Raw genomic sequence first — 72,089 nt, forward strand, 5'->3', positions numbered from 1 at the left:
AAAGAAAGTTGCCAATACTGCTTAGACTCGATCATACTGGGTTGCCGAGCATGCCAAGTGCGAGTCTCGAAGAAAGACTCTTGAGGAGATCCATGCTCGTGGCTTCGATCTCACTGCCGAGATCAAAGATACAAAGGAGCTTGAAGCCGAAGCCAAAGCATTGGTCTCTTCTGATGATGATAATTCCGGGAGCATGAGTGGATCCCAGAGTGGAAAAGACCCGAGGGTGAAGATATTGCTCCTGGAGAAGATTAAGTACTTTGGATCTTTTTTGGATTTTTGCATTGAATTCCAATCGGGCCATGTTGCCCTTGTAAATAACTTTGACATATATAAAGATCTTTCTTGGGAAATTTTATTTCACTTCTGCCTTATGAAATTTGTGCTATATTTATGCCTTGTGAAATTATTATTCATAGGTTCGAGGTTCAAGTAATTTGACCGAAACAGAACTAGCATAGCTTTTATCGAGTGAGTGCTTGCTCGGACTCAAAATAAGGTAAACCTTAGGTTTTATTTGAATGAGGATGATCTTTCGCACTCAAAGCAATAGATAGACCTTAGGCCTTTGTATTAGGCCGACATGGCATTTATAAAGAATGTCTATGGCTTTCTTCCTCTTTTTCAGCTTGAAAAGTTTTTGCCATTAATATTTGTAAAACCTGTAATGTCTAAGCATAGAAAAAGGGGTTGTTCGAGAGTTCGAACAATTTTGTACTCATTGGAGTTTTCAAGGCTTGATATTACCGAAACCCTTTATAATTTTGCCAATGGTAGCCCTTTTAACCGGTTTACAAAAATATTCGAAGGCCAGTTTCATTACGGAATTCGTAAGAGAACCGTGTTAATTTGGTCGTAGCCTTCTTATTTGGGACTTTCCCCTTAGCCTTATTTTCCCATTTCACTTCGAGCTTTCCCGAAGTGTCAGTCTCCGAATAGGGTGGCCATGACCTATAAAAATCGAGGATCGCCTTTAAGGTCTTCTGATCTCAAAGTTTTAATAATTCGATCTTGTTTCTTTTTCGGATGCTAGTCCCCAAGCGTGGGGTTCTGTTATGATTGACTCTTAAGCTTGTTTACATAATAGATCAAGAGTGTGAAATTGTAAAGGAAAAAAATTTCTAAGGCATGCGATATCAGCAAGGAAAAATATTTCTTTCAATAGATGATTATACATGCGTACATGTTTGATGTTAGGGCTCGAGTAACCTATATGGGCACGATTCATTCGGCATGTTGACCCTTACAAAATTTACCTATCGAGACTCCGTTGTTACAAAGTAATTTCCTTTCAACAAAGTTGACATTCGAGGGTAATGACCCCAATATTCGAGGTTGATTGTAAAGAAGTCTCAGATACTATTGAATTGCTCTAAGTTAGCACGATCAATGGTTACCTCGTTAAAAACCTCGCCGGAAAAACCCATTTGGGACAAAAACCGGTCTAAGCGAAAAAGAATGCAATGCGTGCTTTCAGACCTAAAGACTTCGTATTGGATAATCCATCGTCGTCCTCGATTGAACACCTGCAATTGGTTAGTCTAAAATATAAATGAGAATGAGGAAAGTCGTACCTTAGCAGTAGTATCGTTTTAGGAGTGATACGTTCCGATTGTTTGGTAATTTCTCGCCATTCATCGTGACGAGCTTGTAGGATCCCTTTTCGATGATATCAAGGACCTAATATGGTCCCTCCCAATTCGGGCTCAATTTTCCTTAATTTGGATTTCGAGTGTTGAGGGTGACTTTTCTTAGCACCAAGTCCCCAATTTTAAATTGTCGAAGATTGGATCTTTGGTTGTAATACATTTTGATCCGCTATTTTTATGCGACCAATCGAACGCCTCGCATATTTCATCCAACAATTCTAGGCTCATATTCATGGCCTCATTATTCGACTCTTCTGTAGCATATCGAAACCTGAGACTAGGTTCCCCGACCTCGACCAGAATAAGAGCTTTGGTGCCATAGACCAAAGAGAATGGTGTTGCCCCCGTACTGGATTTCGATGTCCTGTGGTATGCCCAAAGAACCTCGGGCAATATCTCTCTCCATTTTCCCTTGGCACCGGTCAATCTTTTCTTAAGATTTTGAATGATGGTTTTGTTGGTTGATTGGGCTTGTCCGTTCCTGCTGGGATGGTATGGTGTTGATAGAATCCTTTTAATCTAGTGATCCTCGAGAAATTTAGTCACTTTGCTGCCAATGAATTGCTTTCCATTGTCGTACACAATCTCGGCAAACATCCCCAATTGGCATATAATGTGGTCCCAAATGAAGTCTATGACTTTTTTTCTCTGACTTTCTCGAAAGCATATGCTTCAACCCACTTAGAAAAATAATCAGTCATAAATAAAATAAACTGAGATTTACCTGGGGCCGATGGTAAAGGGTCGATGATGTCCATTTCCCATTTCATGAACAACCATGGGGATAAGACTGAGGGGAGCTGCTCCTCGGGCTGGTGAATCATCGGCGCATACCTTTGACGTTTGTCGCATTTTCGAACGAACTCTTTTGTATCCTTTTCCATATCAGCCTAATAGTACCATGCTCTTATAACTTTGTGAACCAGTGATTCGGCACCGGAGTGGTTCCCATAAGTGCCTTCGTGAATCTCCCATAGGACGTAGTCGGTGTCTCCTGGTCCCAAACATATCGCCAATGGCACATAGAACATCCTCCCGAATAGCGTTCTATCCTCGGCCAAAGTGAATTGTGTTGCCTTAGTGCGTAGAGTCCTTGACTCTTTCGAATCTAATGGGAGTTTCCCATTCTTTAGGTACTCAATATACTTGTTTTTTCAATCCTAAGTCAAACTTGTAGAGTTTATTTCGGCGTTGCCTTCTTTGATTACTGATCTCGAGAGTTGTACGACAGTCCCCGAGTTAAGTTCGTCATCTTCGACTGATAACCCCAAGTTTGCAAGGGCATCTGCTTCGCTGTTTTATTCCCGAGGTATGTGTTGTAAGGTCCACTCTTTAAATCGATGTAAAGTTACATGTAGCTTGTCTAGGTACCTCTGCATTCGATCTTCTCGGACTTCGAAAGTTATGTTGACTTGGTTTACCACAAGTAGGGAATCACATTTGGCCTCGATGATCTCTGCTCCCAAACTTTTAGCCAGCTCGAGACCTGCAATCATGGCCTCATACCGGCCTCATTGTTAGTTAACTTCGAAGTTTTGATGGATTGTATAATACCCATGGGCTGCTTCAAAATGATACCCAGCCCGGACCCTTTCACGTTCGAAGTGTCGTCCATGAAAATGGTTCACACCCCCGATGATGTACCCAATTTTAATAATAATTCCTTTTTTACCTCGGGTACGATGGGTGGTGTAAAGTCAGCCACGAAGTCTGCCAAGATTTGGGACTTGATGGTTGTTCGGGATTGATACTCAATATCGTATCCGCTTAGTTCCACGACCCATTTGGCCTATCGCCCAGAAAGTTCGGGTTTATGCAAAATATTACGAATGGGATAGGTAGTTACAACACATATTGGGTGACATTGGAAATACGGTTTTAATTTCCTAGAGACGCTTATTAAAAGCAAGCACTAATTTTTCTAAGTGAAGATACCTAGTTCCGACCTCTCCTAAGTTCCGACTCACATAGTAAACAAGGAATTTCTTACCTTGCTCTTCTCGAACTAGGACTCCACTTACTGCTATCTCTGAAACTGCCAAGTATAAGTAAAGTTGTTCATCCGTTTTCGGGGTATGAAGCAGCAGCGGGCTCAATAAGTACCGCTTTAGTTCCTCCAAGGCTTGCTGACATTCTGGGGTCCATGCAAAATTGTTCTTCTTCCTAAGCAGCAAGAAGAATTGGTGACTCCTATTTGAGGATCTCGAAATGAATCGCCCGAGGGCGGCTATGTGCCCAGTTAGACTCTGTACGACCTTTACATTATCTACGACTTTAATATCCTCGATAGCTTTGATTTTATCAAGGTTGATCTCGATACCCCAATTGGACACCATGAAGCCGAGAAACTTGCCCGAGCCAACCCCGAATGGGCACTTTTCTAGGTTGAGTTTCATATTGTACTTCCTTAGTATATCGAAGGTCTCATGCAAATGTTTCAAATGGTCCTATGCTCGTAGGGACTTAACTAGCATGTCATCAATATAAACTTCCATAGATTTTCTTATTTGTTGTTCGAACATTCGATTTACTAGGCGTTGATAGGTTACACCAACATTTTTTAGTCCGAATGGCATTACATTATAATAGTAAGAGCCATACTTGGTGATAACCGAAGTCTTTTCCTGGTCCTCCAGGTTTATTTATATTTGGTTGTACCCGGAGTAGGTGTCGAGAAAACTTAGAGTCTCGTGGACAGTCGTGGCATCAATCATTTGATCGATGTTAGGCAAGGGAAAAGAATCCTTAGGGCACGATTTATTCAGGTTTTTATAATCTACACACATTCTAAGTTTATTTCCATTCTTAGAGACTATTATTACATTTCCTAACCATTCGGGATACTTTAATTCCCGAATGGATCCTATTTTGAGAAGTTTGGTTACCTCATCTTGGATAAAATCATGTTTTACCTCGAATTTAGGCCTCTTTTTTTGTTTTATCGGGCGAAACTTTGGGTCCAAGCTCAGTTTATGAGTGGTGGTCTCCGGTGAGATCCCTGTAATATCGAGATCGGACCAGGCAAAACAATCCATATTAGATTTAAGAAATTGAATAAGTTTTTTCCTGAGCTCGGGAGTTAACCTCGTGCCCAGGTATACCTTTCGATCGGGCAGATGCTCAATCAATATGATTTGTTCCAGCTCTTCGACTATCGACTTCGTAGCATCAGAATCATCGGGGATTATGAAGGTTCGAGGTAACATATAGTCATCATCCTCGTAAGTTCCCCGCTCTTCCAATTGGGCCGAGGTTGGTAATTGTGGTTGTTATTTGGCTTATTGTTGTCCCTTTGAATCTGATTTCTTTATTGATGAAAGTGTCAATACCGGTACCACTTCATTGATTGCAAACATCTCTTTGGCGACATGTTGCTCCCTGTACACTGTTTTAATTCCCTCAGATATTGGAAACTTTAGAACTTGGTGAAGGGTCGAGGGTATTGCCCTTATGTTATGGATCCAAGGCCTTCCGAGTAGTGCATTGTATCTCATGTCAACCTAGATCACATGGAACTTTGTTTCGTGGATCGTCCCTACCACATTTATTGGTAAGATAATTTCACCTTTGGTGGTTTCGGTTGCCATATTGAAGCCATTAAATACTCGGGCTGTGGGTACAATTTGATCTCGAAGGCCCGACTGTTCTACGACCCTTGCTTGAATAATGTTGGACGAGCTTCCTAGATCAATCAACACACGTTTAACTTGAATTTTATTCATAAAGATATATATTACCAGTGTGTCGTTGTGAGGTTGTTCGATCCCTTCTGCATTCTCGTTATTGAAAGACAAGGTTTCTTCTAGTAAATAGTCTCGAGTCCGTTTTTCTCTTGTGATTGTCACCTTGGTGCATTTAAATACCGGTCCTTAGGGAATATCAACCCCTCCAACGATCATGTGAATCACGTGCTGTGGCTCTTCTTGCTCGTTCTATCTGTTTGAATCTCTATTTTTGAAGTGGTTCTTTGCCCGATCACTTAAGAATTCTCGAAGGTGTCCCTTATTGAACAACCGGGCTACTTCCTTCCTTAGTTGTCTGCAATTTTCTGTTTTATGGCCATGGGTGCCACGATATTGCATATTTGGTTTGGGTTTCTTTGGGCCGGATTGATCTGCAGAGGTTGAGGCCACCTAGTGTGTCTGATATACCCAATGGCCGATACTATGGCGGAAGCATCTATGCTGAAGTTATATTCTGACAGTTGAGGTGCTTCTTTGGACCCGACATCCCTATCGAAAACACTCTTGCTCATGATCCCACGGGAGCTTTATCCCCGATTATTTCTTCTATCATTCCGAATAGGGTTGTGTCCAGACCCGCTATTTCTCCGATATTTTCCTTATGGCGGATATCGGTCTATTCGATCGTGGTTCCTAATCGACATCCCTTTTAACTGTGTCCACAGGCCTGTTGGGATAAATCGAACCAATTAGAGCCCTAGTTGATCGTTTTCAACCCAAATCTTTGACTGATATCGATTGTGTACATCGGACCAAGTGACGGTTGGATATTCGATCAAATTCTGCTTTAATTGTTGCGAAGCTAAAGAACTCATTTGTTGAGACCTTGAGTGAAGGCTTGAACAACCCAATCATCAGTGACCGGTGGCAAATCCATCCGTTCCATTTGAAATCGAGATACGAATTCCCTGAGAATATCGTTGTCTTTTTGCCTTTCCTTGAATAGGTCCGACTTTCTAGTTGCAACCTTAATGGCTCCAGTGTGCACCTTTACAAAGGAATCTGTAGGCATAGCAAATGAATCTATGATGACCCAAAAGGTCATCACTTGTTTTAAAAGTCAATTCTGCGTTTCGAGGCCTTAAAAACCTCCTTTGACTCACCTCGATTTGCGTGCGTAGTTCCAACGTAAATCCGAAAAGCTTTTATGTGAAAAATTGAGGAAAATGCTAATTTTACCTTTAAAATTGAATTTAAGTTGACTTCGATCAACATTTTGGGTAAACAGACCCGGACCCATGATTTGACGGTCCCGGAGGGTCCATAGAAAAATATGGGACTTGGGCGTATGCCCAGAATTGAATTCCGAGGTCCCTAGCCCGAGAAATGAATTTTTGAAAGAAATTGTTTAACTAAAATTATAAGAGTTTTTGGAAATTTAAATATGATTGAATTTGATGGTATCGGGTCCGTATTTTAGTTCTAGAGCCCGGTATAGGTTTAATATAAAATTTAAGTTGTGCCTATAAAATTTGGTAAGAAACGGAGCTCAAATTACATGAATCGGACCCTCGGTTGTGAAATTGGAAACTTAAGAGTTCTTGAGATTTTTCTTTGATTTTGATGCTAAACTCGTAGTTCTAGGTGTTATTTTGGCGATTTTATCACACGAGCAAGTCCGTATGATGTTTTTAGGTTAGTACGCATGTTTAGTTTGGAGTCCCGAGGGCTCGGGTGATTTTCGGATGTAGTTCGGGATGTTTTGAGACTTAGAATTTCTGTTGTCATAGCTGTTGCAGGTGCATAGGTATTTCCTTCTTCGCTTTCGCAAAGGAACTCTCGCGAACGCGAAGAGTAAAGTGGGACTGAAGGAAAATTCCTTCTACTTGAATGCGAGGCACAGGTCATGAACGCAGAGCGTTGGGGAAGTTAACCTTCGCGAACGCGAAGGCCATTATGGTAGGGACCTGGGGGAGGGGTGAAAATACTCTACGCAAACGCGGCGATTGGCTCGCGAACGCGATGGTCAGGGGGGGTGAACCTTCGCGAATGCGAAGGCTCTTCTAGCCAATGCTTCCCTAATGCGACAGTCCCTCCGCGAATGCGAAGAAGGTCTGTCCAGCGATTTTAAATAGAGGCGGAACGGGATTTTACCAAAAATTCATATCTCTTTCCCCAAAATAAGACCCTAGGCAATTTTTGAAGAGCAAATTCAACCCCAAAGCATAGGTATGTGTTCTTGAACTCATTTTCTTCATTTCCATCAACACCCATTAGATTTCTAGGCCTAAATCTTGTTCTTCAAGGGTAGAAATTAGGGATTTTAGAAGAATTAGGGTTTTTACAAATTTAGGGATTTAGACCTCGATTTGGGGTCAGATTCCGAAACTAATTGCATATTTGGGCTCGTGGGGGAATGGGTGAACGGTTTTTGGTACGAACCTTGAGTTTTGACCAAGCGGGCCCGGGGTCGGGTTTTGACTTTTTGGAAGAATGTTGGGGAATCTGTAATTTATCATTTGAATTGGTTTTTTGAGCTTCAATTAATGTTAATAAGTTAATATTGACTAGATATAATTGAATTGGAAGTGGAATCAAAAGGAAAAACAGTGTTTGAAGCTGTGATGACCCAAAAGGTCATCACTTGTTTTAGAAATAAATTCTGCATTCCGAGGCCTTAAAAACCTCTTTCGGCATCACCTCAATTTGCGTGCGCAGTCCGGGCATGTAGCCGGAAAGCCATTATGTGAAAATCTGTAAAAAATGATGAATTTTGACTTTAAATGGATTTAAGTTGACTTTGGTCAACATTTTAGGTAAACGGACCCAGACCCGTGATTTGACGGTCTCAGAGGGTCCGTAGGAAAATATAGGACTTGGGCGTATGCCCAGAATCGAATTATGAGGTCCCAAGCCTGAGAAATAAATTTTTAAAGAAATTTATTTTCTGAAATTATTTATGAGTTTTTTGAAATGATATGTGTTTAAAACTTGATGGTATCGGGGCCGTATTTTGGTTTCGGAACCCGGTACATGTCTTATATGTGATTTAAGATGAGTCTGTGAAATTTGGTAAGAAAGGAAGTCGTTTGAGGTGATTCGGACCCGTAATTGTGAAAATTGATACTTTGAAAGTTTTGAGATTTTTCTTAGATTTCTATGCTAAATTCGTTGTTTAAGAGGTTATTTTTGCGATTTGATCACACGGATAAGTTCATATGATGTTTTTGAGTTAGTATGCATGTTTGGTTTGGATCCCCGAGGGCTCGGGTGAGTTTCGGATGTGTTTCGGAAGGTTTTGAACTTAGAAAAAAGTTGCAGGTTTTCAGTTTCTGGTGTTCTGGTATGTTGTTCTTCGCGTTCGCGGAAGGACTCTCGCAAACACGAAGGGTAAGTCAAGCTAAAGGAATTTTCCTTCTACACGAACGCGAGAAACAAGACGCGAACGCGAAGCCTTGGGGGTGTTTCCCTTCGCGAACGTGGACCTGCTATCGCGAACGCGAAGGCCTTTGGGCCTGGGCAGGGGGAAGGAGATTTTGTTCTACGCGAATGCGGCCACTGGCCTGCGAACGCAAAGTCTCGAGGAGTCAAGCTCCGTGAACTTGAGCCTGAGATCGCGAAAGCCTGACCCATCGCGAATGCGATGAAGGTCTGCCCAGTGATTTTAAAACAGAAGAAAAAACGGGATTTCACCAAAATTTCATAACTTCTTCTTCCAAAATCCAAATTGAGCGATTTTAGAAAGAGAACTTCACCACAAATTCATAAGTATGCAATCTTAGACTCATTTTCTTCAATTTCCATTAACACCCATTAGATTTCTAGGCCTAAACCATGTTCTTAAGGGTAGAAAATTAGGGATTTGGGTAGAGTTAGGGTTTTTTGCATAATTGGGATTTAGACCTCATTTTGGGGTCGGATTTTGGAACTAATTGCATATTCAGGCTCATGGGTGAATGGGTGATCGGGTTTTGGTCCGAATCTCGTGTTTTGACCATGCAGGCCTGGGGTCGATTTTTGACTTTTTGGGAAGAATGATAGGAAATATATAGTTAAGCATTGGAATTGGATCGTTTAGCATTTATTGATGTTATTAAGTCGATTATGTCTATATACAATTGATTTGGATCCAAATTCAAAAGGAAAAGCGGTGTTTGAGGCTTGAGTTGGCCGTGGAAGTTCGAGGTAAGTGTTTGGTCTAACCTTAGCTTGAGGGATTAAGAGTTGTGTCCTATTTGCTACATGTTACTTGTCGAGTACGACATATATGCATGGTGACGAGTATCTATATGTTGGTGTCAAGCATGACCGTGAGTCTTAAATTGAAATTGTTGAGTTCTTAATAAATCCTACGAATGCCTAAGTTGTTGATTCTCTATGTTGAGCAATGATTATGATTATTCTCGTGGAAATTACTTATGATTGAGTATGGGTGCTAGTTGAAGTAGTTAGATGTTGGAACAAGTTTGGTTATAGCTGATTTTCCCTTGTCGGGACGTATTTACTTATACTGTCGATACCCTTGCAAGGATAGTGTTGTTTCTTTATTGATCCCTTGCCGGGACTCTCGTTGTGATTGGTGTTGAACTGTATATGTGGATCGGGTTGCGCGCCGCAACAATATTATATTTGGATCGGGTTGCACGCCGCAACAATATTATATTTGGATCGGGTTGCACGCCGCAACAACATTATGTTTGGATCGAGTTGCACGCCGCAATAATGATATAATTGGATCGGGTTGCATGTCGCAATAATATTATGTTTGGATCGGGTTGCACGCCACAACAGTGATAAATGATATGGATCGGTTTGCACGCCGCAACAGTGTTATTATGGTTTGGATCAGGTTGTGCGCCGCAACAATAGATAATACGAAGTGCTTATAGATTGGTTACGAGTTCCTTATTGCTTTGCTGTAAATTCTAAATTGTTCTTTATGTTTCCTCTTAAATTACTGTTGGTAAATGATATTCCCCCGCAGCATGTCCCCCTTCCATCTTTACTTGCTTATTTCTGTTTTACTTTCCGCTGTATATTACATAACTGTACAAGTTTATTTGGTAGTCTGGCCCTAGCATCGTCACTACTTCGCTGTGGTTAGGTCAGGCACTTACCAGCACATATGGTCGGTTATGCTGATACTACACTCTACACTGTGTGCAGATCCCATAGCGACATCTTTTGGACCACAACTTTGGGTGACTGCCTTTAGTCCAGTCAGAGATCCCGAGGTAGTCCTGCAGGCGTTCGCAAGCCCAACGTTCTCTTATATCTTTATGTGTCCTCTATTTTCATTTACTTCAGAGACAGATTGTACCTTTCTTTCCAGACATCTGTATGTAGTATTCGTAGGTGGTCCATGATATTGTGACACTGGATCCCGGGTAGAGATGTATGTTGGTATTGTCTTACTGGTTTTTAGCTAAGTTATCAGATTACGTCTTCCGCATGTATTTATTTATTGTTAATATTTCACTATTGATCGCATGTTGATTTAAATTGTTAAAAAGAGGCTAAATAAAAGAGTTAGTGATTCTATAATACGCGGCTTGCCTAGCTTTCACGAGTAGGTGCCATCACGACTCCCGAGGGTGGGAAATTCGGGTCGTGATAGAGGCTTGAGTTTGGCTGTGGAAATTCGAGGTAAGTGTTTGGCCTAACCTTAGCTTGAGGGAATAGGTGTTGTATCTTATTTTCTATGTGTTAGTGTCGAGTACGACGTATAGGTGAGGTGACGAGTATCTATACGTTGGCGTCAAGCATACCCGTGAGTCTTATATTAGGATTGTTGTGATTTTATTATGTATTGCTCATGCTTAATTTGATGATTAGCAATTGTGGTACAAGACTTGATGAATCCTTGGTAATTGGCAATTGTTAAGTATTGGCTCAAGTTGAGGTTTATTTTGTGAATTAACTGTTGAAACTGGATTGGTTATAGTTGATTCCCTTGCCGGGATGATATTGTTGACTCCCTTGCCGGGACGGTATTGTTTCTATTGTTGATTCTTTGCCAGAATGTTATTATTTCATTTGTTTGGTGAGGAAGAGTGTAAAGCACGAACGGTGATGTTGTGCATGATATTGTGAGAGAGTGTTAATGCACGAAGGGTGATGTCGTGCCGATATTGTGAGTGTTAATGCACGAAGAGTGATGCCGTACCATATTATTGAGAGTAAAACCACGAAGAGTGATGTCGTGCCATGATAATGAGAGAGTAAAAGCACGAAGGGTGATGTCGTGCCGTTTCTTTGATTTATATGGTGAGGATAAGAGTAAAAGCACGAAGGGTGATGCCGTGCACTTGTTTTTGTGTTATTATCTCCGTTGCTTCAAGTTTGATATTTACTTTGTCGCTTTATCTCATTATTGTCATAACCTGATATCCCCCCTCAACATATTCCCCTCATTCTGTCTTATCATGTTTACTTCATGTTATCATTGCTTCCTGTTATTATTGCTTTTTGTTATTATTGCTTTTTGTTATTATTGTTTCTCGTATATGATAAAATTGCACAGGTTTATATAGTTGTCGCGTCCTAGCCTCGTCACTACTTCGCCGAGGTTAGGCTCGACACTTACCAGTATATGGGGTCGGTTGTACTGATACTACACTCTGTACTCTTTTGTGTAGATTTCAATACTGGACCCTACGGACCATAGTTCGAGGTTGCTGTCTTCAGTCCAGTGGAGACCCGAGATAGTCCCGCAGGCATCCGCAGGCCTTGGCGTCCCCCTCTATCCTATTTCCATTTTGTTTTTACTTATTTCTGAGACAGATATGTATTTTCTTTGTTCGGACCACTATTTGTAATATTCTTAGATAGTCCGTGAGATTGTGACTCCAGTTCTGGGTAGAACTCTATTATGGATTCATATTTGTATTAAGTTAAATTGTTAATTCCGTTCTTACGCATTATTATTCCGCTGTTTATATTGTGTTAACTTGTTAATTGTTAAAAGCTAAAATGAAAAGGGTAAATTAAACAGGGTAGCTGGCTTGCCTAGCTTTCACTAGTAGGCGCCATCACGATCCCCACAGTGGAAAATCCAGGTCGTGACTGAATCAATAAAATTAGATGGTAAATTATGGTACCATATCATGGCACCCTTTGATAGAGTTACTCCGAATTTCTTCACCAACACGGATTCTATCTCGTCATCTTCCAAGTCATTTCCCTTAATGGCGCATGTATATAAGGTAACGTGTTCGTTTGGATTTGTCTTCCCACTATATTTTGGAATCTCGGGCATACGAAACTTCTTTGGGATTGGCTTCGGAGCCACACTCGGAGGTAAAGGTTTTTGGACAAACTTTTTGGAATCAAGTCCTTTCAATACCGGTGGTGCCCCCGGGATTTGTTCGACCCTGGAGTTATCAGTTTCCACCTTCTTATCATTTTCCTCGATCTTCTTTTCCCCTGTATCGATTCGCTTTGTCAGTTCCTCGAGCATTTTTACGATAGACGAGATTAATCTCCGATTCTCTTTCATTCGATCTCTTTGACACCAATTCGGCTCAATGAACAACTTCTTGCGATGGCTCGAGCTCGATCTTGCTTGGGGCACGATTCTGATTGTAGAGTTGTGCTATTGCAGCTTGTTGAGTTTGCAACATCTCGAATATCATTCGAAGGCTAATTCCGCCTTCTTCAATGCTCTGTGCATTATGATCGGTTGTTCGAGCGTCTCTGCGGACGCTATTCTCAGGGTCGACGCCCAAAATCCCATTAATGGCAATATGGAAGCTTACGTTGATTGGGTCCACGGCCGGAGCTCCATCGGGTTTAATTGGAGGTACTTCGTTTCCCCGAGGCGACTATGTTTTCGTTCTCGCCATGAAGACCAATGTCGTTGTCTGTGTGTGTGGGTGTTGCTTGGGAGTTTAACATGTTGATCCTGAAATCAAAGATACTTCAAAGAATAAGCGTAAAATAATGTGTTACGAAAATTGTACCAGACAATCACTATTATCCTTAGCCCCACAGTGGGCGCCAAACTGTTTACCCTTAAAATCGGATAACAATTAAACTTATAAGTAGTTTTAAGGATATGTGATTTTACTTGGCACAAACTGATAAGGTAAAAATTAATGATAGAAATTGCAGTAAAATAAAGTAAACCAATGTGATGAACAATTATGGCTCTTGAGCTAATTGCCCTCGAACCAATCGAACAAACTATTAAAAGTACGAACTGAACAACAGAGCTTGCAAGAGATAAAAATGTGATATATTGCTTTGATATGCGTGAGTGTAAGATGGTTACAATTCTAATTAAAGAAGTAAATCCCATGATAGGCGAAATAACTGACCTTGACTTGATACGTGCCGAAATTTCCGCCACGATCCTTGCCCGATCGCGGAGATCTCGGCTTTCTGTTACTCAACTTAGTAGGCTTCCTTTGATCTTACTTGATCTCTTTCTTGCTTAGGTCTCGATCACGGCCGGTCCCCATTTTGATCGGCCACTGAGCCACGAGCTTACCATTCCATCTCCGCACTATGTTCCGAAATAATCGAGGTAGGGCCTTAATCTACCACCTTGATTTCGGCTAGTTATATAAAATTAGGCAAGCTCGATTTTGACCGTATACAATAATATAAATAAATAGATAGATAGATTCATGTACATTTTATAGTCATGAATAAAAATACTATAAAATATGGTTAATAATATTAAACAAAGATCTAATATGATATGAAAATAAGGATCATTTCAATCCTTTTTAGATGTTAAAACAATCTAGCATTTTACTTGTGACTTTGAAACTAAAAGTTTTTTCTCCTTTTTCCTTTTTATTCTTGAATATTTAATTTTTTTTACCTCGATATGCTAGAAATTACTGTTTCCTCGATGCACTCATAGTCATGAATAAAAATCATTTTTTTCCTCAATAACTTGGCCAAACAATTTATCTTTATCTTTAAAAAAGATGATTTTTTTTCAAAAATAAACACTTCTAATTTTCAGAAGCTCGCCCAATATGATGTATTGTGTTATATGACCTTATAGTACTTTTCCTAAGTGAAGATGTTAACGAAAAAAAACAAAATTAAAAGACTCATTTGTCATGTTTCTTCAAAATAAAATGCTAACATCTAGATAAGGAAATAGTACGTAATTCTATTAGCAAAATACGCAATAAATCTTTGTCTATTAAGCTGTTACCGGGAAATCTAAAATGGAAAAAACTTTGGTAAATGAAAAAATAGTACAATGCATATTTACCTTGTCTGAATCTTTTGAGTTTTTGCAGTCTACTTTTCTAAGTCAAATGTTCAAAACTTTTATTTGGTGAGCAGATCAACAAAAACCAGAGTTTGTTCATACTTTAGTTGTACAGAGCATTGTTCAGCAGAAGGTTTGCTTCAGTGAAGCTGATGCCCCTTCAAAGTCAAGTTGAACTTGACGTATTTCCTCAGAAATGGCAGTCTCTTTAGATCTCAATACAATGATCTCTTGATCCTTCGTCTCCATCGTGTTCTTGGCAAACATAAGTTCTTTCCCCAGCTCATTTAACTTCCTATCAATCTTGCTGATCTCTTTTTCAGCTTCTGCTCTCTCAAGAATGCAGTCTCTGATTCTGCCCTTTATTTCATCCAACTTGTTTTCGAATTGAATTTGCCTCTCGCTGTTCAATAGTAGATCGTCCAATGGACATTTAATCTGCATAACATCAAATCCACACTCCTCCAAGTCCTCGAGAGATGTCAGAATGTCATTGATAACAATTGAATTTTTAAGATCAGCAATGGTTAATTTTGATATCTTATCACCAAGGAAGGCATACTTTAGCATCTTTTGCAAAGCTAGCTCTTCTCGTTTCTCCTCCTCATGTTCTGCTAAAGGTGAGAAATGTGGATTTTGTGGAATTTTTGCAAATATTTCCATAGATTCAAGTGATCTCCAAACAGTGGAATTTTTCTGAAATGGCAGTGCCGGACTCGGCTCAGTGATGGAACTAAGAGCAGCATCTGACCATTCATTAGATTGCCGAGGACTGGTTCCAGTACATGGCTGGACTGCTGTAGGAGAAGCTCCTGCAAATGCTGACTGATTAACCATGCAACTAACGGGGTAAAAGAATAAAGTGATTTTGATGTAAAACAACAATAGAAAACTGCAAGATATCAGAAATGAAAGGCACAAGCACCTGAGTTGGACCATTTTTAGTTGGAACTATGCAAATTATTCTAGCTCTAACCAAACAGTTGAGTCTCCTATGGAGGGAGGGGGAAGGAGGAGCTCGATTGATTGTTGCATGTGAATATGAACATTGGAGCTGTCAATTCTAAAGCTCAGGAGGCTGGTTCAACTACAAATTTGGTTGGTAGTGGTTATCTTCCATCTAATACTTAAAATTAGGAAACCCAATTATAGTTTTTTAAGGAATATGCTAAAATGATTGTAGAAAATGTTGCTAACTAATCAGGAGGAATAAAAATAAAAAAATTCATATTCTTTTTCATTATTCATTTCTGAACTATTATGAAGGTCGAGCTTCTATCAAACTATTAAGTTCAATTAAGCTCATATTCATAAAACCTATCAATAACTTACTCAAATCTTGCACAAACGCCTTGATCTTCGGCTAGATTATGCTCAGCTGCAGCTCTTGTCGCAAGTTGGAATTAGAAATTGAGGACAGCAAATTTTAGATACCTCACTTTCTCTTATTTTAACAGTGTCAAACAACGTCGGAAGCTTGGAGTTCTTTATACTTCCGGAACAAAAGAGGTCTAATTAAACTTTCTAATTCAACAAGCAGGAAAATTTAACATTAGAACACTATTTTTTTGAGAACCATAAACCTTGAAAAAGAAAACAGATAACCTGCAGCTCTTGTTGTTAGTTGGAGTTAGAAATTGATATGCCCAATTTTAGAAACTCCTCTCTAATATTTAAATAGTTCTATTAAGTAATGCAGGAAAGCTGGAGGTCACACTAAAACTCTTGCTACAAGGGAAGTCTGATTAAACTTTCTAACTAAAGATTAATTTAACATTAGACACAATTTCTCTGAGAACCATTTATTTCGAAACAAGATGCTTAACACGTAGGAATTACTAAACAGTGTTAAGATGAGCACTTGCAAACATGAATCCTGAAGAAAGAAGAAATATTGCGTTAATTTGAGTTGAGAAGGCATGTTTTACCTGCAGAAATACTTATCTCATCAGTTGAAGTCAGCTTAATTTGATTTTTTGCATTTTGTTCGATAACCGTGTCACTGAGAGTGCTCCCAGGTACTTGTGTCTCCACACCTGTCATCGAGTAGAACATTTTACAACGACGCAATGAACCAAAAAAAAGAGAGTACCAAATCAGTTACCTTGTAGCTCTGTCAATGATCCATCGTCAGACAGATTCTTAGTACTTTCTTTGCTGCTCTCCTGAATGAGAAAGAACAGAAGATAACAACATAATCAATCAGAAATGAACAGAAAAGTGAATCTATGGAGAAAAGAAACAGAACTCAAGCGTATAAAATACATACTTCTATCAGTTACATATCATCAAAATCTTTATTTTGGCCCATACTGTAGGTAAAATCTAAGCATCGCCGTGCATTATTCTGGTACTATGTATCATATCCAAATGCTGATGATAGATTCGAAGTACATACAGATTTGATGCAGATGAATGAGCACCATAATAATATGTTACCTCAACCGTCTGAACTTTTGGATCACTTATCTCCCCATCCTCATCTCCAGTGCCCTTGAGAGAATGGACACCGGGATTTTTAGCCGCTAGGACTCCCACGTCCACAGTCCCAATATCTTCTTCGTTCAGCTCTCTGTCGACAATCTTTTCAACGTCTCCTTGTTTACTGCAGTCTGCACCCACAGTTTGGTTGAGTTCTTCACAAGTAATGATGAGTCCCAACTAGGAAGAGGAAAATTTAGAGTCACTTACCAATATCGGTAGCATGTGCGATCCCAGCTGTTGAACAATCTACATTTTCTTCCATGGCATGACTTGATAGATTATTTACTGAACCAACTTTTCTTGCTCTCCTAGTCTGCAAAGTTAACTCAAATTACCAAAACACTCGAGCTCTAGAGAACTCTTTCTCCTTTTCTCCAATTATGATACATTTGGTATGTAAATCAACAGCCGTCGTCTTAACACAGCTGAAAACAATCATATGTTAACCCTGCTGAATAGGTTTATCTTGAGAATCAGATAATCTGAATATCCTAAGTTGATGATCATACAAGACATATTAGAAACCAGTTAAGTTAATTTTAACATAGAACAAATCTTAAAGCTTACTATCAAAGTACATTGAAGAAGCAAAACTAGTTCAAGTCGCAATCAGGACAAGAGGAAGTGAAATTAATTAGATTTCGGCTGGTCAAACGGTAGTAAAAGAGTCATTCTTTTTCACAGTTGACAAACTGAAATAAAAGATTGACAATAATCCAATTTTTTTTGAATATTTCCCACATGTTACCAATAATTTTTCTGCTTGTGCAAAGAATCGGGAAAAATTACACTCTACCAGCTATTGTGGAACAGTCCTAGAAAGCAAAGGAGCATAGCATATAGCATGCAAATCAATTATGATTATAAGTCCTTCTATTCTTGTCAACTAAGAGAGGATCACTCTATCATCTCTTGCACTCAAATTGTACCTTAAATAAATGATAAAAGACCTATAGATGTCCAAATTAAAGGATAGAGCAAAAAAAAAGGCAAATGAGTTATCATGCAAAATATGAGAAGAACTAGTGGACTGACCGCGCTTCGCGCAGTTAAATTAATGATATGATTAATTTCTAATATATGAATAAAAAAAATAGCAAAAAGTAGTCAATCGATTTAGTCTTATTTTCTTTTCATAAATAGTTATATCCAATAAATGGTGTGGTCAAAATTTATTTTCTCTACTTCTTGGAGGCACTTATATTAATTTGACCTCCTATCATGATTATTTTCTTAAAATTTCTAATAGATATATTAAGTTAGAAACTTATATTTTCAAAATTTTAGGAAGTGGATAAATCTATGTCCAAGTGTTGCTTTTCTTCTCCTTACTTTCATAAAAATAAGAAATAAAAGAGACTTTATTCTATTTTAAGGAATAAAGAAAAAGCAAAAAAGTTTTTTACTATATTCTCATTACAGTTTTGGCATTTTGAGATTTTATTTTTCTCCTTTCGTTATTTTTCTTATTTATATATTATTCTTTCACAATCTTATATTCATTTCAATATTATCCTCCACTTCCCAGAATTTTTGGCCTTCTTTTTCATTTACTAACCTTTGCTTATCTTTTCTATTTATTATTTTGCTTTTCTTTCTCATATTTACACCCTTCTATCATTTCTATTACCAATCTCCTCCTACCAACTCATGAAAAATCCAAAATTTTAATTTCTCTCTTGATTATTTTTTCCTTATACTTTCCTTTATTTATGTACCATATTTAAGAAATTCAAATATCAGTTTCTAACATATATTAGTATACCTCCCTCTTTTCCTCTTTTTTTTTTTCTTCTCACAAAGTGCATCAGCACTTAAATGTTTCTCGAGAGTTATTCTCTTTTCCTTATTGATCTTGTTCTTATAATGTGTTTATCTTTTTCAATTTAGAGAGACCAAAAAATTAGACAGCTCAAAATGCCAAAATTCTATCGTCCTCCTTGTAAACATTTGCGATGATCCAAGTGGCGCCAATTATTATTCTAGGTTTTATTAGCCTTTTCATCCAAATATCAATCTTTTTCTACTTTATGAGTGATATATATATATATATATATATATATATATATATATATATATATATATATATATATATATATCACTCTGTTCTTAAAATATACTTATATATTTTTAAGTATAATTAAATATTTTATAAGTTGTAAATCAGAATACACATTTTTAAATTTTTTTGTTTACTTTTTTCTCATATAAATACCCTTCAATCACGCCGTAAAATAAAAAATTATCTTTCCTTAAATAACCAAATCAATTCCCCTTCCTCGTCCTACTAATCTTATGGAAAAGCTTTAAAAATTAAATTTCGATTAATTGCTCCTTCCATTCCAATACACACTATCACTTACTCCACAAATTCAATAGAGAGAAATAAAGAAAAAATCACAACTTGAGATAAATATAGCCGCAACCACACGAAAAAGCATGGATGATTTGAATAAATTGCCGAACGAAAGCCTAGTTGAGTTGAGTGCTTTTTAAGTTCCTTCTATCTCCTATTTGCATATGCACGCAAATCATATTGTTTGTTTTGAACTGGGAAAAATAATCACATTTTTTAGGTTCTCATTTGCTTTTGAGAGCATATAGATTAAACATATTTTCTCAATTTTTCTAGGTGAGAAAATATAGCCGCTATAGCAAACTATGCAACAAACCATTAAAGTAATATAACCTCTGTAGAAAACTTGAATTTGAATCCCATACTCCCGAAAATAATATCAATGCTCTTCTCTTCCTCACTCTCCCACTCCACTCCCTAGTCAATAAAAGTTATGCACACAATTTGTGTCAAAAGAACAACTGGGTTAGAATGCGATTACCCGAAAAAAGAGTTTAAAAAAAAAGATTTTGTATAGAGAGTGAAGGATTGATGAGGAAAAATAAACGAAAGTTATGTGATGGAAAAGATTTGCTTAAATATTTATAGTAAACCAATTCAATTTGTAACATTCATTGAGTATAGTAGGAATAAATTGTTAGTAAATTAGGCAGAGCAATTGTAATAGAACTAGTGTTAGTGTATTAATTAGTAATAATAGGATCATAATAACCAATTGAAACGGGTATAATAATTGGTCAAGATTGATCTGGTAGTTAAAAATGGATGTCTTTCAGTTATGGTATTATTGTTCTCTCTCTTCCCTTATTCATTATGGAGCTATAATTAAAATTTTATTTCTTTGGGTTCAAAAATTAAATATATTGTAATAAAATGAGAAGAAAACCCCAAAAAACTGAGAAAACAGATAAATATATTTCCTAAATTAGGAGAGGTGCCACATCAGCTTTCATGAGCTAAGAAGAAAATGGTAGAAGTCCCTTACGAGTACCTTCCAAGAGACCAAAGGCCCGGGAAAATGTTGATTCTCCAATGCTTCCACAACATTTTTTTTAGTTTTTAACTTCTTCAAAGGCTGTACTACATCACTTCTAGATTCAGAAATCTCCAGATTCTTTTTAGCATCTGATATCCCCTTGTTGGTCTGATCCTTTGCAGCAGTTGCACTTCCATCTTGAAGAGCCGTCTGATATCATCGGCATAAAAGCAAGTAATTTTGTTACTTAATGATGTAATATCCTGAAAGAATAGACTCTAGTCACTAGCTGTGAAAAGTTAAATGTAGCACCACAACTCCAAGCCCTCGAATCAGAGATAAAGCATCAAAAGTATAGTGAAATCCAGTGAGAGTTATCTTTAAGACCTTGTGCAAGGAAAACATTTCCCAATGAGAACAAGGTGAGATGCACGAAGCGAGAACTCAGAAAAAAGACATCGAGCACAAATTTGATAGCCATATCATGGTATCTCCAACAGGCAACAACCATGGAACTTAAAAGCAGGTTACGTATCAAGTGACCAACTTAGATAGTATCATAGAAGTCACGAGAACTTCACAAATCACATGCTCCACCATTTACTAGCAAGTGCTATTCTTCTAGTGAACAAAATGACCTGCTCCCCCCGAAGGTGTCCAAGCAGGTGCCCATAAACTTCCTCTTGATTTATAATTGAATTAGTAGCCATTCATGTATCCTGGTTAACATATTTATACTTGCACCAACATGCTCAGAAATAGCCGTTCAATTATAGAAGGTGTAGATCATACTTTAGCAACGTAGAAGCTAGTTATTCATAAAATAGTACTGCCACATTATTTCCTCTGACGTTGTTGATGTTCCAAGAAGACTTGCGCTTCATTTACCTTGAGTAATCCACTTCAGTAACAACCATACTGTATAAGACTCGTTGCGGTTCACGCTATCTTTCTCCAAGTAGTCAAAGCAGTAAAAGTTTGCAAATATAGCGAGACATAAAGAAGCACTACTTCTTCTGGTGTACTTGCATCATTTATTCCAATTTTAGAGCAGTAAAATTTTGCAACTATTGTAGAACAACAAAAAAAGGGTATCTTTGCATAATTAATGTGACAAGTGACCAAAGTCAATAAGTTTGCCTAATTAAACTGATAAATATTCTTAATAAACCCGGATTCCCCTATATTTCTTGCATGTATAAGTGTCATTAATTAAATTGTTTCTAAATATATATAAAGTAACATTCTAAAAAGGAAAGTGCATGGCATAAACCGGGTGGAAAGGGAGTACATTTTGGTGTGACGTGATGGCCCGTTTCCAATTTCCATCAACCCAATCAAGATGGAACCTCAAGTCACGCTGAGAAAACTCAAGCTCCTCATCCGGATCCTTGAAAGCGACCCGGAACTTGCAACCTATACTACCAGTACCAGTACCAACAACACGAACAACAACTCCAGTCCACCACCCTGCAAGATGAAATGCATCAACAATGTCGGTCACTCGAAAACACAGGCGCTCATCCTCCATCCAAGTTGGCGGGGCAGGCCGTAAAATGGATCGTTTTCTAATGTACTCACGTAAACGTGTAGATCCATCTTTATCATCCAATAAATGCTTATACTCAACCCAATAACCCCATATTTTTCTTTTGCTTTTATTAGACGAATCACTGTTGTTCGAAGCCGGAGTTGTGGACTTTGGTGGTGCGATTATAGTGGCTTCATACCAAGCTCCACTGTACCCTTTTTCTTCTGTGCTGACTTCGACTTCAGAACCAATGCTGAAGAAGGGTTCAACAAATGAATTATTAGTACGTGACGATACATCGTTTTCCATTTTTACTACTTTTTCCTCAATTGTCGGCATAGTTGCAGTGATGAAATGCTATAACAAAGGCTAGGGTTTTCTGAATTGTGAGGAGAATTGGAGTTTTTAGGTATTGGCGTGGAATTCAGCTGCTATTAACAACAGTCCTAGGTATTTGATTCAAATTTCTTTAGAGGAAATTCAAGGAAAGGAGAGAACAATGGCGGGAAGTAACCGGAGAGCTTTTAACCCGAGAGACTCCGCAGGTACCCTCCCCTTTTATCCTTTTCCTCAATTTACTATGCCAAAAAGGTCCAAAACTACCCTCGCACTATTTTATTTGGTATAAATATCCCCTCCGTCTATCCATTCAGCTAAAAATGCCTCCACTATTTTCTTTCTAGCTTACTTATGCCCCTACAACTAACGGTGAATGCCAATTTAAAAAATTTATTTAAATTACACGTGTTAAATTTTTATTGGTCTAATTTTAAACTATGACCTCAATTAAATGAACACATCTTTTACCCAACCCCAAAATTCGACTCACCTAAAAAAAGGCCAAACTCTTAATTGTTAAAAAAAATAATTTTTTTTTCCATCTTTTCAACTCTACCGTCACCATAGTTGCCACCATCCCTTTTCTCCATAACAATCATGCTGCAATCACACCCATGATTCTCATGTTTGCTCCATTTCCGAACAATAACAACAAGAATATTAATCTAATCGAAAGGGTCCGATTAAAAAAATCTTTAATTTATTCAATTTGATGTCCTTCTTTTGTTGTAAAAGTAGGATTTTGTTCAAGGAGGAATACCTAGGCTATAAAAATTTTGGTTTCCACAATGAATTAACATTTGGGCTAACAACTTATTAAGAGTTTGAAAAATTTACAAAATTATAAAGAAAAAATTCGATTATTCCGAAATTTAAAACCCATGAATTCATAATGGGTTCTTTGATTATCTTATGTGATGAGAAAAAAATGATTTACCATTATAAGTGACATTTGAATGTGAAAATTAAGGTCTTTTGACGAACATTTATGAAAAGTGACAGCTCCAACGGTAAATATAAAATGAAGAAGATGATAAAAATATGAAAAATGACCAAAACTGCTCTTATGCTAAAAATGTAGTGGCAACGTGGATGCTATGGAGGAAGGGAGATGGTGGCAGCTATAATGGTGGTAGAACTAGAAAGATGGAGAATTTAATTTTTTTGACAATCAAGACTTTGGCCATTTTTTTAAGGCGGGTCGAATTTTTGGGTTGTGCAAAAAATGGGTTAAGGGTGGGTTTATTTGATCGGGGTCATGGTTTAAAATTGGACCAATAAAAAGTTATCACGTGTAAATTAAGTAAACCTTTTTTTATTTGGCATTGACTATTAATCGTAGGGGCATAAGTGAGTCAGAAAGATAATGGTGGGGGTATTTTTTGCTTAATTGGTGGACGGATGACATATTTGTACTTAATCGAATAGTCTAAGGGCAGTCTTGACCCTTTTTCGTTTATTATATGAATAAATATTCTGTTTAATTTCACTGGTGTCCCCTTCAGGACTTGTGTATAATTTTTATCTCCGATTTAAATTTAAATGTTGCGAAAAAGAAACAAGAAAAAAAAAAGGAGAAATTTAGCAAAAATTCCTCCTTTCACACATGATTTGGATGAAAGATACATGGTCGTACAGTAAAATTTTAGATATCCATTGTGACTTAAATTTTATTGTATCGTATTATTAAATCCATATGATGAAAAGTGTCACTTTATGTAATAACGGATTTAGTGTGGTGGTGTCATTACTTTGCTCTTTTCTTTTATTTTGCACTTCTTTATCATTAAATAATCATATTTTATCATTTACCCAATTTTTTATATAATAATTCTACTTTGTATCCAAAATTTTTCTTATAACGTTGCAAATTTATTCTTTATATTTTTTGTGCGTAACATCATGAAATGACGGCAAACGATACAATCTATCCAAATATTATATTCATCAAACAATACAATACAATACATATAATATGATACATTATACATGTAACAACCATCCAAACTTAGGCCGAAGTGGTTAGGAAAATAATACTCCATCTGTTTTTAATTTGTTTGAACTTATTTGATTGGCAAGGAAGACTAAAAAACAGAAATTTTGTAAAACTTATAGTCTAAAATAAATTACTATAAATTATTTTATTATGGGTATAAAAAGAATTTTAAAGTTAACTTGTTCATTCTTTTTTAAAAAAGAGGGGGAAAAAGGGATAAGTTCATTAAATTTGGATGATAAATACATGGGCGAGATGCATTTAATTTGTTTGACATAACTGGAAACATTTAACACACGTAAAATGAATATAATACCAAGCCTTTGTCATCCCATTAAAACTAAACAATTGAATAATATATACAAATTTTATCAATTTGTTAAGACTTTGACAATTTCACAAATAATCAGAATGAAAAATAATAAAAAGTCTTTTTAGTGTGATAAAACTTGTGAATAACGGACAATAACTTTTGTTGGGAAGCCATTTTCCCTTTCTGCTTCTAGCACCTGTTGCTAACCAGGAACAATAACCTATTAACAATAGAAGAGACCAGGTCTCTGTCCCTAATGTCATAGCAAAGGCAACTGAATTCCATATTATTTCATCAGTAGATACACCCAGAAAAGAGGTGGCCATCTGGATCAAATGGGATCCCCTTTGAGGGTTCGTTACAAACTCAACACTAATGAGACTGCACTAGGGAACCCGGGAAAGGGTGGAGTCAGGGGCATACGTAAAACTTTTTGTAAGCGATGTCATCATTACAAAAATAAAACACTATAACGACATAAAAAAATAAAAAGTTGAGAAGGGTAACACCAGCAAATCCGGTCACTCAAAAATTGTAAATTAAGGATATAGTTCAATTTTATAGAATCTAATTTTTAAACTAAAGATGCTTTAAAATGTGCAAAAGGGAGTTGGTTTCGATCCCCCACCCTTTTAGGTGAAAATGGACGTGTTGGCTATCAGCCAAAGTACACTTATTTGTCCATTGATGTCATTTTAATAATATATCTGTTTTTTGGGTTCACTGTTTATATGTGTATTTGGTAAGATTTTCCGACAAAAGCAGTGTCGGATGACACCGCTTCTGACTAACGTGCATCTGCCTTAGGTGGAGTGGGGGTGTTTTCAGAACCTCCAGTGATGACTGGGTTCTGGGCTTTATGAGAAGCCTGCCACACATAACTAATACCCAAGCTGAGCTCCTTGCATTATTATAGGGATTGCAAATTGCATAATAAATAGGACTAACACCACCGAAAACAGACTCAATATAGATAATAGGAATGCTTAAAATGGGAACTTCGTTCATGACTCTTTTTTTAGTTGGTAATTACAGACTTTTATTTAAAACATAGTGCTTAATAGTCATTACAATATGAGATTTACCTAGGCCACATAGTGCATATTCCATCTCTATCAAAAACGGAAATAGCAAAAGCGGGAGGATAATAATACAATATTAATTTATCAAAAGAGTCCAAGCTGCATCCATTCTTGGCTAATCTGCTACTTAATAGGAACTTGCAATCATCAATAATTTTTTTGTCACGTCCCAAACAACCCCCTAGATGTGACTGGTACCCAGCTAACACCACCCGCCAGACGAACCATACCTTCATACCTTAGCCATTAATTTACGGGATTTGATTAACTAAATAAGTATCCAAATAATCTGATAATCATTACGAACAATTAATATCTTAAAATATTACAATGAAATACTAGTCAAATCTCACACTAGACCATGGAGCATCTAAGAGAATTACAAAAGACATCATATGAATAAATAATTAAGACTCTTTTCGCAATCTCCACGAACAATGCGACGGCCCACCTCAATAACTGAATCAACTATAGCGAAGTTCACTACTAGCTTCGTTCTTAGCAACAGTATCTACATGGATATACAGGTAATGAGTGAGTTATACGTAAATATAACCCAGTAAGATCCTCGACCCGCCACTCTAAATACCTCTGGAATAAGTGTTAGAAAATACAAACACACAAAAAGCATAGAAATAATATACACAGAAATTCTTTCACCATATAATTATTCTATAAGGTACAAACAATTATTCAGCAACAACACTATATATATCTCAACACAATCTATACTAAGGACTTGTCATTAACGACAGTCCAGGAAATTAACCAAACACCCCAACGAGTCCACCGCAAAATACACAATGCCTCAAATCTACTACGGCAGCATAAACAATGCCCCAAATGTATAACGACGGCATACACAATGCCCAAAATCTATAACGACATCATACACAATGCTCCAAATCTATAACGACAGCATACACAATGCCCCAAATATATAACGGCAACATACACAATGCCCCAAATCTATAACGGCGGCATATACAATGCCCCAAATATATTACGACAGCGAAGAAATGATTTCTAACGCCATAGCACGAGGCTACGCCACATCACACTACACCACAAATTACTTATTAAATAATTTAAACTTTTTACAAAATAATATATATTTGCGGCTGGTCAAAGACCACCGATTCTGCCAAGCGCACGCTCGTCCCAACACATGGACTAGACAGACAAAACATATTTTTAAAACGGGGTTTGAAAAAACAAACATCAAAACTTAAAGTCTCATCTCACTTACCTCGCTAGCGGGAAGTCCCTTAACCTTGCAATTTTCAAAACACCAATCAAACGGTCTCCACTAGTCTTAATCTCTAGGCGGTTGCTGAAATTTCAATTCGAACGACCGATGCCTCTCGCTTAGCTACTGAACGAACAAGGCAACCAAAACAGTAACTTTTCTTTAATTATCAATCCCTTCCTTAATGATTGCACGACTGAAAGAAAACATAATAATCCCCAGAGTTTCCCTTGGAAGTGTGCCGCTGTTAATCTTCCGAAAACCCCTTCTCTTCTTAAATAAGCAAAGACATCCCCTATCCGTATGTCTTCACCTTAGGCTTCTCAACGTTGCCAGCAAAGGAATAATGGGTCTGGCCCATTTTTAAACCTTTAGGAATTAACCAAAATCTCTTCTAAAGACTAAAGCCAACCAATTGTGTAAATTGTAAATTTGACCTCTAGCCAACTAATTATTTTATTCATCTCATACTTAAATATTATATACATAGGCTATTAACGTAGGAAACTCTAATTAAGACAGTAACTCAATGGTCCTTATTAAGGACTCAAATTCACTTCCGAATATCATAGTTCTAAAAATAAAAAAATAAAAATTTACAGGGCGTCACAATTTTGATAAAGACAATTATCATTTGTTAGCAAGCTGGTTAGTTCTTGGCAGTCCGTTTCGATGACGAGAGGAGTACCTTTTTTGGATGGCTAGTTGTAGACCCCGTAATAGAGACATGGTTTCCATGTAGATGTTTGTGGTATGAGCAAACCCCATATTAAATCCTAGTATCCAATTTTCATTACTATCCCTAAATATTCCTCCTATTCCTCCCCTGCCTATGTTTCCCACGCAAGAACCATCGATATTTAGTTTGAAAACCCCCTCGATAGGGGTTCCCATTTTATATGAATAGTCTTTTTTGGTATATTTGTAGGGCCCCATTTTCCTATAAAGAAGAATTCATGGGCACTACTTATTACATGGCTAATGTTTGGATATGAGTTATTTCTTTGAAAGATCCATCCATTTATAGTGATCCAAATATGCCAAAGGAGGAATGGTAGGAAAACTGACCACACGATGCAGCGTTTAAAACACTTTTTTGATCTTAATTGATATTTTAGCTAGTTAAAAGTGGTGAGCTCATTGTCCAGCCATTGTGGATAGTTATGCTTTATGTGGCATTGTTCCCATATTGCCCTTGAGTAAGTGCATCTGAATAGCATGTGCTCGATGTCCTCTTTTTCCCATCCACAAATACTGCATGTGTCAGTAGGGCAGATATTGCGTTTTGACAGGAGTGCGGCGGTTGGTAGTCTATTTAGGACAAGCAGCCACAGAAAGTATTTCAATTTGTTAAGGGTATTGTATTTCCAAATCCAAGTGTAGTCTAGATTATTATCCATGTTAGTGTTGTCTTGGTTTGAGATGATAGCATAGACAACCTTGATGGAGAAAGAGTTGTGTCCGGGGGAATTCCAGGTGATTTTATCCCTACTTGGTTGAAATTGCTAGATATAAGTACTATGAATTTTTGGAATGATATTTTCCGGAAGTTCGAAAGATAATTTTGATATGTTGAAATGGCCATTCTAAATAATGGATATTACGTTCATATTCAATTCTTCTTTATTGAGAGGCCCTTGGATAAGATGTCTAAGGGTGCCCCCATGACTAAGCTATCCCAAAGCTTAATATTCACGTCATTTCCTATAAGTCATTTGGTACCTTTCTCGTAGACCATAAGTCCTTTACAGATATTTTTCCATATGTGGGATGTTGATGGGATAGGGTTGATTCTGCTGTTTGTAGTGGCTTTAATTCCATACTTGTTGCGCAGCACTTGGACCCATAGGGCCTCCTTATTGCTATAGTATCTTCAAGCCAAACTAGCACTAAAGGCATCATTCCAGTGGGTCAATATAATCCTAAGACCCCTTGCTTTTTAGTTTGATGACTTTATTCCAGTTTAGGAGATGACATTTCTTTTTCTCCTCCGTACTTCCCATAAGAAGTTTTGCTGTATTGATGCGATCTTATTTAGAGAGGCTTTAGGAAGGCTGAAGATTTGCATATTGTGGTTGGAGATGGTTGCAAGAGAGGCTGTAATGAGAGTGATTCTCCCTGCTAGATTTAGGAAATGAGTTTTACAACCCTTAAGCCTATTGTTTAGCCCGTCTATAATATATTGGAAGTCTTTTTTTTAAAGTCTTGAGTTTGTCATAGAAAACACTAGGTATCTTCCTACTGTAGTTGAGATTTTGATGTCAAGACATCTCCTAAATAGAGATTGTTTGTCAGGCGGTGTATTTTTTTAGAAGATTACCCTGGATTTGTTGAAATTAATGGATTGGCCAGAGAAGGTGCAGAATTTGTTGAGAGCATCTATGAGGGAGTTACAACTTTTTTGGTTGGCCTCCATCATAAGGATGAGGTCGTCAACAAAGAATAAATGAGACAGTTGGGGACCATTTTTTGAGTGGACTATTGGGTCCCATATGCGGCAGTCTACCTCGTGGTTTATAAGTCTAGATAACATGTTCATGCATATTATAAATATATAGGGAGACAAGGGGTCCCCTTGCCTAATGCTCCTCGTTGTGTTAAAAAGTCATTTTTTGTTTCGTTACTGAGAATGAAGATAGAGGTGGAGGGTATACATGACATTATTAGATCTATTAAGTTCTTAGGGAAGTCTAGAGATTTTAGGGAGAATCTAATAAATGACCATTCCAGCTTATCAAAAGCCGTTTCTAAATCAACTTTTACAATGATTTTCCCTTTTTTTCCTTTGGTATTGTTAAAGTAATTCAGCATTTCATGAACTATTGTAGCATTGTCAGAAGCCCTTCTTCCTTTTATGAAGCTAGTTTGGGTCGGATGGATGGTTTTTTTTAGAAGGGGTTTGATTCTATTCACAATAATTTTAGTAACAACTTTATAAGCAGTGTTACAGAGGCTAATAGGCCTAAATTGCTTCAAGGATTCTGCATTTTGGTTTTTAGGGATTAGACATATGAAGGTGCTATTCATATTTTCGATCATTTTTTTGTTCTCAAAAGAATCTTTGCAAAAGCTAATTAGGAGGTTATTTGTTTCTCTTTAGAATTTTTGGTAAAAGAAAGAGAAACTTTCAGAAACCACTATGTTTTAGTGGTTATTAGCTAGTTATAGCTACCATTTACTATATTACTTCCTATAGCTATATTTTTAGTTTTTTTTCTAGGCGTGAAACGAGGGATTACAGCTAGACACATTTTTGTAATCGAATATAGTCATGGCGTGAAACATGGGATTACAACTAGATATATTATTGTATTCGACTATATTCAACTGTATTCACAACGTGAAACAGGGGATTACATTGTTTTTAAACAGAAAGTGAATCAATTAACATAATAAACTCTTAATATAACTCAACAAACTTAATTATAACACACAAATTTTATATTTCCAGTTATAAAAAAGATTCTCAACCGAAAAATACCCCAAAACATAGCAATCTTCAGAGAAATTATATAATACATATAAATACATAAATTATATTAATTAAAAACAAACATATGAATATATTCATGGAATATAGCGAAACAGTGAATACAATGAAATGCATAGAATACAACAGGATACATTGAAAATACAATGAAAAAAAAGACAATGAATACAATGAAATATATAGAATATAGCGAGATACATTGAAATACAATGAAAAAAAGGACAATGAATACAATGAAATATATCTAGATACATTGAAATATATTAACAGAAAATTCAAGTTGCTCAGCCCCCAATTCCGTTGTCTTTGTTCAAGAACAACCCTAATGTCGTCTCGTTGAAGCAACATTAGTATCCAGCCCTCGCTCGTCGTCACCATTGCCTCCGGTTGCCGACGATCCAGCGCCGCCTTTAATTCCAACTGTTGTTGCATCAGAGATCGTAGTGATCAAAGTTTCCATAGAGGTAATGAGCACAAAGCAAAATTACCACCCATGAAATTCACTCTCCAAAATTTACACTCTCAAAATCAACTCTGCTTTCTAATATTTTGTTAACGTATATATCATTGACAAGTTGCTTCCGATTTGCTTATTAGATAAGGATCTGAACTTTCCAGCTAAAATCGTATTAATTTCGTGTTTTCTTGTAGTGTATAGATCTTAAAACACAGTTGAGTTATTTCAAGAAGGAGAGGATATGAGATCGGGAAGTAGCGAGAGAGAGGGAGAATAGATATGGGGTAGGGGATAGGAGAAATTTAAGGGGATATGAGAGAGAAAAATAACCATAAATAGATATTTGGCTATAAAAAAACAAAAGGTACCTATGGAATATAACTTTTTTAAAAGGTATTTATTTAAAGTAAATAAGGTATCAACCTTTGCTATATGAGGTAATTAATCCTAAAAGAAATGGTGGAGCCCATCCAGGCCAGGTGCTTTTAGGGGCTTAAAAAAGAATAGGGCTTCCTTAATTTCTCCCTCTGAAGGCTCTCTGATGAAGAGTTCATGTTCATGAAAGCTAATAGTAGCATGCGCGGGCATATAAAGATTATTTTTATAGGAGATAGTATGCTCCGTGATGCATAGGTTTTTGTAAAAGTCTGTGATGATGGAGTTTAATTCTAACCAATTTCCTATATCATCTCTAAGACTAAAAATCCCATTCTTCTTTCTTCTTCGCATGGTTGTAAGATGAATTTTTTTTGTGTTGGCATCCCTTCTTGTAGCCAGTGAATTCTTGATTTTAATTTCCAAAATTCTTCCTCAAGTTTGAGGATTTTTTGGTATTCATCAATGAGCTCACATTCTAGGTTAGAAAGAAAGTCACTTGTAGGGTAGTTAGGGAATTTTTGTATACCGTCTAACCTAGCAAGGATTTTATTCCTTTTTTAAAGATATTTCTAAAGGTATTTTTATTCCAGGGGATGACCTTGTTAGTGAAGTTGTCAATTGCAGCTGATATATCTAGTTGGTTGATCCAAGATTCCTGCACTAGCCCCTTAAAGGTAGGGTGTGATAGCCACATAGTTTTTAATCTAAGAATATTGTTGTTTCGACAAGGTTTTTTCATGAATTCTAGTTGGATGGGGCAATGATCAGAGTGAATTCTTGTTAGGTGTTTTACACAAGCTTCTTGAAAGATATTGATCCTATCTCCGTTGACTACGAATCTATCCAATCTTTCCATTATGAAGGTGTTGCCTTTTTCCCTTTTATTAGTCCAGGTATACCTGGGACCTTTAAATCCTAAATCTAGTAGTTTGCAACTCTCGAGGCAATCGATAAACCTAGATATTCTATTATTGTTAATGAGTAGGCCCCCGAACTTCTCACTAGCCCTAGTAACTTCATTGAAATCTCCTAGTACTAGCTAATGCCCTCTAAAGTTGTTAGCAATAGATTTTAGGTTATTTCAAAGGATTAGTCTTTCTTCTAGTAAACTGCTAGCATATATAACCGAGCAAAGCCAAACTTTTGATTTTTTTTTACCTTAACCATTGCGTGGATCTCTTGAACTGTCCCTCCTATTTGATCCACATCAACCTCATCGCTATTCCATATGAGTGTCATTCCTCTCGAGTTACCCTGTGCTGGCACTTGAGCTAGTCCTGAAAACCCAAAATCTTCCACTATGTTGTGATGATATGCTAGGCTTGTCTCCAATAGTGCGACCACGCTGGGTTTGTGGTAATCATTGATCTAAAAGCTCTCATAAAGTCAGCATTTCCTGCCCCCACAGCAGTTCCAAGATATGAAGCTCATACAAATGTTTCTGTTGTTTGAACTCCTCCAAGTAACCTCAACCTGCTCATCAATGGAAGCCACCAACAAGCTTGCCCGATGCAAACCCATGTCGGAGGCAACCTAGGCAAAATTCCAAACAAAAAAATCATTGGACAAAAGGAGGTTTCTGTCGCAAATGAACCTATGTTCATGAACAATGGTGAAGCACAACTACAGGGAGACGAACAAGGTAGCTAATATACTGGCAAAGTAAGGAGCAAAAAAAAAATCTTTTAGGAAGAATAACCATTATTTGTAGCTAGTGGGAAGGAATTAAACCCACGATCTTATGTAGATTTTGAACCCCCTTGACCACTAAACTACACTTTTGGATTGTGTTAAGGGGGTTCAAAACTTAATATATAGAGATAAGAAACAGATTTTGCCTTATATATGCAGTATAATTTTTCGGCAAAGGGGGTTCGGGTGAACCCCTTGCGCCCCCTAAATCCGCCCATGTTTACAAATGAAGCTTTTGGGCATACATCTCTAAGAACTATATTTTCAAGAGACATTATGAATGTAATATTAATACCCCTATGATGATGATGTACCGATTCCACCTTAATTTCTAATATAATCATCCCTCGAACCAAAAAAAAGAAGAAGCCTGAACAAGTATAACACATGTAGAAATACCACAATAGAATTTATATGTCGCACAACTTATAAATTAGACAAATCTTGACAATCTCATAAGACAAAGCCCCAAGTCTATTATTGCACAAACTTTTTAAAAGAGAAACAAAGGTTAAACAATGGCGCAAAAACATTTCTATTTGTGCAAATCTCCCGAACTCTTTTCTTTGTGAATGTCCACGAATTCAATGGTCCATGGATTCGACAGTAGCGGGTCGGGCGGCTCCGTCCTGTTCTCCGGCGAAATTCACCAGTAAGTGCCATCTCTGGTTCTTCCGTTTCCCCTCTTCTTAGATTTCCCGACACAAAAACCCTAATCCCTTTCTCCAGTGAAATATTTAAAATTGTAAACTAAGGAATTTTGAATCCGGATGCAGGCTTCTTTCGGTCCAATGCATAAGGAAGACTAAAACTCCTATCTTTAGACTAAAAATCCTGTATTTAGTTATTTTTTATCATTATAAGTATGTTTTGTGCTTTCCACGTGACTATGTTCAGATTTTCTGAGTTTGAAACTGAATTGCATGTTATATTCTACAAGGTAGACTATATACTGTACGAAAATCTTAGCTGGAAGCAAATTTCTGAGTAAAGCTAGGTGCAAGTTGTGCTATATAAGCAATGGAATCGACTGTTGCTACGGAGAACAATAACCTGGAGCCTCGAGATGATATGGAATTTGATTCTCATGATGCAGCCTATGAATTCTATAAAGAATATGCAAAATCAGCCGGGTTTGGCACCGCCAAATTGAGTAGTCGTCGTTCTAGGGCATCCAAAGAGTTTATTGATGCGAAGTTTTCATGCATAAGATATGGAAACAAACAGCAGTCTGATGATGCAATCAACCCTAGGCCTTCTCCTAAGATAGGTTGTAAAGCTAGTATGCACGTGAAGAGAAGGTCGTCGAATGGGAAGTGGTACATTCATAGTTTCGTAAAAGAACATAACCATGAGCTTTTACCAGCTCAAGTGCACTTTTTTAGAAGCCACAGGAATGTTGATCCACTTAAGAGTGACGCAAAAGTTCGAAGGAAAAAGATGTTGGCTTCTGTATCAAAACAGTACGGTGCATACCAATTCTCTGGTAATCTGGAAAATCTTTTTAGGAATCAACATGATAGAGGTCGAAGTTTGACTTTAGAAGAAGGAGGTGCGCAGGTCTTGCTTGAATTTCTTGTGCAAATGCAGGAAGAGAATCCAAAATTTTTCTATTCCGTGGACTTAAATGAGGAGCATCGAATGAGGAATGTTTTCTGGGTTGACGCCAAAGGCATGGATAATTATTCCAATTTTGGTGACGTGGTGTCATTTGATACTACATACTTCACAAACAAATACAAAATACCTTTGGTTCTCTTCATTGGAGCAAACCATCATGTTCAACCCACCTTACTAGGTTGTGCACTAATTGCTGATGAGACAGTGCATACGTTCATATGGTTGATGCGGACATGGTGTCTGGCAATGGGTGGACGAGGTCCAAAAATTTTGTTGTCTGATCAAAACGACAACATCAAAGCAGCTGTTGGAGCAATCTTTCCGGACACCGGGCACTACTTTAGCCTGTGGAGTATATTGGAGAAGATCCCAAGGCATCTTGAATATCTCAGTCTGTGGCATGATACATTTATGGCAAAATTTACTAAGTGCATATATAGATCATGGACTGAAGAACAATATGAACACAGATGGTGGAAGTTGATTGAAAAGTTCAGTCTTAGAGAGGACGAGTGGGTTCAATCATTATATGAAAATCGCAAGCTTTGGGTGCCTGCTTTTATGAGGGATGTATCTTTTGCCAGTTTATCCACGGCTTCAAGATCCGAAAGCGTGAACTCTTTCTTTGACAAATACATCCAGAGTGAAACGTCTCTTAGAGGCTTTATTGGACAACATAAGCTAATCCTTGAAGACTGGTATGAAGAGGAAGCCAAAGCTAATTTTGATGCATGGCATGAGATGCCTGAGCTTAAGTCTCCCTCGCCCTTCGAAAAACAGATGTTGCTCATATATACTCATGAAATATTCAAGAAGTTCCAAGTTGAAGTATTAGGAGCCGCTGCATGCCATCTAAAAAAAGAAACAGAAGACGGCACATCTATAACATATGCTGTCAAAGATTTTGACGCAAATCAGGACTTCATGGTGGAGTGGGATGCGCCGAGGTCGGACATATACTGCTCATGCCATTCATTTGAGTACAAAGGTTACCTTTGTAGACATGCTATTGTGGTTCTTCAAATGTCTGGTGTCTTCAATATTCCGTCTAAGTATATATTGCAACGCTGGACCAATGCTGCCATGAGCAGGCATTCCATAAGTGAAAGACTGGAAGATGTGCAAGCTAAAGTCCGTCGCTACAATGATTTGTGCCGACGGGCAATAATATTGGGTGAAGAGGGATCACTGACTCAGGAAAGTTACAACATTGCTGTTGGTGCCATTAAAGAAGCCTTAAAACAGTGTGCAACTGTTAATGTCACTTTTGAGGCTAATCTTAGATCAGGCAGTTGTGCTACCCTTGCTATCCAAGGTGTTAATGAAGTATGTCAAGGAAATAGTCTTGCAGCTAGAGAGCTAATGCCTTACAGTAGAGCGGCCCAGACAAGCAAGGGTTCTAAAAGAGCAGATCCTGGAAAAGAAAGGGAAAACAATGACAACACTTCTAATAAAAAAGGAAAGGTTAGAATTTTTTATCTTACATGTCCTTTTCTTTATTTATTCTTCTCAACCATATGCTCACCTAAGATGAGCTTCTCTTACAAGTGTTTTTCATTCATATCAGGTGACTTTGGAGCCAGAAATTCCTAACGGTGCACAAGGTGTCTTTCACCAAATGGTTTGTTATGCTATCACCTTCTCTAATTTAATGCATAATCCTGCTTTTAAGCGAGTTCATATTGTGAACCTTCTGGGACAATTAGAAATTGGTGATGCAACCATAATTGTTTATTCATTTCTGTAATCCGTCATTTTGGTTTGTTATTCACAGCTTACACAAAAAATTGGTGACAGGAATTCTTTTACCAAAATTTCCTGACAGGAGCTCCTGGAAAAGTTTATTTTGAACATATATTTGATGCACCTAGTAGTTGACGAGCTAGAAGGTACAACTAGAGGTTCTGTTTTAGGATGATAATGCCAAATTGATATTAATGTGTCGTCTTGGCAGACATGATTTTTCTATCTTTGTGTGTACGTGTGGGGTACAGCTATCTGCTGGACAATGACTAAAATTAAACTAGAGGCTGTTGTAATCCACTGCAAAAAAAAAAAAGGTCTAGAATTAAATGGTAAGGGTGGAAGTTGGGAGATGAAGGTTATCTTATGCAGCAGACTGTTGACTAATTTAAACTTTAGATTTATGTTTTCAGAAAAAGCATGCATTTCTTTTCCAGGTTCCAATTGTCTTGTTGATTTGCAATCAAACATTTGTTGCCTGAATTCCTTTTCTGCTCATCATAGTGGCTGGAACTGCCCAGTGTTTGGTCAAGGCAGTTGCATAATATGGTGCTGGCTCACTTGTTTCGTATTGCACCAACAGTGTCCCGTAACATGACATGAATGTAGTTCATAATGTGCATGACATTTGGTGGTTGTACTTGTAGAAACAGTTAGACTTCCTGCATAAAGTTTGTACCAGTATGTGTACTTTTAGTCCTGGAAATAAGCAGGCTAAGTTTTGTTTTTCTTCTTATTTTCACTTATGACCTACAGTCTCATTATGCTTTTTGCACGACATACATTGATATTTGAGTTTTTATTCATGTAGGATATGCCTGGTAGCCTGGATTATCCAACCTTGTACCCCAGATTAACAACACTGTTAAGAGGTGGTGACATTAACAAAAGAAGTGTGGAATTGCTCGGAGAGATGTTGGAGTAACAAAAATTAAGGGTCATAAATCATGGATTCGTGGAGGAACAATTTGTGTTTTTTAATTGGGGTGTTCCTCTCAAAGTGGAAAAGGTATTATATTGTTAAAAAAGATCTCACACTGTTTTCAGCTCCGAGACCATTTTAATAACCTGCTGCTGACTTCATCACTAATCATAAGATGCAGGATCGGAAGATTGAAGAAATGAGATGCTTAATGCATGTGCGGGCATCTCCAATTACACAATTAAATATGTCAAATGTGAAAGTAACTAGCTCTAATAATCTCCAAGCCCCGAGATTCCCTGTTTTCTGGTGTTGCAGTGTGAAAGGCTCTGCAACTATGTAAAATGGTAAGGAGGAAAGTGGTTGGGGGTGGAGGTGGATTGTTATAATGTTAATGTTGCTTTGGAATTAGAATCTTCAGTCTTGTTGAGCTTATCAACTCATACTAGACCCAAGTTTGGCAAGGAAGGTCGGCTCGAGGTGTGTTTTTCTTCTTCAAGAAAACTGACCCACAGCTTCTTTGTCAGCAGTTTCAAATACATACTCCATGGACCGCTAGGCGATGTGTTTGTGGGTTTAGCTTCCCCTCCCCTCCTATTGTCCATGTATAGTGAGGTCACTTAGTTGATTCCAACTAGTTTGGGATCAAGGCATAGGTGTTGTTGTTACTTATTGGTTTGTTACAGTTTATGGCCAGGTGAAGGTTTCGATGAGGGAAGAATTCAAGTTAATACACATTGACACTTTGACAGTGTAAATTGCAAAGATTTCTTAATCTTATTGGCGAATTTTAACTTGTGATAGATACCATGTTAGGGGTAAAGGTTAGCGTACACGTTAACCTTTCCAAATCTCACCTGTGGGATTACATTGGGTTTGTTGTTATTGTTGATAAATACAATGTTAATTTTCTGACCAGGCCACAATTAACCTGGTTGTGTAAATATTGTTTATGTCGTTTTTGTACGGAACATAAACTCTTCTAAGAAAAACAATGTTTAAAGCCAATTTGTAACATTACTCCTACTGACTAAGACAAGAGGGGTTGCTCTGATGGTAAGCAACCTCCACTACCAATCAAGAGATTGTGAGTTCGAGTCTTCCCAAGAGCAAAGTGGGAAGTTCTTGGATGGAAGGATGATCGGGGTCTATTTGGAAATAGTCTCTCTATCCCAGGGTAGGGGTAAGGTTTGCGTTCACACTAACTGAGAATGGAAGCCAAAAAGGCTTGTTCGGTACAAAAGAAAAGAGAGAAGGAAAAAGAAACCACATGGGGTTGTCAGTTAGAGAAATCTAGAGTTTTTATTTGACGGATTAATTCAAACAGGGTGAGGTATTCTGTTTCTTTCTTAATTTGTTCAATGTTCATTCAATATATATGTTAAATTATTGAGATCTGAACCTGAATTAGGCTATTGGATGGGCTGTCACTGTTAAATGATCAAATTGTTTGGTGATTTCGTTGATAAAAAAAGGAAGAAATCTGAAATATCTTTTTATAAAGAAGCATCAACTGCTCCAATTATCCTAAAACATTAGGAGTAGTAAACTATATTACCCTCAATGTTTAAGGTTTGATATAATTATATTTAGTATACCTAATTACCAATTATATATTATTATGTGTTTTATTAATGGTACCGTATTTCCCTCCTAAATTTATGGTAACGTACATTCCTCCAAATTCCCTCCCTTCCCCTCACGTTTCTCTCTCCCAAATCCACACCCTCATCCACGTATCATCCCACCCACGTTTCTTTCCCATTATTTCCTCTGCTAAAACCAGAGAAACATATGTAACCCCCACCATTAACGTCCAATTTCAAGTTTTTTCTTCTACAACCAGTCAAAATTGAAGTCAATTCTTCAAAGTCACATTTACCTCCATCTTCAAATTTTCTCAATGAAGAAGAACAAACCTTCAAAACACCGCCTTAAAAAAGCTAGAGAAGTTGATATACCCTCTTTCGATTTGGGTGTATTATCACCACATTCACCCAAAAAGCATGGGAAATCTACACATGCAATTGTAGATAAGAAGCATAGTCTTTCTCCGCATCAAATCAGGGCTGAAGCTAGAACTAAACAAAAATATGATTTCGATGCTGGAGAATCTTCGAGGCCAATCAAACAAGCGAAAAGGAAAGGAAAATAGATAGTGGTCGATGATGATTTTGTAGAAGATGTGCCTATTAGTAAACCTGGAAAGAAAGCGAAGGTGTCTCCTAGTTCAAAAACTCCCCAAAAGAAGAAAAATTCGAAAAAAGCTCCTAGTGTTAAATCTCCTAAAAATGTTCGAAAACAGTCATTGGTGAAGGTAAGAATTTAGTAATTTCTTCACTAGTTATTTCGTTTGTTTTAGTTGTTAAAAATCTACATAATATGTGTTTTTTCTGCTTTGTAGATTTTTTGTAGTTATTTTGTATATAAATTGCAAATATATCTATGTTTTTTAAGCACTGAATTAATGTGAGATTATTTATCTTCATTTTGAAGATTAATTGTAGCTTTATTAATCTGTTTAAAATTGTTGATATTTTGTATATTTTTTGTAGTTATTTTGTAGATAAATTGTAAATGTATCTATGTTTTTTAAGCACTATATTAATGAGAGATTATTTATTGTGCAGAATGGACAATTTTTTGCATCCCATAATGTTGATTATGGGGTGCTTAGATTCCAGACATTATGTCACCCTAGCATTCCTAGCCAAATTAAAGAGCTTTTGTCTCCAAATGGTTTGAAGCTATTTGAGAAGACATGATTTGGCTATTTACTGTCATTTCCCAATTTATGCATGCAAAATCAAGCTATTCATCTTCTTATGAAGTATGAATTGAATTCATCCGATGCTTCCTATTTTTCAGCTGAGTTAAAAGATGAGAGGTTAAATTTTGGATTGAGAGAGTTTGCATTAATAACTGGTCTTAAATGTCATACCGAGGTGACAGACTTTGGTTACACTACGAATTATGTCACTAAGATAATGAGCGATTACTTTCCAAACAAGATAAAAGTGGAGAAGACATACCTAAAACAGATTGTAACCAACAAAAGCTGGGTAAATGATAAGGATGCAGTAGAGTTATGTATTCTATATTTCATAGAATTCTTCATTTGGCCTTCAGAGAAAGACCATATTGGGTTGGTAGATCATTTTTGGTTTTAATTGGCGGAATCCGATTAGTGCGAGACATTTCCATGGGATATTCAGTCTTATAGACAGTTGATTGAATCAGTTAGGCACAAGCTAAATCCTTTCGTTCATTCTTAGTTCATTCGACGATTCCCACTAGCCATGCAAGTATGGTTGTATGAGTGTTGCTCCTCCGTCAACACTGATATAGCTACATGGATTTCTAATTCAATCCCTCACATACTTAACTGGTCAGCTATTAAGGGTCAGATTTGGTTAACTACAATTGAATACAGAATAATCAAGCCTTAATGGATGAAGGTAAATGGTTTTTATTTATGATTATACAATTTACCTACAAAATATCTACAATTTGTCTACATATTCTGCCTTAATCAAGCTAATTTTTTTCTCATTCAGTTCACCAACATAAATGAATCACCTGAAGGGCTTTCAGTGATGTCTTTGCCTGATAAAGTTGAGTATATAATTGAAGAGGTTGAACACGTTTCTGAGGAACCCAAAGAATCAATTGGAAAAGAGGACAAAGAGTATATTCTTCGTAAAATAAGAAAGTTAAAAAGAGGTCTTGAGAAGATAACATGTATTCCTAAACAGCATTGTGATGTATACATAATAGTGCATCTGTTCTTTTATGTATGTTAAGACATATTCTGAAGTTAACTATGTATTTTTTTTAATATGTAGGTCGATGAAAAGCTTGAAGATTTTAGGGAAGTTGTCTTTGAAGAACTAGGTAGCCTTCGAGTGCTAATAAATGAGTCAGTCAAGACTGTTTTGCAGGCGATAAACATTCAAAATGATCAAGTTGATGCAAAGTTACCATTTGAATTTTATTCATATTACAAAACTATTTATGTCACCTCTAAAATATATATCCTAACTAATATAAAACTTTTAGTTTGCTGGGAGTTAAACCAAAAATACTAACCAACCAAATGACAAGAACAATCAGCAATTTCAGTTCACTAGTGGAGAACCAATGCAGGCAAGCACCAGCAAAACAGGTATGTACAAAATAACTCCACTTTATCTACAATTATCTACAGAATATCTACAAAATATCTACAATTTGTCTGCATTATATATACAAAATATATACAAATAAATACAGTATATTGGCACAACTCTACAGATTTATGTAGATCTTATAACCCACCAATATATCTTCTTAAACTGTCAAGCCACTACTATCCAGTATGATTTAACATTTTTAATGAAAAAAACAAAACATGTTGAAGGTGCACTTGGTGAAGAAAATCATCCAGCACGTGTTGATTTATATACATATTTTGAAGGTGCAGTTGATGAAGAGAATGTAGGTATGAAATTGTATTCAGAGATATTTGCTTTATGTTTCAATATTTTTACCATTCTATTAAGCTAGATATACATGGTGTTACAGAGAGGGAAGATATGCATGCACAATCTCCAATTCACGGAGTGACAGTAGCAGCTCAAAGAGAACAACAGAATGAGGAAGATGACAATGTAGGTGAAGAGGCAGAGTATGTGAATGTAGGTGATTCAGAAGACTCCGGAGGTGAGAAGAAGGAGGTTACACTTGATGATTTCGAGCTGCCTAATAACTTCTCCCAGTTGGTTAAGTTCGGCGAGCCTATACAAGATGAAACAACACGCGTGCATCAAGGTAGAACAAAGCAGTCGGGAAAGCATGCTCGATCACCATTTCTCCTTTTATACCATTCTGGTGGCAGCACCTCGATTGGACCTCAAATTTTTCACCTCAAGCACCCATTTACTAGTGTTATTGGTCAAAATGTAGATCCTGAGTTGTTGGATCAATTCAACAAGTGGTTATACCACGGTACCAACACAGGTTCAAAGAGGTTAGTTTGCACAATTTGACACTTTTATTCCAGTATTTATCTTTTACACATCCACTTCATTCAACAATTTTATTTTAATTTCTATTTGTTTATATAGGAGGAAGGCTCTGTATTCTATAAATGACAATCAAATTAAGCCATGGTTAGATTTTGGAGTGGAAAAGGTTGACAAAAAGGAGCGGTTCTTTTCCCTGGAACACCCCGGACAAGTCCTCAATGACTCGGTAAGATTCAACGTATTTGATTTGTAGATATTTTGTAGATAATTTATATTATGATTGTAGATGCTTTATTTTCTGTTTGTAATGTAGTTGTAGTTATTTTGTAGTTTTGTGTAGATTATTTAAAGATAACTTATAGTATAAATGCAATTTATTTTTGTTGCAGTACATTAATGTTATAATGGTTTACTTGAGGAAAAGAGGCAAGTATGGCCCCCACAACAAGACCGGGTTTACTACAACAGATTGTTTGTTCAAGACTATGATTGATCAAATCTATGAAAAGTTCCAAAATTCTCCTCAAGAAAAGAAGTTTTCTGTTGTCAAACCCCAGGATGTTGTAGCAGAATATATATTGGGGTATAGACTACTCGCAAATGTTGCATGGGATGAAGTTGATTATGTCATCATGCCCGTCAACATTGTAGAAATATTCCACTAGGTGTTGGTTGTTTTTGATATTGCAGACAGGCAACTTTATGCGTATGATTCCATGGTCTCTTCACGCAATCACCCTATTGTTGAATCTTGTGTCGACAAGTTTTCTGTTATTATCTCTTTGTATTCGTCATGCACTGGTTTTTATGGGAAGCGTAAAGACATCAACTTCAAGAATACAAAGGCATACATTGAGAAAGCTGTTACCGACCCTCTTAACATTTAGTGGATCGTCAGAGAGATACCACAGCAAAAAGAAGGATCACTGTAACAAAAATCTTCTTTCTTGCTATACATTTAACCCTTTTTTTCTAATCATTTGGAAAATATTGACATTTTTTTTTAATCTTTGCAGCGATTGTGGTGTATTTGTTGCTGCCTTTGCAGAGTATGTTAGTATTGGAGAGTTATCAATTCTGGCAGAAGACCTTGCTGATATTGACCAACATCGTAGATGCTATGGAACTCTACTTTGGGACTATGCTAGAAAGAAACAGGAGCATGGGGTAATTAGTGAAAGTGAGGTGACAGGCAAATTGGCAAAGAGAAAAGGTGCACCAGCTTTGAATGAGAAAACACGAGTCTAGAGGAAGAAGAAGTAGTTGTAATGTTTTGTATGGAACAAGTAGTACAATTGTTTAGTTATGCTAGTTTAGAAGAAACATGATAGACAAGTTTTTGAATAATATTGTTGTGTTTTAATTGTAGCAGACTTGCGCCACAATTATAGTAGTCTTTATTTTTTTTCTTATCCAGTATAGTAGTTCAAATGGAAATATTCTGTTGGTTTTATATTCACTTGTTGAATATTTACAGTACTTGATCTTTATTATTTTAGCATATAAATCCTTTCCAACTGAATTTTTATACAGTTATTCTGTCAACGCAAAAATATGTAGTTATTTTGTTATTTTTCTGTAGATAAAGTATAAAAATCAGTAACTAAACATTTTGTTGCTTTTACATTCAATTTGTTGAATATAAACAGTACCTGATCTACATTATTTTTAGCATATAACTTCTTTCTAGCTGAATTATAATCTAGTTATCATGTCAGCTCCAGCTATTGTAGTTTTTTGTAGTTAACTTTGTAGAAAATATTTAACAATGTGTTTTGTTGCTTTTATATTCATTTGTTGAATGTAAACAGTACTTGATCTACAATATTTTAGTATATAACTCCTTTCCTACTGATTTATAATGTAGTTACTCTGTAAAATGCAGTTAATGTAATTTTTTTGTAGTTGTATTGTAGATAAATTGCAAAAAAATATTAGCAACTATGTAAAGGATACTAGAGATAGTAAAAAAAGTGGTAGATTATATATATATATATATATATATATATATATATAGAGAGAGAGAGAGAGAGAGAGAGAGAGAAACCATTCATAAACAAATCACTCTATGGAAGTATTATCTCGATACTGAAAAATCCTATCTAACTACATTATGATCTTAAAAAACCTCAACAATTACATATCAAATTTTGTTATCCTGAACTCGCCAACAATATTTATGAAATATTCTGTTAACTACATAAACTTTTATTTTTTTTGGGTGCATTCTTGCAAGATCTTTTGTTATGCCCTTCTCCGCCGCAGTTGCCACATGAAACCTTGTACTTCTTTGAATTTATTTCATGATATGTTTTGTATCTTTCTTTTTGAGGTCTTCCTGGCTGGCGTTTCCCTCCAGTAGGTGGATTTACTACTTCTTCAGATATATGTTGTGGCACATTCCATTTGCTTTCATCAGTCATGGGATTTACTAGTATTTCATAAGTACGCAAGAGGTTCTCCCTTATGTAATAGGGAGAACAATATTATTCAAAAGACTCATCCATGTGTCTTAAAGCAGCCAAAACATGTGGACAAGGAAGTTCATCAAGCTGAAATTGTCTACAACTACATCTCTTGATTTGAAGACAAATAATATAGCGCCTCACACCATCTAGTACTGTATGGATGTAGTCTGTTGAAACCCTCACCTACAATTACATTATAAACAAAAAAACAATTTATATACGGTTAAATACAAAATATCTACAAAATATCTACATTGTCTTGTATAAATTAATTTGATGCAATAAATGATCATATCTTACTCTAAGCTTGTGCGACAATGTTCTGTTGTCATCCGACTCTTTGTTGAATTTAAACCCAAGGTATGTGAATGTACCCTTTGCTTTCAATAACTTTTCATTCATCCAACGTTCAAGAAGAGTCCTCATATACTCTAATAGTTCTACTATCGGCAGCTCTCTTGCATATTTTGTTACAACATTCAACGACTCTGCAATGTTTGATGTCATAGTCCAAGTTCTGTTTACCGTAGCATGTACTCGAGACCATTTATGATAGCCGATATCGTATAAGTATGCTTTAACACGCGGGTCAATCTCTTCAATCTTTGACATCCTTTCATTAAATTAATCAAGTGTGTATGATCGTTCCGTGGCAAAGTACAACTTTAAATATCCCTTCTTGAACTTTGCCCTTATATTTGTCCAAATATGCCACATGCAAGAATAATGTGGCATGCCAGGATAAACAATAGATTCAAGATACTCTCATTCTGATCCGAAACAACACATATATTTGGTCTTTCACCATATGCGTATTTGAATTGCTCAAAAAACCACTTCCATGATACGTCATTTTCTGAATCAACAACAACATATGCCAATTTGTAATATGATACCTACATTATGAGGTAAAAAGTAATTAATTGGCTGCAGGAAAAAATGTAAAAGAAGACATATACATACAAACTACAACTTTTCTACAATATATCTATAATAAATCTACAAGTACTACAAAAAACAGACAAGCTACAATATTTCTACAATAAAACTACAATACCTGCTGTATTCATTGTACTAGCTGTTAGCATTATTCCCCTGTATGCTGACTTTAAGAAGGTCCCATTAACTACTACAACTGGCCTATAATATTCCCAACCACTGATTGACGTACAAATTGCAACAAATACATACAAGAAGCAGTCATTGTCCGTCTTTTTCAATTTAACTACAAACCCCGGATAAGTCTTCTCTAGAATATACAAATAACTAGGCAATTTGTTGTAGGAGTCAGCAGGATGACCTCTGAAAAACTATAGAGCCTTTTCCTTTGCTCTCCGTGATCAGACAACATGTCCGTTTGTATGTCTTTTGGTGCGTAAATTGTCTTAGGATCAGAATATTTTGGAATAACCATGCTGCCAACTACCATGACAGTAGGTTTGCGTTGTATGAATGTATTGTCCATTAAAGAGCATGTGTGTTGGCTGTTGAAATTTTTGACCTTGAACATTGCAGAATCATTTATGCTAGTTGCTTTGAAGTGCCATGTACAGTTTTCACCAACACATAACAGTCAGTAGCTACAAAATAAATAAAATTTAAACACTGGTTTAAAATTTAGATTCAAAAAAAAAGATTGTTTTAGCTTAAACGATCACATTATACTATTTATATACAACATAACTATAATTTATCTACAATACTGATAAATATTATCACAAGGAAAAACCTATGAAGTAAAAAATTACAAATAAACTACAAAATTAAAAAAATAATGATCTTTGACCATTTATATGTTCATACCTTCTAGCACTAGATCTTTTAACCCTGAATTGGAACTTGTGCATGACAGAATAGTACTTCATTGCAGTTGCAATTGTTTGCATGTCTTGGTATACTTGTCCTACTTCAATAAAACTTGGTGTACTATCCATTATTATTATACTTTCATATTCCTCTATAACTGGAGATGTTGGCATATCAAGTGACTTTAGTGTTCCAAACAAACCTGCATGAAAATAAAGATAAATACTGTTATGAACAGTTTGTAGAAATTTGTGGATAATTTGTAGAAATATTGAAATTCTGTATTTCACATTAATTTTTCAAATGATATGTAGTTTTATTGTAGAATAAATGTAAAAATTTTGTAGATATTGTGAAAATCCATACTGATATATTTATTTACTCTGATATTTAGTTTATTTGTAGATAAAATGCAGATAAAGTGTAGGACATTGATATAAAACCAGAATTTGATAGAAAATGTAACAGCACAAACCTGCAACTGTATTCTCATTGGTGATACTCAATTCCATATTGAAATCGCGAACAACTATTATCACGACCCGGATTTCCCGCACTCGGGAGTCGTGATGGCACATACTAGTGAAAGCTAGGCAAGCCAACCAACAGAACTATTTACCATGTTACCATTTTTAATCTGATAATAGTTAAGAGCCAACAATTAGATAACAACAGAATTAAATAAGCGGAAGGTTACGTTGTAAAGTTTTAATAATACTGCTAATACCAATCCATAACAAATCTACCCAAGACTGGTGTCACAACTTCACAGACTGTCTAGAAGTACTACAATAAAGGTCTGAAAGAAATAAATACAACTCTGTCTCTGGAAATACATGAAAGAAACAGGAATAATAGATAGAAGGAGACGCCAAGGCCTGCACACGCCTGCAGGACTACCTAGGGTTGCCTGATGAACAAGAAACAACAATCTCATTGCGGTCCGAAGTCTACAGCATTGGTATCTGCACAAAAAAGTACAGAGTGTAGTATCGGCACAACCGACCCCATGTGCTGGTAAGTGCCTAGCCTAACCTCGGCGAAGTAGTAACGAGGCTAGGACTAGACTACAAAATAAACCTGTGCAATATAGCGTACAAAAATAATAGGCAGCAGATAACAATGATGACAACAATGATCAACCAGTGATATAAAAAGCAGGCAACAAGAACACCATAATTGTTACTCAATAAATAATAAATACAAGTGCAATTAATTAATGTAGTTCTTTAAATATAAATCTTTCGCCTATAAATCCTTCAAGTAATAATCTCTAAGATAATATACTTTTCAATAAATATATTTCGAATATATTTCCTTCAAATAAATATCTTTCAAATAAACATCTTTCGAATATAATTCTTTCGAGTAAAGGTCACCTTATGATGCCTCATTTCATAATCATAAATAATATAGGTCTCAGTCCACTTTCATATTTCCACGGCATCTCGTGCCCATATTTCTATCACAACTGCACGGGCAACTCACGTGCCATTAAATAAAATCATCATATTTTTTTCCCGGCACCTGGTGCCCACATGTTTCCGTCTCAAATTGCGCAACAATGTTCTCATGTTACTCAGTTCATAGGGTCCATAACCCAATACAATTAAGAATGTTCAAGGCGCCTCATTTACTTACTATAAAGTGGAGTACAACTTCCAACCCATTTAGGAAATCAATAAGAAAAGATGAAGTTATTTTTAGAAATCATTTAAATAGAGAAAGTACCATTTTCAATTAAGGTACAACATCAAATGAAATATTACCTTTAACAAGGAATTTAATAAATTAACTTAGTGGAAATTTCATTTTTAAGTAAAAATACGACCTCAGACGTTCTAAGGAGATTTTATTGAGAAGCCAATTGAATTAGAGGTATAACAATTATTGAAAATTTAAGTATTGAAAGATTTATATAAATGCGGCGAGGTATTGGAAACAATACGAGTTCCAACACAAAGGATCACAACAATAAGGAAATTCTAAACCGTTAAAAACACTTGAATTGATAACAATAAATAAACACAGTAGCAGAAAGTGCACGGTATCACCCTTCGTGCTTTTACTCTCGTGCTCACCATAAGAATCAATATTCACTTTTATTCTTTCTTGTTGCGGCGTGCAACCCGATCCCAATCATATATTACTGTTGCGGCGTGCAACCCGATCCAAAGCATATCATTTTGTTGCGGCGTGCAACCCGATCCAAATCATATAATGATGTTAAGGCGTGCAACCCGATCCATATAATATTGTTGGGGCGTGCAACCCGATCCATATAATATTGTTGTGGCGTGCAACCCAATCCATATAATATTATTGTGGCGTGCAACCCGATCCATATAATATTGTTGCGGCGTGCAACCCGATCCATATAATATTATTGCGGCGTGCAACCCGATCCAAATCATTTACAAATCAACACCAATCATAAAAGAATCCCGGCAAGGAAAACAATATCATAAGCAGTGAAATACCGGCAAGGGAAACAATATCAAAACAATAACATCCCGGCAAGGGAGACAATATCATGATTCTCTCTCTCCTTTTTTCTTTCACGTTTACTCTACAACTCAATTCACAACTTGAGCCAATGCTCTATGATGTTCAACAATTCTATTCTTGACTAGAGTCAATGCTCTACAATGTTCAACAATTCAATTCTCAACTTGAGCCAACGCTTTACCATGTTCAATTAACAATAATACTCCCACAAGTCATATTCCTCAATAGAAATTATCATATAGAGCATATACAATACGAAACGGAGTCACATTAATCAAAGTATAAGACTCACGGGCATGCTTGATACCAACGTATAGATACTCGTCATCATGCCTATACGTCATACTCAACAAATAACATATAACAAATAGGACACAACTCCTAATCTTTCAAGCTAAGGTTAGACCAAACACTTACCTCGCTTTGCAACCAATTCAAAATTCTAACAAGCCTTTGCCTCGCGAATTCCTGCCCGAAATTCTCAAATCTGGTCATAAACAATTCAAAATACTCAACACGAATCGTAGGAACTAATTCTATATGAATTTACAAATTTTCCGGATTAAAATCCGAAATTTAGCTCAAAAATTGCCCGTGGGGCCCACGTATCGGAATCCGACGAAACTCATAAAATCCGACAACCCATTCCGATATGAGTTCAACTATACAAAAATTATCGAATTTCGATGTCAAATAGACCTTCAAATCCTAAATTTTCATTTTTGGAAAACTTTACAAAAACCACAATTTCTTTAATCCAAATCCGAAATAAACGATGAATATTGATATAGATTCATGAAATGTAATCACTTCCGGATATAAAACACTTACCCAAGTCAAAATCGTGACAAACCCCTTTGGAATCGCCCAAATCCATGCTTGAATGACCAAAATTGGAAGAAATTTCGGACCCCTTCGATTTTTACACTGTCCATGGGTATTATAGGGATTTTACGTGCTTTTCCGCACTCCCGCCGCGTTCATAGGCAGAAAACTTCTAATTCGCCGCGGTCGCGGCGCGGCCGCGTGCCTGGGCGCGCTTATGACACAGGTCCAGTAAAATAGTCATAACTTTTTGTATACACCTCCAAATGATGAACGGTTTAATTTTATGAAAAATAGACTCAAAGAGCTTTAATTTGATAGGTTGTGCATCATGCAACTCGTTACATCTACGTAGATATGCTCGTCCAAAGTGAGGTCTTATGCGTACTCATTTGCAAAATTTTTGTATATTATGTAATTTTCCAACTTGGCTTAGACTTAGAACTTTCCTTAGACTCCATATATCTTATAGTACGCCTCGTGCATTTGCTATCATATCCAATTGGTATCTATCATGGCAATAGACCTCTTCCACATATAAGATAAAATAATTAGAACACGTCAACTTTCTTATTTCGCTGAAATGCGCCGAATTGTCATGTGGACTTCCAACTCCAAATTCGGACACACGTCTAAGTCCGAAATCACCATACGAAGCTATTGACCTCATTAAAATTCCATTTCGGGGTCGTTTACTCAAAAGTCAACTCTCCAGTCAACTTTTTCCATTTGAGCTTCAAAAATAAGATTTTTCTTTCTTTAAATTTAACTCCGAATCTTACGAAAACCAAACTCGACCATACATGTGGGTCATGTTTCATATTACGAAGCTTCTCAAGGTCTTAAGCCGTTGAACGGGAATGCAAATTCTTAGAACGAAAATTCGGGTCGGTACAATTATACATATTGGATATGATCCTAAGTTTTTGTTTTCCTTTTTCGTCTCCATGTATATACGAACACCCATATCATTCCTAATTTCCATTGGAGGACAAGGCTCATTGAGAATTTATTTGATTTCTATAATTTTTTCGGATGTATCGATCATTAATTAATGTGGTTTTGTAGAAATCAATGGACATAACTCGCATCCTCAGCGACTACAATGTCATCGACCTGAAATTCTCTAAATCTCCCATAGCTATCTCAATTCTCATTCAGTTGTAGCATAATTGGGATTTCGGACATAATTGCATTTGTTGCAGAAGAATTGTAGAAGATTTAGTCGTTTTTGATTTGTGAGACCAGAAAAAATGTTGAACACAGTGTAACGCAAAAACAGAGTCGCTAAATTTTGATTCGAAACAACTGATAATTATTAATGCGTTATTTGCGTTGTAAAATATCTGAAAGAATATTTAATTCCCCAATATTAGCGCACCTAAATAAGGAAGCCTACAACTACAATAATTCCTTATTTAATGAATTGTCTATATTTTGTAGAAATATTATTAGCATAGCGGGTAATATATAAACCATGAATATATTTGGTAATATAGTTTCCTATATGGTATTTCCCTTATTAAAATCGTTATCAAGTGAATAAAATGCTCTTTTTCGAGATAGCACGTTCCTAGATGCCCAGAAATGTTAGTTGGACCGTTGGTGAGCCCGTTTTTGGATTGGTAATTGAAAAATAGTCAGTGTTTACAAAGTCATTGAAAAATAGCCACTATTTTGCTGCAACACGGAAAGTTCCAGTATAATATACTGGAGATTGGTGCACCTGTACATGAACTTCCAACATATTATGCTGGAACTCCAGCACACGAAAAGTTCCAGCATAATATACTAGAGATTGGAACACCTGCGTATGAACTTCCAGCATATTATGTTGGAACTCCAGCATACGGAAAGTTCCAGAATAATATATTGGAGATTGGAGCACATGTGTATGAAATTCCAGCACATTATGCTGGAACTCCAGTATATTATGTTGGAAGTTCACATGTAAAAAATTCGAACTCTAGTATATAATGCTGGAATATTTCCAGATTTTGAACAATGTTTTCGTTCAAATTTATCTTTATATGAAAAGTGGCTAAATTTCGATTACTTTTGAAACTATGACTGTTTTTCAATTACCATTTATAAAAATCTGGCAATTTTTTTAATTTCACCCGGACCGCTGTGAAAGACGATCTCTTTTTTAATCAACTTTCCAGAGTTCTTAATTTGGGAATCAGTGGAGCAAAGAGGCAATAGAAATTATCAAGTGGGGAAAATCTATGAGAAATCAATGGTAATTTTGTTAGAAGGTTATGGTTGCTTTATAAAGATGTTGATAATTTCCCATAAATTGAGCCATCATTAAAAGAAAAGAGTGGAAATTTAAGTTAATTTTTTATAAAGGAAAATTTAAGTTAATTAATATCCATAAGACATTGTTCTAGTAAATAGATAATGCAAACAAAGAAGAAGAAAATAGATATCAATTATTTAGCTTCAAAGGGAGAAAATATACGTAAGAATTTTCATCTCCAAATGACATTCTACCCAACTGTCCAAAAAATTTGCCAACATCTCAACTTTTTGACGTGCCTAAAACATTTTCTACTGTCAATCAAAAGAACTACAACTTTCTTCACTTCCCACTTTAATAATTTACAGAGATTAACAAATTTAATGGTGCAAGTAATTTGCTAAAACACGTCATCCATGTTCCTTTAAAGTTTGACTTTTTAAAGGTGAACAAATATTAACGAAAATGGAGTAATTTGTCACATGCAGAGGCTTATTGAATTGTATACAGATTAAAGAAATAATCCTTTATTAAAGAAACTCGGTAATCCCACTTGTCTAGTTAATTTTATCAGAAAACCGTAGTAGATATATGAATAAAAACGAAGTGGTGAAAGCCTAACAATTGAGACTTCACAACGTATCGAGTTATTCTTATTTTTTATATATACAAATAATTAATGAATGAGCTGTAGTGGTCTAAACTTAGGGATATGCTTATCTGGCGACCGGCGCCAATCATTGAACTCTAATAGAAATGGCTCAAGACTGTATACTCTAGAAGCATTTAACCGTAAATACTTACATGTATAGGATGTTTATACATAACCAAATAATTACCTTAAAGAATCAACATATCAAAATAAAACTGTACATCATTTAATCAAGGTATTGTGTTACAAAGTGTATATATAAGACATATATTTTATATTTACTGGCTTCATATAAATACCCATTGCGTGTTAAATTTTTACGGATTTATTAATATACATTTACGTATAATTTTTTATACCATTAGTATAATCTAACTTACTAAACATGTATTTATTTTATTTTCCTAAATTATTAAATTATATTTTTTTAAAACAATTTTCGTTATTGCTTGTAACTTAATGTGATAGTATAAAAATATTATGCATTATCAATGTATACAACTTGAACTAATGACAGTTACACTCAAAACATCTGTATAACAGTCTTGTTCGTTTTAAAAAATTTTAACTGCTATCATAAAATGATGTTATAGAGAACACATATTATAATATTATATAATATTTGATAGAATGACTATTATATAAGGATGATAGTATAGAGGAGTTTAGTTGTACATGATATATCATTGAAGGAGGCCGTCGCAATAATATGAGTTGGAAGTTGGAGCATTAGTTGCGTTTGCGTTGCAATGATTAATGAAACAGAACCAAATATCAGTAAACATGTGGGCATGTTACTGTGTGTTTGGATTAGTATACTTTTATATATCAATAATAATATACCATTTGTCCACATGTCCCGATCACTAATCTTACTACTCAATTGTATTCTTCCATTCTGAACTAATCATCTTTTACATAAAGAAGTCATAATTTGAAGTTTATAAGATTTTAATCATTTTAAATTATTGAATTTTATATTAGTAATTTGTATATATATTATAAAAATAATATGGGTTAGTCAGTTTTTATCGGTAATAAAAGAATAGCTAATATTTGTAAAGTTATTAAAAAATAGTCAATGTTTTATTAAAATATAAAAATTTCCAGTATAATATACGGGATTATGGAGGTTTTGCATATAAACTTCTAGCATATTATATTAGAACTCCAACGCACGGAAAGTTTCACCATAATATGCTGGATTATGGAGCTCCTGCATATAAACTTCTGGCATATTATGTTGGAACTCCAACACATTATGTTGGAAACTCCTATGTAAAAAATTCGAAATCCGTCCTATTATACTGGAATATTTCCGAATTTTTAAGAGTGTTTTGTTCAAATTTTATCTTTATATGAAAAAGTAGCTAAATGTCGATTACTTTTAAAATTGTGATTATTTTTCAATTATCAGTTATAAATATAAATATTTTTTATTTTTTCCTGTATATATTTGATGCATTTCTTAAGACGAATACAAAAAAAATCCATCACTTACTGAATTCAGCCTAAAACTTTAACTCACATGCTTTTGATGCATATGTACTCATTAACTCTTCTTCTTTACTATACTACGAAAGGGATGCCTTATGCTCTCATTGACCTTTATTATCAAAAGCACCTTATAACTTCACGTGGTCCTCGAAGCTTTCCGACTTTGAACAGAATTCCAGAGTTATAAATTAATTAAACGTAAAATATTATTACTTCTATTATTATTTTAAATACAATTATTTGCTTGTATAATGACAGTGCTAATATCTACTAATTGTTATTTCTCAGGTACAATTGTAAGTTGACATCTTTTGTAGTATGTCAATAGAAGTGAATTATTGTGTGAATGAATCACTACCTCTACATAAGGTAAGAGGCACATCATATTCCACCTCACCTTGTAGTATGAAATTGACATGCATCTCGACTCCCAAGGTAAAAAGAAAGAAACTCCTCAAATCATCGAGTATCATATAAAACAAGTTAGCGTTTGGATATAAGTTTAATTGAAATTTAAAAAAAAAAATTAAAATTTTATTAAAAATAATTTTTGAAATTAAAGTTATGTTTGAACATATATTTTTTGGAAATCCCCAGGAAAATCCGCAGCCACTACCCTTTAGATGCGCACAGGGTAACCTGCTCATTATGCAATAGCTCGCAAACCACATCAGAGATATAAACCGCACTAGGCAAACCCGATGTGACGAGCTCTGATTGAGGAGGCTGCTGGTGAGGGAAATCGATCCCAGGTCTCCCATGTAGGAAACCACTCATCCAACTAACTCGACCAACCCTTGCGGGCTTGGACATGCATTTTATTCGAAGAAAACTTAAAATTTTGTGAGTTGAAGAAAACCTTTCATCCAAAAACTGCCTTAAACTAGTTTTTGAAAACTTGAAAAAATTTCCTACCACAAAATATGATCATATTTTATAAATAAATAATATTTTCAAAATTTATTTAAAAAAATAAAGCCAAAATCTATGATCAAATTGGGGGTAACCGGTAAGTATCACTAAGTAGAACCAAAATAAAATGGCTTCACCTATTCAAATATCAAAATTTGAAGGGAAGCCACCTACTACTAAACTCCCAACTTTTGTAGCACTTCTGGTGTAAACACAAATACTTACTTAAAATCATTTAATCATATACTCCCTCCGTCACATATTATTTATTATGATTCTCTTGAATACGCTTCTTAAGAATAATTAATTAGGATGAAATTTTAACTATTTTATCCTTAGTTATGTCTTAATATTTACTAATCTTTTTTCATTGATATTTGAACAAAGTTATTTATAATTGAAATGTTCAAGGATAATTATTACTAAGGATAAAACGGAAAAAAAATAATCAATTTTATTTTAAAATTTTAATAATAAATAATTTAAGATAACTATTTTTAATAACCACGATCAGTAATATAAGACTAGGATTACATAGTTAAAGTGACCACCTCTTTTGAGTTGTGTATTTAGCTGTTTATGCCCCTCCTTTTCTACAAACCAGACAACAAATGACCAAAGAAAGGCAACTAATTCAGAGAAATGCAAACGACAAATCTTGGAAAATGAGGGGGAAAGTTATATTGGTCCTACTCCAAATTCAACAACACATGTAAACTATTCCTCACCGACAGCTCCACCCTATTTCCGACATTAAACTAATCTTCATAATTGAACCTGCCCTCTGCTGACCTTATATATTACGGCATCTACAGATTTTGACAATAGTAGTATTTAAAATAAATTAAAACAGCTGTGATTTGGTGTGCAGGCATTTCCCCTACTCCTATCATGTGTTAAGTCAATGCATTCAGTTTAATACTATACACTATAATTCGTGCTATTTATACATAATTCAATTACTGACAGCTCTCACCAGCTTCCTTTGCCGGCAATTTGCCAATAGTACTACCAGTACTCGACAACAAAAAACAAACGACCCACTAAAATTTTGAGGATATTGTGTACGCAGAACTTACCCCTACCTCAGCTCAGTAGACACGATTGTTTTCGATAAATCCTCGGCTCAAAAAAAAAAAAAAATACTATTCCTAGTATTCAACAATGGTTAATGAAATAGTAATGTTACACAAAGTTAGCGGTCAAAAGTTACTTAAAATAAATTACTCGAGGTGCACATTAGCTGCCTTGGAAATGGCTAATGAAGAAGAAGACAACGGTGGAGCTAAAGAAGGATCTATCATTCAAATGCAAATCTAATTTATGATCAAATATCACAAACAAATAGTAGTACTCTGTATAAGAATGAATATGCCTAACTGAACAAATTCGATTTGCAGATTATGTATACATAACAAAAATCAAATTCAACTATATCCTACCAACAATCCATTTACCCAAAAACAAAAGCAAAAAATTAACAAAAAAAATGAAAAATTAAACAACCAAAACAAAAAGAGGAAAAAGGAAAATCACACTCTTTCCTTTAACCCAGTAAATTCAAGGGAACTACACCTTAGAAAGTCCATTTCCAGATCTTGACCCGAAGATCCACGTTACATTTCACATCAGAGGTAGTAGCTTTAGTCGGCGATTTTCCGGTAGGAACAGTAATTTTAATACCGTTGCATTTAACTCTAATTCCAACTTTCTTCGTTTTTAAGCTTCCAACTTTGACTTTCACCTTAGTATCAAGCTGTATCTCCAACGGCAGTGTTTTCTTATTCTTCAGTTTAGATCTCAACGCAGAAACCGCCGAATCGTCGAGATTTTGACCCGAATTTGACACGACAGTTTTTAAAGTGGTAACGTTTTTCGTGCCATGCGTGAGAGCCGGTAAAGAGCCAGAACCGATGTCCACGTCATCGGAACTGAATGAAATATTGATCGGATCGTAGAAGAAGGTGACTTTTTTGTTAGGGTTACGAGCGATGACGGTGAGGTTGAATTTGGAGACGAGTTTAGTGGAAGTGAGATTGAATTGCGAGACTTGAAGAGAAGAAACTGAAAACGACGGTCTCTGAGGACGGTAAAGGACCCAGAAAATAGCGCCGGCGATGGCCGCGAGGAAGACGATAGTGATTATGAAGAATGTCGTCCAGAGACAACAGCAACAGCAGCAGCTCCGTCGGTGTTTACGACGGGGAGGCGGCTGAGGACGGTAGGTAGGGCGGGTGGCGTTATAAAGTTGAGCCTTGTTTGCCGGAAAGGCTGGATTAGCTCCGCCGTTGACGGCGGGAGCGGCCGTGCCATTTGCTGTAGCGGGTTTAGCAGCTGGGTATACTCTATCCGCCATGTTAGGAACTAAAAAAAAAGATTAGAGATTAGGGTTTGGTTTCTATGTATAGATAGTATTTATATAGAAAGAAAAGGAATAAAATTATGGTGGCGGTGGTAGTAAGAAGAATAAGAGAGTTGAATTGTGAAGTGAAAGGAAGGTGAAATGGCAACTGCAATGGAGATTTTGAAGAGACAGACAAGTACCTTATAACTAATGCTGTGTTCACATATCACCACACGCTTTCATTAGCGAGTGTTTAATCAGCAGTTATTAGGCTAATAATTTGAGATTAACCGCTTGTAATGAAATATTATTGCCTTTTATCTCTATACGCGGAACCGTTACATTGAAGCCTCCTTTCGAATGTTAGGAAAAAATATGGAAAATAATTTATGAGTGGGAAATTTAAAGATTCGTTGCAAAATATTCCATTTTCATTATTTAAGGGCCAATTTTCAACAGAAAAAGGGGGGAAAAATTAACTTCTCAAAGTCTTACATACAAGTTTCTGACAGTTTGATTATTATAAGAAAACTTGCCTTACTTTAAACTATTTTTCTGAATGGGAATTTAATAATTAAGATTAGAGTTGCCGCTATTGATTATAATTTCACGTCAAACCAAGAGATAAACTACATTAAATCTTGCTAATGCTTTCTCATGGACTAACTTTATATTTTCATATATTGAGTTTAATTTTAATTTTTTCATCGCTTAATTTTGTTTACCCTAAAAATTGGGTAACAATTAAACTTATAATGTGGTTTTAAGGATACGTGATTTCACCTAATACCAATTGATTAATTTAAAGATAAGTGATAGGAATTAACAAGAATGTAAAACAAAATATTATATTGCCTTGATCTGTATGAATGTAAGTATTTTACAAAATGATTAGGGCCGTCTTTATATAGCAGAGAAGTCATAGTTATGGTATAATTCTAATTACGGAAGTAAATTCCATGATTAGCCTAAGCAATCGCCCTTGATTTGATCTGTTCTGGAATTTCTGCCGTGATCTCCGACCGGTTACAGATATTCCGCCTTTCCGTTATTGCGCTTCGCTCGAAGTCGATCATATTAAGTCTCTATTGTTGATGGTCTCGATCTCGATGGGCACTTCGATTCTCAAACTCGATACCTTGTCTTCGTACTTTGGCCTGATCCATTACGGGGCTGACCCTCGATATTATTTCCTGGTCTCAATTTAATGACAAAATCGGGCAAGCCAAATTTTAACCGTATACAAATTCTTAATTCGCCTTCGACCATTAATCGACATTTAAATAACTTGTTCTCCCCTTCCATGAGTGCCTTTCCTGAGGAAAAAAATAAAGAAAAGAAAAGATTATAACTTTTCAAAGGCTTACATTTTCTTGACTATTTGATGATTATAATGACTCTTGCCTTCAATTTTATACATTGTAAACATACGTTTAAGGAGAAATAATGCAGAAACGCAAGATCAATATAGATGAATAGGGGAAAATGTTATAAAATTAAGACTTTAAAGTAAAGAAATCAAAGACAAGAAGAGATAGAGAGAAAGAGAGATTTATTATTCAACTTCAAAATCATGTACATAATGAATTGAAATCTCCTCTATTTATAGAAGAAAGGAAGCTGCTGTGTAAGTTGCTACTGCAAGCTGTTGTGTAAGCTGCTTGTAAGTTGCTTGTAAACTGCTACTGCAATCTGCTGTGTAAGCTTCTTGTAAGTTGCTTGTTAGCTGTTGCTGTACCAGATATAGATAATCTTCTGTCGGGGGTAATATTTTTCCATAACGGAGCACAGAAATGATAAGCTTCTTCATGAAGCTTATTTACAACGGAGTACTAAATGAACATCCATAATATATATATTTATATCACTCCCCCTTGGATGTTCATTAAAAGATAATATGCCTAATTAAAACCTTACTAGGAAAAACTCCGTGGGAAAAAATCATAGTGAAGGAAAATTAGTACACATATTTAGTAATACGTATTGCTAGGTGCCTCATTAAAAACCTTAGAAAGAAAACCCCGTGGGAAAAAATCTTAGTAAGGAAAAAAGAGTGTATCGCATATTTTACTCCCCGTGATGAAAACTTTGTTTCAAATATTCGAGTCTCTTCATTCGAATCTTCTATACCATCTTCTCAAAAGTTGAATTTGTAGAGAATATTATCCACCACTATTTCAGATCGATTTAGATTAATCTCATCAAACCAAGAAGCTGCTACAAGTCATTTCATTGAGTTGCTTGCAACCTGCCTGCATCAGCTGCTTGTAGAAAATTCTTTCCGAACTCGTTAACACCGGAACACCCGCCATGAAGGTCAATCAAAGTAACCTACTCGAACTTCGCCCTTTGTATTGTACCGCTTGGAAAGAGGTTCGCTAACCTTTTTCTTTCCCTGCACCTAAAAGTTGCCTTAGTTCCCTTTTTTAAAAAAAGACCTAAGCTTGAAGTCAAGGCTTCTATGCTGCTCGATCTTTCTTGACGAAGAGAATGACATACTTAGGTCTCAAGATGAGATTCTGAAAGAGTAACCGCAATATCAGAAGATTCTTCCTTGATTCCTTTGACCTAAGACTGCTACTTGTATTTCCTTTACTACTCTTTCTCTCTCCTCAGTTGCTTCTTGAGCCAACAAAGTTTTTGCTTGTCTTTCCTTGCTACTTTCAATCAATCAGAAAAGGAGGATTGAGCAGTGGCTTGGGAAATAAGACAACACTTGATGGGAATTGAGGAGTAGTAAGGAATGATAAAGAGTGAAATTCAGTCACCCTCTCCGCTTTCTTTTCTTGAGAAGAATGCTCTGGTCTGGCATAAATGCCACTAGGTCATCTATGATTTGCATCTGCAAGAATGAAGGACAGAAGATTGGAAAACTAAAAAGAAAGCCAGGGCGTCCGGTGGATGAAGTCTACCTTTGTAATGTCAGGCTGAAAAAGGGGGGATAGCACTAGAGAGTCGGGAACTTTCACTGCAACTGAAGAGGCTCACACCTTACATCAAACTAACCTATCAACAGAAAGAACCGAGGTTGATTTCTTTGCAATAGGGAATGCAGTTGAAATAGAGATTCGCTTGAAAAGAGAGCAGTACTACAAGAAAGCTGTAAGACAGAAATAAGTCGATTGCTGCCATTCCGGAAATCAGAGTTTAGAAGTCTTTCGTCCGGGAGATATAGCTCCTCAGCGCATACATACAGAGATCCTGTGATTTGATCTGTACTAGAGACGGGAAGAACCAGAGGAAGACTCCATAGCTGATAGAACCAAGGACAAGGTCTGGACTGACGAGAAAGTGAAAAGTGATCTGCACTATAGCTTCTCCCATTCCATTCCTTATTGTTGCTTTTAGTGCTTAGATAAGTTTGTTTGTTTTGTAGCACGGGGGGATAGAAAGTGCTTTTTCCCGCAGTAGGGTAGGGAGAGATTCTTTCTCTTTACTAGAGCCAAGACTGTACGAGGAGAGAAAGACTTAAGTCGACTCAAGTGGAAATAATCAGACTGCTTCCATACCTTATCTCAGGTTACCCCTTAGTGCGGGTATGGGGCACTTCGTCAGCAGTGGTTCGTTTAGCAAGCAGTCTTATTGCTTGAAAGCACACACAGCACACAGTAGGAGAGTTCGAGTGTGAAAGCAGTGTACTCATGCCCCTGAGATAAGGTATGCTTTTAGTGCCTTATCTAACTATAAGAGCAGGAGCAGCAAGCACTTACTTTCTTTAAGACGCTAACTTCCACAGCAGCTAAGAATTATCTCAGGTTTTCCGTTAGTGCGCTCCGGAAAGAAGGAGCAAAGGCGAAAAAGCTCAAGTGATTTTCCCTTGACTACTGTCAGGCCAGGGAAGATAACTGCATAACCTAGGGAATACAACTCCATAAGAGCGAGAAAGTACGGGGATAGAAAGAATCACACGATTCCCTATCGTGATAGAAGCAACAATAGGATAGGAGTGCACAGGTTCGCAACTGGACTCTTCTCTGACTAGAAGAGCTGCGCCTAAGACTCTGAAGCGAAGGGAGGTGGTCCCGAGCCTTGCCTATATGGCTATATAGCGTCAGCGTTGTTTGCAAGTCACGTCAGTGCAGGCGCAGCGTAGCGTCATGGTAGCGTTAGCTATGCTCGACTAACAGGATGAGTCATGTGATTGACCTGACATTTTATTGAGATGAACTTCGAGCTGCTGAACCGACAACGTGTTTTTCTGCTTGTTTTGGAAGCTTGAAACGACAGACAAGTGGTGACTATGAGACGGCCTTGCTACTGAGCTTCTTGTCTTCCATCTTTCTTTATTGTGGGGTCCGCGCAACAAGAACAAGAGCGCTTCCTCTTTCTTTTTCTTTGCCACCATGAGACCGGAAATCAATGCTTTCGCGCGAAGTCCTTGTCACTGTGGAAAACTGGTACTTTCCTATAGTTGATCAAGGCTGCTTGAACTTTCAAACCTGGTCAGGTCTTGGAATCGGGCTAGGAGCAGCTATTGAATCTGGTGATGGCGGTGTGATAATGCCAGTCGAAAGGGAAAGAAAGGGTAAGACTTTGGTCAGGCAATTGTTGCAGTTTCTCATTCCGCAGATCATCCAATCCTTCTTCTTGAGCCTTTTAGAGGGCTTTATGAACCAATGAAATACCTATAGTTTGATACATAATAAATTGTCCATTATTTTTTACAGACAGCCGAATATGTTCGATAATCAATATCCCCTTCTTCATCAATTCTGTAAATGTTAAATTCTTCTGAATCAGCATTATATCCAAACTCATTTCTCTCCTTTGAATTGACGATATAGCAATTTTGCTTGGATTTATCAGTCGAAGCAGGAGACAATATACCTTGATATTCTCGATCATTCTTTGATTCAAAGCATCGTTCCATCTCAATTGAAAAAGCAAATAACGTTTCAAGAACAAATCTAGTTCTGCTTCCGTGTTGCTTTTGTATTGTTTTTTCTTTTTACCCTTCTTTGTGTCTGATTCCGCGTAATCTTTTTTAAGAGCGTTTTGATGTTTTGAGAGAACAGGGCCCAGATTTCCTTTGTTTTCTATATCTGATCCACGCTCTTTTTCTCCTTGACTTGCGGGTTCTTTTGCTTCTTGAATTCGATTCTTTATTTTTTTATTTGATCGTAGAAAAAAGTTTTGTTTTTGGTTTTTATTGATGTTTTTATTTTGACTAACATTTTCATTTGTATTCAAATTTAAAAGAAGTAATTTGCTTGGTATAATCCACGGTTTTATTTTATATACATTATAAAGTGGTACAAATTCTGGGAAGAACCAAAATTCCAGATTCAATATGGGACGATTTAATATTTTTTCATTCATTCCCATCCAATCAAAAAAGGCTTTTTTCGAATTTTTTTGATTGTTTTCTGGATTTTGATGAATCGTAAGATAAAAAAAGCCTTTTTTATCAATTTTATCAATTATTTGATAATTATTAATACCAATTTTAGTATTTGGATTACTGTTGGTATCGATCTTAACCCAGGCCTCAATATCTTCTTTTTGTCTAAGAGAAAAATGGATAATTTTCCAATCAAAATATTTTCTATCGAGATTTCTTTCTATATATAGAATATTGCCTTTTCTTAGATAATTATTGATATGAAGATTGCCGAGCATATCAAAAAGGTTGTGTTTGGACGTGTTGGAATTAGAAGAAATTTCGAGGTTCTTATTTACTTGAAAGGGTAATCTAGAAATAAAAGAGTCATTTTTTTTTTCATAATTAATCGATTTATATGCTAAAAGATCATATCTATAACATTTTTGAAAATTATCTTTTTGGTTTGCTAATGAATAGAGCTCAAAATTATTTTCTTTTTTTGTAATGAATTAATTAGTCTTTTTCATATGAATTCCATTTGTTTAAATTTTGATTTTGAGCCATACAACTTTTATTAACCCTATTTCATCATTTTTGTGGCATTAATCTAGACCATCTAATCTGAGATAAATCGTATTGATAATGTCGTCTTAACCATTTTTTCCATTGATTGATTCTATAATTCTGAAGTTTCTTGTGTTTTAATTCAGAATGAAATATTTCTAGTATTCTAAAATAGTCCTTTATTTTAGTCTTAAGGAAAAAAGACGTTCTATTTTATTGAAGAACAGATTTTAATTTAGACCAATTAATAACTTGGGGTTGTGATAATTTGTAAAATACATATGCTTGTGATAAGTAGGATAAATCAAAAAAAATATGTGAATTTTTTCTTACTACTATTATAAAGTGACTTTTTTATAGTCGATATAAAGTGATTTTTTTATTATTAATTTTTTCTTGATTTATTTCATTATTGAAAATTTATTTATCAATCAATTTGTTTGTTGATTCAAGAAAGAGTTGTATATTAATTCTGGGAATATTAATGATAGATAAAAATAGATCGATGTATAATCTTTGAATGAATAATTTTAGAAAATAATGGAATTCCATATTAATCGAGTATTTCTTCTTTCTAATATTTGGAAAATATTTTTTGGTGATTCGAATTTTTTAATATTATTTGTTTTATTATGACCAGTGTCTATTTGTGGAGTTACTTTTTTTTCTCTTTTGTAATTCTTTTTATTTGATTTTTGATTGTACTTGTTCTATCAGTCAAATCCTTCATTTTGCTTTCTGTCAGGGAAGAATTTGGCCAATTTCCAGATTCAATTTGACTAAATGATTCGTTAATTATCTCACTTCAATAGAGTACTAAATGGATAATCTTCTTCAGAAAGATTATCTACAGCGGAGTAATAAATGGACATCCACAAAAATATTTTCAAAACATTCCTCCTTGGATGTTCATTATTATGTGTCTCGTTAAAACCTTACTAGGAAAAGTCCCGTGGGAAAAAATCCTAGTCAAGAAAAAAGAGTACATCAATAATATACATTGCAAGCTGCCTCATTAAAAACCTTACCAGGAAAAATCCAGTGGGAAAAAACCCGAGCAAGGGAAAAAGAGTACAGTGCAGAGACTTGGGTATATCTCGTCCAAGGAGTTCATCATTCTCTTCTGGAGGTAAGAACGGATCCTTAATCCGTGTAGGAAAAGAACTATATTTTGCTATTAAAATTAACAAAAAATGTTATGTTAGGCCTTGTAGCATTAGCAAGATACATTAGTGCATCAATTGCATTGAGATAGGTACTTCGGAACCAAGGAGTTCCTCCATGTAAAGGCATTTTAAGACCCTTGTTGTATAGGCAAATTGATGGATAAAGATCCCGTTTGCTAAATGTTCAATTTACAGACCAAGACAAAATTTTGTCTTCCCAAGATCTTTCATCTCAAATTCTTTCTTAAGATATTCAATTGCCTTTTGGAGCTCTTCTGGAGTTCCAACAAGATTTATGTCATCAACATAAACAACAAGTATAACAAATTCTGAATTCATTTTCTTTATAAAAATACATGGACAAATAACATCATTTATGTAACTTTCTTTTATCAAATATTTACTGAGGCGATAATACCACATACGCCCAGATTGCTTTAAACCGTACAAAGATCTTTGTAATCTGATTGAGTACATTTCCTGAGATTTTGAATATGCTTCAGACATTTTAAATCATTCAGGGATCTTTATAGAGATTTGATCAAATGAGTCACATAAGTTATGACTCGCATTTAAATGGCATGACATCTTCAGGTGTCTGGACTACTGGTCTGACCCTCACAATATTTCACAATATTGTGCAGTATATTATATCAAATATATCATCGACGATCATTTTGTATCGGTTCGCAAGAGACATAACTTGTTGAGATCTCATCACTTTCTTTATATTCAAGTACCTGAACTTCTTCTGGAGTTTCATGAAATGTTATGTTGTGGGCTCTTCTAGAGCTCGTTTCCTTCTCATTATGATCATTTGATCATTAGCTCCTTATCATTTTTCAAGGATTGTTACCTTTGGAACCTATCGGTCTACCATGCTTCATGCGTATAGTAAACTCTATCCTTCAAGGACTTTAAATTTTTAATAGGAGCATTTGCAGCTGAAATACGATATTTGATTTTGGATCAGCAAATGCTTCTCACATTTGACTTGAATTATCTTCTAAGTGAAGATCATATTAATAATAATTCGATTCATATAGCATATTTTTCAGCTGTTTATTCCATCCCCCAAATATTAGAAAACTAACATATGTTCCCAATCTTCTTTGAGAAACATATCTTTGTGCATTGTGGTAAAGAAATTAATCATATACCGCACATCAAAAGATAGTAAAAATATTTGGTTTCTGATCCTAAACCAATTGTGAGGTGAGAACTTATCATATCTTGTTGGTCTGATGCATACAAGTGCTGCTATATGCAATTTAGAAAATCTTAGACCAACACATGAAGTTTTGTTCTCATAAGCAATGGTTTAGCCATTAATAGGAGGTATTCAATGCTAAACCAGCTTGGATGTAAACCAACAATATCAAGATGAACTGTCTTGATTTCATAATCTGAAAGTTTTGCTCAACTGCAAGTTGACAATGAACACATATGTAACCATCTTATATATGCATCTATTAGTGGTTCACATGATAGGTGAATGATCCCATATTCACCTTTTATATATTCTAGAATTCAGGGGTCTTAGTCCCAACTTTAGCCAGTATAACAAATTTATTATGAGAACAAGCAACACAAGAGAATTCTTGAAGAATCTTCTAGTTCTTCAGTATATGCTTATCTGAATTCTAAAATAGCTCATTTAAAAATGGCAAATGAAAACTTCAAGTTTATCATGGCATGTGCTATCTCTAGTAATCTTCTGGTTTATTATGACATAAACTTTTGCATTAGTAAACTTCTGATTTATTGTGATTGCTTTTGCATTAGTAAACTTCTGGTTTACTCTGATACATGATATAGTACAAAATTGAAGAATAAGGTGGGTAACTTCTCACATACATATTATTTTACCCCTATGATTGTGGAAACATGAAGATTTTCAATCTTCCAATCATTTGTAGTCTCAATATGACAGTCATTTGTATTAGTAAACTTCAGGTTTACTACAACGTTTTGACCATAATCATATAATATGAATGACATATTTGTATATAAACTCTTCGAGAGCCTTCATTTATTATCCACAATTTAATATTTATCAGACACTACTGGTGTCATGTGTCTTCTAGACAAGCAGTTAGCTCTTCAGGAGTTGTTGATATATTTTGTACTATCAAATATTGCTCAGACACTTCTGGTATCATGAGAGAAAATCACAATAAAATGAACACTATAAAGACAATTCTAAATTTATAAATGTAATAAATTAAGAATTTCAGTATTTTTACCACCAACTTTGTGACAAATATCTCCTTCAGGGAGAAACACCATTAACATCTGAATATTTTATATTAAAGTAGCAACCACATAATCATTACATCCTTCAGGGAAAGATACATACATTGTTATTTCCTTCGGGAAACTCGATAACTAACCATATCATATTAATGTGGTTGTTGTACAAAGCATTCTACAAGAATGTTTTTTGCCTTAGAATGATATTTAATAAAATTATTCAAGATATTTTACGTACAACGGGTACGTGCGGCAATGATCTTTATGCCACAAAAATAAAATTTATATCCTTTGTTATTCTACCTCTTCAGGAGGTGAGTTGTGGTATTTCTTCATTCACTCCAGGGAATGAAAATGTGCTTCAAAAATAACTTTGAATAGCTTATTATTTTGTTTAAGCACAGAAAGACACAGTTTCATAATATTTTCCTGCTTCAGGAGAAAATTTCAATTGCGTTACTTCTTCAGGAGCAAATTTAAAATACGAAATATTAAGTATATATTCTCTCAATTATATTACCTCTTCTGGAGGTAAAGTGTAATATATTCACATCAAAAGCACGTTCATATTTACGAGCTTTATTAATATTGTCACATTGACTTCGGGAATGGTTAATATTTGTCAAAAGTTCTCTTCCTTCGGGGAATGGAACATAATTATTTGAATGTGTATTAATCACACCAAATTGTGTGATGGTTTAAAACCTCTTTTAAGATATTGCTACTTCAAGAGCAAATCGAGGCATACAAGTAAAGTAGAGAAATTTTCTCTAACTTATCTTTAATTGTAACCATAAAAATCCTAAATTATCACTTCTGGTGGTTATAGGCATATACCACTTCTGGTGGTTAACAAAATTTAGTTATAATGAGATATACAAAACATAACCACTTCTGGTGGTTATATATTTCTTGCAAACTCTGCTGGAGTTTAAGTGGATCTAACAATGTTATCCACTTTATAATCCTTTATTAAGATAATTAGGATTAAGAAAATAAATACCAAAATAGGTACTGTATACGTAGCATATAACCAAGCAAGCGATGATAAAGATATTAAACCAAATATAAGCAAAAGACTCAAGTTACTTTACACAAATTTGGCCACTCCAGACGTAAGTGATATCCACATCTCTACCGCCAAGAAGAAAAGCTTACCACCTCAAGGATATAATATGCCTTATGATGCTCGGAATGAACAAGATCTAACCACAGATGTAAGAGCGTCGCCTTATATCGAAGATGAACACTGAAATATAAATTAAATTTGAAGCAAGTGCTCAAAATGGCAGAGTCTCGTGCTGATAACGTGTTATAAAATTAAGACTTTAAAGTAAAGAAATCAAAGACAAGAAGAGATAGAGAGAAAGAGAGATTTATTATTCAACTTCAAATTCATGTACATAATGAATTGAAATCTCTTCTATTTATAGAAGAAAGGAAGCTGTTGTGTAAGCTGCTTCTGCAAGCTGTTGTATAAGTTGCTTGTAAGCTGCTACTGCAAGCTGCTGTGTAAGCTTCTACTGCAACCTGCTGTGTAAGCTTCTTGTAAGTTGCTTGTAAGCTGATACTGTACTAGATATAGATAATCTTCTGTCGGAGGTAATATTTATCCATAACGGAATACCGAAATAATAAGCTTTTTCAAGAAACTTATTTACAACGGAGTACTAAATGAACATCCATAATATATATAACAGAAAATAGCTTTCAGCCTTCTAGCAATTAACAAAAAAAAAAAAAAGAAAAAAAAAAAGGAGGAAGCTGACGTATAAAGAATTGGTAATGGAGACGCGTGCTAAACGAGTGGTTAAGATAGTAAGATTTGTGTTATTGCACCTAAAATAGATGTCTCCACCTCAACAACTATGGCCCAGTGGACCTTTCGAGGTGCTCATTTTGTTATATATATATATATATATATATATATATAGTGAAATCTTTCTATAACTGTTATTTTTTAAAACAATATTATACTATAGAGTTAATTTTTTATATTATGTTATAATATATATAATAATCAAGTTTTCTTTTAGGAATTAATTTTTCATGCTATATTATAATATATATTTTATTATAGTAAATAAAAAATATCGGAACAGACAAGACTATTATAAATAGATTCGATGGTATATATCCTTCTTTTTTCCACCATATATGTGAGAGTGATCTGTTGGTCCCTATTCCCACGCCTAAAATTTGTTTGGTTGTTCCAGATGGCAATTTCGAACTCTAAAATCATTAAATGGCTACTTGGACCAGTACCTAATCAGGAGTATTCTCTCCGATAATGTATTCAGAATTAAAATATTGTGAATTTGAAATATACGTATATCGAGTAGAGCTCGATCCTGAAATTCTGAGTTCTATTGCACCTGTAAATCTGCATTTGATTCTGCCATGACTTCTACAAACTTATTATTTTTGCTTAGCTATCTGCATTAATGTCATTTTATTATCTCATTATCTTGTTGTTGTTACTATTTTTTTTATGGCTTCTATAGTCTTTTTATTATTGTTACTTATGCTTTTCTTGGACCAAGAGTCTATTGGAACGATTTCTCTACCTCCACAAGTAGTGGCGGATCTACATTGAACCTAATGGGTGCTCAAGCACCCATTCATTGTGTTTTCTAAAACTGTATATTTTTATGTTGGAAATTGTTAGTAAATTGTATTTGTAAAATAATTCTAGAAAATATAAATGAATATAAACAGAAACAAAATCTTAATCCGAGCCCATTGAATTCACAGTGTTTCCTTAAGGAATTTAATCCCCTCCTAGTATCTAAGGTTGTAGATTATTTCCTCCCAAGATAGAACGAATTACACACTGGTGTAGTGGTAATTCAAACCCCAGTGTTTCAACGAACACAAACTTCGGTAGCAAATCACACTTACTGTTGCTTTGTTTGATGTTAAAAGTATGCAGGAGAAGGAGGATAAACTCAGAAAATCATATGAAAATTCTGAGCAGAATAGTCTTATATTTATAGCCAAAGTTGGGTTGAAATCTGAAGAGGTGCAACTCTTCAGAATGACTGTTTATGCAAAACGGTCACAACATAAATGACTATTTACTCAACAATAAAGAGGGAAAATAAAGAGGAAAAATTGAAGAGGGTAGTTCAATTTTTAGTTACACAACTGAAAACGGATTGAATTTAATATTAATATTCTGTTATTAAAATAAATATTTAATAACATTTCTGTTAATATTTTACTATTAACAAATAAATTTGATCCAGAAAATTAATCAATCAATCGATCATTTGACCAAATCCAAATCCGAAGCCGAGCGAGCGACGACGGCTGCGCGAGGCTTGCCTTCTTCTCCGAAGCCGAGCCGAGTGAGCGACGATGACGGTGCGAGGCTTGCCTTCTTCTCAACTCTTTAAGAGCTAGAAGAAGAGTCCAATTGAAAACGACCCACGTTTGAAGTCCTTACCTAGTTTGGCCCAAGTTGTACATAATCTGAAAGAAAATTTTCAGCCTTTAGCCACTATTAGAGACACACTTTTAGGGTTTCTTTATTTTCGTTTTTCTTCATTCCCAGCACACTCTATACTTTCCACTGCCTCTCTTTACTTTCTCCTTTCTTTCTCTTCTCTCATTCACATAGATCTGAATATTAATACAACTCAAACTTGATTTAAAGAATTTTTTCTACTAAGTTGCTTAATCTTCCTAAATTCTTATAGATCTCAGATATTTGAATCTCGATTTATAGGTGTCCAAATTAAAAATTGAAGTTTTGTTGCATCCGTATGAAAAACTCCATTGAAGGAGCTTTGAAGCTCTAAGTTCAACTCAGATTTGGAAAATCTTACTCTAACGTGATAGGGTTAAGTTAAAAATTATTGTAAAAGCTTGTAATGATATGAATCTTGAGTGCTGGGTTAACTGTGTTTGATTAACGTTGGTTTTGGGAACCATACTAGTTGAAGAAGCAAGTTGAAGATGAAATCTAGTTTTGTATACACCGTTCTACATCATCATACAATATTATATAACATTATCCAAAATTATAAGGGTATAATGTTGTATAATATTGTATAATGGGTGTAAAAATACTGTTATACAGCATTGATCTTTCTTTTGAAGTAAGTTTCTCTTTTACGGTAATAATTTTAGTTTTGTTGCATGTTTTTTATTTTTAGTTTTGCTGCAGTTCCCGTTTGCTTTTGTTTTGGTTACTTTTTGTTTAGATTTTTCTTTTTGCTTTTACTTCGTATTCTCTATGTTTTCCATTAACACTGATTTTGCTTTTCTATGCCAGCGAAATACTGGTATACATTATTCAACATTTCATATACAAATTTATACATCATTATACACGTACTGTACAGATGTAGTTAAAACTGAAAATGATTTTTTTTTGTATTTTTCTCACTTTTTCGAACAATTTATAGATAAAGTTAATTGTTTCGTTGATTTCTCTACTAAATCATGAACTTTCAAATATTTCTTTCTTTGTTGAGTTTTCTGTCAAATCAGAAACTTTGGAGCAAATTCATCTATATAGAACTTGGAAAATAAGAGATTTTAGGTATGTTTTTTTAATATTTTTATAGCTGAGATGAGAATGTATAAACTTGGGTAAGAAAGAGAATAAAAAATCATGAAAAATTTGCACCAGAATAAAAAGGGCATGAAGGTTTTTTTCGAATCTGAGCCAACTAATGTTGGCTACATATTTGTAAACTTAAATCTGGGTCATCCGGTCGCAATATTAACTTGTGGAGTGTATTATTATGTAATTATCCCTTGCTTATATACCGATAAAAAACCTCTTCCTCTTCCAATATGGGACAATGTCCCTTTGCCAAGGGGAAAAACTTCAAATTTCACTTAAATTTTTTATTTCCCTCCATTTCCCATTCACCCTATTTTAAGCATATCATATACTTAAAATCCCAACAGAAACTAGTACTAATATACAAAAATATTGACTGAGCACTCATCACATCGTGAAAATATTTAGTTAAAGACGGTTGAGCACCCACGACATTAAAATTCTGAATTCGCTGGTCCACAAGGTAAAGGTAAAGTCTGTATACACACTACCCTCACAAGATCCCCGGATTTTGCCATGATCTCTACAAACTTATTATTTTTGCTTAGCTATCTACATTATTGTCGCTTCGTTATCCTATTATATTGTTGTTGTTACTATCTTCTTTCGTGACTTCTACATTACTGTATTTCTTTTTTTATTAATGGTATGCATATCCTACATCTCTACCTCCACAAGGTAATTAAATACATTGTTATATCTACATTAGTGAAATGAAAGGATAAGGAAATTGTTTGTGTAATCTCAATTTC

General features: G+C 35.6%; 3 protein-coding genes across 8 annotated transcripts; 1 reads left to right on the top strand and 2 right to left on the bottom strand.

Moving 5' to 3' along the window:
• Positions 1-14,442: 14,442 nt before the first annotated feature.
• Positions 14,443-22,494, bottom strand: LOC104233739 (DUF724 domain-containing protein 10-like). Of its 2 annotated transcripts, XM_070171302.1 has the most exons (8): positions 21,965-22,494; positions 21,675-21,853; positions 20,399-20,593; positions 17,259-17,364; positions 17,007-17,179; positions 16,672-16,732; positions 16,496-16,603; positions 14,443-15,379 (listed from the first exon to the last, which is right to left on the bottom strand). In XM_070171302.1, the coding sequence occupies exons 1-8, from the start codon at positions 22,251-22,253 to the stop codon at positions 14,691-14,693; spliced, it is 1,800 nt and encodes a 599-aa protein (XP_070027403.1). In that variant the 5' UTR covers positions 22,254-22,494; the 3' UTR covers positions 14,443-14,690. The 2 variants fall into 2 exon arrangements, with proteins under 2 accessions (XP_070027403.1, XP_009785476.1); XM_009787174.2 differs by having other exon boundaries at positions 21,675-22,494.
• A 10,811-nt stretch (positions 22,495-33,305) lies between these two features.
• LOC104233740 (protein FAR1-RELATED SEQUENCE 4) lies at positions 33,306-38,141 on the top strand. 5 transcript variants are annotated; one of them, XM_009787176.2, is made up of 5 exons: positions 33,306-33,562; positions 33,851-35,994; positions 36,098-36,151; positions 36,328-36,419; positions 37,085-37,173. In XM_009787176.2, the coding sequence occupies exons 2-4, from the start codon at positions 33,931-33,933 to the stop codon at positions 36,406-36,408; spliced, it is 2,199 nt and encodes a 732-aa protein (XP_009785478.1). In that variant the 5' UTR covers positions 33,306-33,562; positions 33,851-33,930; the 3' UTR covers positions 36,409-36,419; positions 37,085-37,173. The 5 variants fall into 5 exon arrangements, with proteins under 5 accessions (XP_009785478.1, XP_070027402.1, XP_070027400.1 ...); XM_070171301.1 differs by lacking the exon at positions 36,328-36,419 and adding an exon at positions 37,377-38,141 and having other exon boundaries at positions 33,310-33,562; positions 37,085-37,282; XM_070171299.1 differs by lacking the exon at positions 36,328-36,419 and adding an exon at positions 37,371-38,141 and having other exon boundaries at positions 33,311-33,562; positions 33,687-35,994; positions 37,085-37,282.
• Positions 38,142-56,445: 18,304 nt separating this feature from the next.
• Positions 56,446-57,648, bottom strand: LOC104233741 (NDR1/HIN1-like protein 13). Its single transcript, XM_009787178.2, has one exon. The coding sequence runs from the start codon at positions 57,465-57,467 to the stop codon at positions 56,688-56,690; it is 780 nt and encodes a 259-aa protein (XP_009785480.1). The 5' UTR covers positions 57,468-57,648; the 3' UTR covers positions 56,446-56,687.
• Positions 57,649-72,089: the final 14,441 nt, after the last annotated feature.

The sequence above is a fragment of the Nicotiana sylvestris genome, chromosome 3 (assembly GCF_000393655.2).
Source record: "Nicotiana sylvestris chromosome 3, ASM39365v2, whole genome shotgun sequence".
Taxonomy (NCBI): domain Eukaryota; kingdom Viridiplantae; phylum Streptophyta; class Magnoliopsida; order Solanales; family Solanaceae; genus Nicotiana; species Nicotiana sylvestris.

Coding starts and splice junctions, on each gene's coding strand:
- LOC104233739 (XM_009787174.2), bottom strand. CDS start 22,253: ATGCCGACAATTGAGGAAAAAGTAGTAAAAATGGAAAACGATGTATCG. Junction 16,733..17,006: donor CAAAAGTTCAGACGGTTGAG/GTAACATATTAT, acceptor TTTCTCATTCAG/GAGAGCAGCAAAGAAAGTAC. Junction 15,380..16,495: donor TGAGATAAGTATTTCTGCAG/GTAAAACATGCC, acceptor CAGCATTTGCAG/GAGCTTCTCCTACAGCAGTC.
- LOC104233741 (XM_009787178.2), bottom strand. CDS start 57,467: ATGGCGGATAGAGTATACCCAGCTGCTAAACCCGCTACAGCAAATGGC.
- LOC104233740 (XM_070171301.1), top strand. CDS start 33,931: ATGGAATCGACTGTTGCTACGGAGAACAATAACCTGGAGCCTCGAGAT. Junction 35,995..36,097: donor CTTCTAATAAAAAAGGAAAG/GTTAGAATTTTT, acceptor CATTCATATCAG/GTGACTTTGGAGCCAGAAAT. Junction 36,152..37,084: donor AAGGTGTCTTTCACCAAATG/GTTTGTTATGCT, acceptor TTATTCATGTAG/GATATGCCTGGTAGCCTGGA.